A 72,089-nucleotide genomic window follows, 5' to 3' on the forward strand; every position below is an offset into this window, starting at 1 on the left:
CAGAGAAGATCAACGAACAAGAGCAATGTTGCGGAACACGCTTTCATTATACAAAACGCACAGTTTGGTCTTGCAAGTTTTTGTTTTGAAATTTTAATATTTTTTTAAAGCGAACACTACTCCATACTATTTCAAAGACAGTCGGAACATTCAAGGCTTTGCCTCAAAGCGAACTGCTTTGTTTCTGTTAGAGTCAATTAGTATAAATTAAATTTAGGCTGCGAATTGACGTGGCGTAATGTGAAAAAAAAATCAATTTCTCGTAACGCTCTTTTTTAAAGTTATGTGCTCAGACGGTGACATCATTTCATCAAGTGTTTACAACTAGCCTTCATTCTGTGTTTTGAAAGTCACGGGATTCAAATGCTCGGGGTTATTTTGTTCTTCATTCTTCTATAATTTCATTTTTTAATATTCGTTTCTGCAGGTTTTTTGTCTCAAGCAAACTTTTTTCATTGAAAAATTTTAGAAAACGAAAAACAGATCTCGAAAGGGTTTTGAGATCCTTGTTGCGGCGGAATTTTTGCTTTTCCATCAACGCGTAGAGTATGCGTCGAGTTAACCTCCCGGCTTTACAAGATTCCAAATTTGTTTGATTAATGCAAAAAATGCCTTTACCAGACACGAAAATTGTCCTTTGGTATACTTAAACAAGTGTGTGCAGGAAAACAATTTCTTAAAATGTTGAAAATTTTGTTCATTTTGGAAGTTGAGAAGTTTTGTTAGATTTTTAAAAGAGGAACAAGTATTGAGGCTTACAATATTTTGATACAAGCAGTATTGTTCCGACTTTTGTGACGAAAATAACGGAATATTTGTAATCGGGGTGGTTTTCTTCTTCAGATAAATTTCGTTTTTTTTTAACTATCCAGTTTGACGCAACTTTTTGTATTTTTGTACAAAAGTATTACTGTCCTAAGCTTAAATTGGAAAAAAATATTTCACCTGTGATCATTTTTCGTAAGGTTTTAGGAGTTTAAAGATTGCCATTTGGGACAATTTGGGACAATAAACGCATGATATATTTCGCGCTAGTAACCCGGGTTGACCTCCATAAACCGAAAATCGTTATCATACAATTCCATACATCGAATGTATGCAAAAATGCTAGTCAAACAACCTGCATACAATTTCTAAAAATCATTGGAAAAAACTTTGCAATAAGTTTTGAGGCTATGTGCACCAATTAAACAGTCTGACGATTGAACTAGATTTTTTCGGAAAAAAATGTTTGTCAAACAATTTCCATGCATTAAAATTGTATGATGAGCGTTTTTCCACAACAATAAAAACTAAAAAAAAACTAATAAAACCGCTTGTAATCAAGTTTTAATTCGTTTAGTGCAATTTTTGCTATACTGAGAGCACTTCCGTTTCGAAAAAAAATTAGATTGGAGCTAAAAATTGCTTATCATACAATTTCCATATATGATAATTGTATGACAAGCATTATTTTCCGAGATTCTTTCAATATATCAGAAATGCTTACGAAACGTTTTCATTTAATTTAAATGAGTTTAAAATGTGTTTCATTTGTTGCGAGTGTTAAATCCTAATAAACGTACTTTTCAGTTTACTTCAAGAGTAAGCAATTAATTGGTTCAAACTGATTCGGACAGCGTTTCCCGAAAGCGATGTTCCCAGTTTCAAGGCATTAAAGCGCTAGTACCATGTGGTGAACGCCACCGAAGGGTCATTTGTTAGAAGTTCGGGGCTAGGAAAACGATGGCAGCTCGATTTTGTATCTGAGTTGAGGGACATTGTGATTTCAAACATCAGAGAAATTTTTCAATTCTCAACAACTCGTGAGGGAAATGCCGGTCTAAAATTGGAAACCCCTTTAATCACTTTTTGCAGATATTGACAGTCCACTTGCTTCTAAACTCAGACGGCATGGATACCTTCAACTGTAATGCGAAGTCACTTTGGCCAGTTTGGCTGGCCATTGCCGATCTCCTCCCCCCCCCCATGAAACGGTGCATGAATAAAAACATCACACTCGCGACACTGTCGTATGGAGAGAACAAACCAGACTGGAATGAGCCTTCTCAGGTGAGATATTCTACAAAATAAAAGTCAACAATTAAAAGCAAAAAAATGTACTGCAATTTTCATTTTGAAATCGTCAGTCTTGCTGAAAAAATTTCGACTTTCGAACAATCTCAGCATTTTTTCAGGTTTCAACGTTTTTTTATGTTTAAGGAACTGCAAACAAAGCTTCAGACAACTGAGTGCTCAATCAGTTTTCAAGGACGCACCTACCGCTTGATTTTTTGCGTCAAAATCTTAATTTAGGATATGCCAGCAACATCAGCTATGCTCAACATTACCACCTTAGAGCAAAATTTGGATGCACGCTGTGTTATGCTGAATCAAACTTCAAAGAAAGCGTTCAATTTTATTCAAACAGAACCTTTAAAATGAGGGATAGTGGCACGCATCATAGATTTCTACAAGAAGTGAATCTTACAAATAAGCCCAATAAAGGAGTTAAAGGGTCAACTAAACTTTCAGCAATTTTAAACGGTTTATCATTGACAGCTGCAGTTGACAGTACGCACCAAGTCAATCTCGCTCTTTCAAAAGTCTTACTTGGTTTCGTAGTAAGGAAAACTGCAACCATAGAGAAGAAAGACCTAGACCCAGACGACTTGGCTGCATCAATCGAGGTAACTATTTTAGTTTTTCAAAGAAACTTAGACTGAGTTGAGCCTTTAACTGAAATTGTTTCAGCTAACAAAAGATTTCAAAAGAAGCGTACGACCATGGTCTGACTTAGAACATTTCAAAGCAAACGAATTCAAGGTCTGGCTCCTGTACATTGGCCCGCTCTTGTTAAAAGAAAAAGCACCTAAGAGTTTTTCGAACGATTTTTCATTTTTTAGTTACACAATCCGTTTACTGATGATGTCCAGTAAGTATGTTGATTCGGCAGATACTTTAGCACAACTGTTTTTGAAACAGATGGAAGATGCATATGGTGAAAATGTTTTTTCGCCCAACGTTCACAGTATAAATCACCTTGCATGGCAAGTTAGAAACTTTAGGCCTCTCTGGATCGCTGATGATTAGCTGATTACCTTCTGAAGTCAAAATTCACTGGAACTTTGAATATCCTTCCTTTTGTTATAGAGAGGTACCATAGGAACAAAGAAACTTTGAAAAAAAAATCGTAACAGAAGACTCGCTTGCAGATCTCTGCCATCAATTTCTAAACACTTCAAAACTTTTTTACAGAATTGTTTAGGATAAGTCAAGGTTGCTTCTGCAATTCAGAAATGAAATTACGCCGTTCTACAGCAATGCGACGCCATTCTACAGCAAGGCGAAGTTTGCTAATTTTGAGCTGGTCTCGGTTTTCCATTCTAGTGCCGTCAACAGTTACGTTACGTTTCTAAAGAATGATGCACCGCAATGTGGTCAAACACAATTCTTTATTGGCGGCTGTCCCGAAAAAATGTTGATCAACATTTAACGATAGTGGAATCACATCAGTGCGCGAAAACCGTCGATCTGCCAATTTTTTCCTTCCACCAAGTGGAGCAATCTAATCGTGTTGCTCTGATCAACTTGCATTCTGTGACCGCAAAACTCCTGCGCATTGATCTACCCGAAAGAATATACCTTAATCCACTCATAAATATGTTTGAACATGGTTAATTTTTGCCTTGCTTGCATTAAAAGAAAATTGTCGAAACTTAAATTTATCTACCGGTCTTGAGATCGGCTTTTTGCCTTGATGTGCTTTTGCCTATTGTCATGATGTGCTTTTTTCTATGAAAAACCCAAAAACACGCATGAACATACAATCATGACCATATTCTTAATCAGTTGCTTCTGTTCTCGCCAGGTACGTGCCAACTCACCTCGTTTCACGCCAAGACATGAGGGTGTCTTGGAACTCGTCTCAAGGAACCCAGCATGAATTTGGGAACACAGGCGATCGCATCAAGAGGCACATCAAGAGGCGCGCATTTCGATGCGCGCACTGTCAATATATGTTTTTGAGAGATAACTAAATCGTAAATTTGGTAAGCGAAGCAAATGCGTTGCCAAGTATGTTGTATTAGAACTTACATCTCTTCTTTATGGGTGAATGCCACCTTTTATCAATTTTTCATGCAAATTTTACCTCACAGTATTACAGTTCGATTCCTTTGAACGATTAGTTTCATGTCTGGGTTTCTCCTTCAAAAGACCTGAATAAACTGAGTCAAATGTTTTCAAAACCACAAATTTGAAATTTTTGAAACTCTAAATATTGTATAAAAGGCTGGGGCGGATTTAGGATTTTCTCGAGGGAGGGGTGCGGGTTTTCAAAAATGAATTTTGTCGACTGTTTTTTAGGTCGACCAAAATGATTTTCCGAGGTCTCCCTAAGCACTAAAAAGATGAATGATACCTTGAAAAACTATGAATTTTAGGTTGATTTCAAACTTTAAGAATCAAAAAGACTGCTCGAAACAAAACAAAGCTCTAAATTTTCCGACTGCTTTTGATGAAAGAAATATTGGCAAACAATGAATTTAGACTGATACCGAACTTAATTTTCCGGCTGTACCTCAATTTATATCGATTGGTTTTTGAGGAATGGAAATTTTTATATATCCTATGAAATTTGGACAAAATCAAAATGTGGAATATTGAGTCGTACAAAATTAAAACGACCGATCCAATTAGCTAGCCTCAATTCAATTGGGAACAATTTTGTGATTTTTTTGTGCGGGATAACTTGTCACGTATATATGACTTGCGTTAAGTTTTTAGCAACATGAAAATTTTCTTCAAAGCGCGCATAAAATACTCTAGAAAATGGCCAATTTGGGAACTTTCAAACCCCCAATTTTTGATCTAAAAGGATCGGAGGTGAAAAATCTTTTCATATTTCAATTCAGGGGGTCGATAACTTCAAAATGCGACAAAGTTAATTGAAAACTGTTATTTTGATTGGCGAAAAGTGACTGAATAAAAAAATCACACCGAGCATAAATATTCCGTTTTCTTCGAAAGTCGGAACAATTATGTTCATGGACAAAGACTTTCCCTTTTATCTATTTTTTTGAAAGCTCGTTTGAAAAGTTTTGTAATGTATGGCAATCAAAAACGTGGGTCTGAAAATTTTGATGAGAAAAAAAACAAGGAAAATGTTTTAACTCTGTATCTGTTTTTCATATATCTGGTTCAACGGTCTGTACTTACTTCTCTGTTCTATCTGCGGCTGTGATAGTTTCTTTTTGTTTGAGATAATAGAAAACAAAAATGTAATCGTTTCTAGTTTACACGATGTACTTGAGTCTTTCTTGCTTTGAACTTTGATTTGATAATAAATTAGTTGGTTGCATGTGTTTGGTAATTCAGTTTTGCATTTTTTCAATTTTGTATTTGCTGAGTTTTGGTTTTCAATTTCTTTCCCGGAGTTTTCCTGATTGTATGTGAAAAGTTGAAGTCATCTAAGATGGTTGTCAATTGTCAAGTTGGCATATAACACTCGGCCTCATTTTGTAGTTGTAAAATAAATTTAAAAAAAGGAGTGGGGTAGTTCCTACTTATAAAACTTAAAACGCTGGCTTAACGGTCGTTTAAGTGTCATTTGATGTTATCGGCTATGGTTGTCGGCGCAAGGCTGCTTTGGGGTGAGGCTGTCATTGTCGTGAATCTTCGTTTGCTGGTTGATTGCAATGATCCGGACTAACAGATGCTAGTCTAATGGCTGGTATTGACGCAATTTTGTCTCTTATTTTGACGAAGTAAACGCGGATCTGGTCATCATCGGTTGGTTTGTTTCCTGTGATCCGTCCAATTGGCCAGAGTCCTCGTGGCGTCATATCCTGGAGAATCCAGACAATTTTTCCTATTTTGATAAGCGGGGTCTTCTTTGTCCATCGTTGTCTTGGCAGTAGTGTTGGGCTAAACTCCTTCATCAAGCGTTTCCAAATATGGGTTGCGAGTTGTTGGGCAAATTTCCATTGTCGACTGAGTGTTGAGGGCTGTTGGGTGTGTAGAGGTGGCATGCTGGCATGCGCTTTCCCGAGAAAAAAATGATTTGGGGTGAGGGCTTCAACATCATCGGGCGATGCTGAAACTGTAGTGATGGGTCTTGCGTTCATGAAGTGTTCAACTTCGCAAAGAACGGTGTTGAATATGTCGTCTGTTAGAATCTGGCTTCCTTTGATGGCATGGAAGGAGTCTTTGACTGATCTTATGAGTCGTTCCCATAACCTCCGAAATGAGGAGCATAGGCAGGGTTGAAGGTCCATTCAATCTGATGGTTGGCGTAGAATTGTCGTGTAACATCGGCGTCAAAGTGTCTGTTGAGTTCTTTGTCGGCTGCGGTGAAATTTGTACCATTATCAGAAACAATTTTGACTGGTTGTCCTCTGCGAGCGAAGAATCGTCGTAAGGTATTGATGAAGGCGTCGGCTGATTGGTCCTGGCACATCTCAAGATGTACGGCTCGTGTTGTTAGGCAAGTCATTATAACGCCGTAGCGTTTGTTGTAGTTTCCTGCGGTTTTCGAAGCAAACGGTCCAAAGAGATCTAATCCTGTTTGTTGAAACGGGAAGGGTTTATCTTCTGGAAATCTGAAGGAGCGTAGGGGCGCTAGTTCCGGCTGTAGTCCAGTTGCCTGTTGTCGTCACAGTTTTTTTATGATCTTGTCAATGTGTGCGCGAACACAGAGAATCTAATACTCGTTTTGAAGAATTTTTTTCAAGTGCTGGCGTGGCGAATGCTGGTTGTCTTTGTGGGTTTGTCCTATAAAGAGGTGAAGTGCTGGGTGGTTTCCATCAAGGATAATCGGGTGTTTTATGCAATAGTCCAATTGAGATTTCTTGAGGCGTCCACGTGCTCGCAAGAGTCCGTCTTCGTCTAGAAATGGTGATAGGTGTCGAAGTCTGCTATTTGTGTTGATTCGTTTATTTTGTGTCAATGCGTTGACCTCTGATTTGAAGCTGTCTCGTTGCGTCTGCTTGAAGATAAAATTCTTTGCGGCAATCATGTTGTTGCTTGTCAGTTCGGTGGTCGGGCTTTTGTTGCGGGACTGTAATCCTATATCTTTAAAAATCCTGGCGGCACGAATCACGTATGCAGTTGTTCTGAGATTTCTTGAACATTTGGAGAATCTTCTGTAATCGATGAAGCATTGTTCTGTCTTTTCGGTGGAAGCTTGAAAAGCTAGCATTGGGGTTGTTGCTAATTCATCCATTTGTCCAGTTTGATCGTTGAGTTGCAAGGTATCCGTATTGGCGTCGATTAACTGTAGCTTTGGCCAGTTGCATTCTAGTTCACATATGAATTTTGGTCCGGTGAACCATCTTGACTTGTTACTGAATTCTGATAAGGGTATTCCACGGGTTCCGTCGTCTGCTGGGTTTAGGGGTCCTGGGCAAAGATTCCATTGACTCGCTTGGGTGCTTTCTGAAATTTCTGCAACTCTGTGAACAAAAATTTGTTGTGGTTTATCAGATCCCTGTATCCATTGAAGCGCTGTTGTGCTGTCTGTCCACATATGCGTAGAGTTGACGACAAGCCTTTGTTCTCTGCGAATGAACTTTGCGAGGCGAGCACCAAAAACTGCGGCTTGTAGTTCCAATTTAGCTATTGTGTGTTGTTTTAGAGGAGCAACTCGAGCTTTTCCTAGAACAAAGGCGCTGCAGATTTGCCGAGTGGCACTCTTGCTGTTTACAAAATAAGCGACTGCTGCTAGGGCGCTGTAGGAGGCATCTGAAAAAACGTGAAGAGCGATGTTGTCGTAGCTGTATCCAAAATAGTGTCGGGGTGTTTCCACTGTCTGTAGATCTTTTCTCTCGTCGAGAAGCTCAAACAGTTCAGGTATCATTTCTCGTGTAATTTGGTTATCCCACTTCATTCCTTTTCTCCAAATTGCTTGCTGGATTATTCGTAGTCGTATCGTAATAGGTGCCGTTATTCCAATTGGGCAAAAATTGAGGAAGCTGTGCGAAGTAGGTTCCATTGTGTAGGTTGCGAGTTCGTGTAGTTTGTCAGTAGTGAAGCTGAGTGTATCGTTACTTACTCTCCATCGTATTCCGAGGATTCGCTTGAAGATTTTGTGGTCCTTGATTTCGTCTATGGTGATGGATCTATGTTCTTCTGGTATTGTTTGCAGAATTCTATGATCCGTAGTGATCCACTTTGTCAGGTTGAAGCTTCTTTGTTGTAGTACGTGTCCAAGGTCTTCTATGATTTTCACTGCGGTGTCGATGTCGTCGGTGGCTTCGAAGAAGTCGTCCATGTAGAAGTTCTCGTAGACAAGTTTTTTGATGTGGGGATGGCTTTCAGCATTGTTGTCTGCGCAAGTTCTTAATGCGTAAATTGCACAAGTAGGAGAACATTTGGCTCCAAAGACGAATCGAGTGTACTCAAAAAATTCGGGCTCTTCCGCTCCCCAGAGGAAACGAAGAAATTTTCTGTCTTCGGGGTTAACAGAAACCTGCATATACATCCCTTCAATGTCGGCAGTGATGGGATGCTTTCCTTCGCGAAATCGGGTAACTACTCCTAGTAGATTGCAGAGCAAGTCAGGTCCAGTGAGAAGCATATCATTCAGACAAACTACTTTAAATTTGGATTTGGCATTGGAAACGGCGAAGTTTTCCTGGCTTGTTTGGATTGATTACACCATGTTCAGGTAAAATCCATCCTGTCGAAGGCATTTTGGCTCTAATTTCCGTATGTAGTGCTTGCTGAGATCCTGGTCAATTGTATTTTGGTAGAGAGCCAACTTTTCTGAATTCTTGTTAAGTTGTATTTTCATCCGGTTGTATTGGGCAATTGCTGCTTTATAGTTGTTGGGAAGATTTGCATTTGGTTTCCACAGAAGTCCAAGTTGATAGCGGTTATCGTATGGTTTTCCGAAGTGTTTGCATAGCGTGTCTTTCCTCTGATGACATCGTTGTTTCAGGTGATGTGGCATAGGTTTCCATTCGCCAGAATGAAGCGAGAAGATCCGAGATTTGTGTCTCGTCAGTTGATATCTGTATTGGAGTGGCTGTGGCTTGGTGGCTTGAGAAGTATCCAGTGTCGTTGTTTGGTACTGCTTTTGTCCATCCTAGGGCTCTAAGGACTGCTCGAGGAACCTTTTGATTTCCTTTGATGATGGTCTTTGGGCTGATGATGTCAATATTGTCCGTTCCAATCACTAGGGCTACGTCGTTGATGCTGAAGTCCGGCAAACATATATCCTTAAGGTGGTCGTTTTGGCTGCAGATTTCGTTCAACTTTTCGGGCTCCGCTGCATTCAAGTTGATGTTCTCTTTGAACAAAACATTAGTTAGTTCAAACGCTTAAGTGTTATATCCAAATGAATGAACTGTAATATCCACTGTCTTTAGCCTCTATCGTTTGCGAGTTGAAGAAACCTCCAATTAGCAGTTGTTCCTGATGGTTAGTTTCCTCCTGTTGAAGACATGCTGCTTTCGGTTGCGATATGTAGCTATTTATATTTCCTGTATCAAGAAAAGCGTATACATTAAGGTATATGTTGCGGTGACGTAATGTTACTGGTAAAAGTAGCAGCAATGGGCTGTTGATTTTTGATATCTTCTTTTGGCTGGCAAGATGGTTGACTTGATTCGGTCGCTGGTTTGGATTAAACTTTGCTGTTCTTTGTGTTCGTTGTTCGTCGTGTAGAGTTGTGCGATGATGCTGATTGCATTTGCTGCATGTGTGGTTTGATGGGCTGTCTTTTACTTGATGTTGGCCAAGGCAGTTGAAACAAAGTTTCTTTTCAGAAAGGAGTCTCTTCTTCTCTTCCAAAGGTGAATTCTGATACATGCTGCAGTATGCTGGGTGGTGAGTTTGTACGTCGAAGCGACATGGGGTCGGGTATTCGCACTCTAGTTTTAAGAAGTCTTATGTGAAGGCTGGTTGGTTGATGGTCGAGATCCGTTGGCGTGTCGAAGTCTTGGGGCTATTTGTTGTCGATCGTTCGAGTCCAGGGTCATTTGCTGCTGCGGTTGCATAGGTGGTAAGTGATCGCATGCTAATGCAAACTGTCTGATCCAGTCGTTGAAGGCGATCAGATTAGGCTGGTCGATGTTCTGGGCGGTGATGTACTGTGTCCACTGAAGCTGCTGATGGTGTTGCAATTTGTTGACGGCGAAACGAACGTATATTGTACAGTTTAAATCGTCTTTGAACCCAAGAGTCCGAAATGTTTCCACCATGTTACTGATGAATGTGGAAAATTCCATGTACGAATCCCTGTTGTGAGTTGATGGTATCTTGAAGCTATGTAGTCTGTTGACGAAGTCATTGATGATGATGCCGGGTCGTCCATATCGTCGTCGTAGTTGGTGGAGATCAGCGTTGTACATAGTGCTATTGCAGGTGTAGCCAGAAATGGCTTGATTTGCTTTTCCAGTCGTTAAAGTTTGCAGATGAATCATCTTTTCGGCGTCCGAGATGGCTTGATTAAGGATTGTTGCTCCGAAGAGTCCGAACCACATGCTCCACTTCATAGGGTTTCCGCCGAAAGGCTCGATTTTCACTTTTGGGGGCCTAGTCATAAGACTGTAGTTTGCTCGTGACTGTCCATTACTTGACGTCTGAGATACTGCTGCTGGAATGATTTGCTGTTCTGTAACTATGTTGAAGCTGAGGTTTGCGTTGGTGGTGTCGTGATCTGTTTGTTGAAGTGGTAGTCTGTCTATTTCGAAACCTGTCTGGCGACTTGCTGCTGAGTATCTCGGCTATCTGAAAAGTTTTGGTCCTCTACTGTTTGCTCAACTGATGATCCGGGCTGATGGCTGCTGTTGGATAATGTTGACGTCTGGCTAGAGTCCCGATCTAGTATTGTCTGTTGTTGCACTGAATCAGCTGTGGGGGGGGGGGGCTTGAACTGTGGTGGCATTAGTGTTCTGCTGTTGTGGAGTTGTCTCTGCTGTATTTTCTTGTAGCATCTGTCTAAATTCATCCATGATGTCGTCGTGTTCGTCTTGTATATCAGTGAAGCGGTCGATGAGATCCTCCGCAGTGGCGTGCTCAGTCGGGTGGTCTACAAGGTACGTAGTGGCGTCTTCCAAATTGCTGAGAATTTTTTCCATCTCGGTTTCTGAGTCAGCTATGTTGTAGTTTGTATTGATGTCACTGATGGCTTTTCGTACTCGTCTGAAGAGGCGCTCTAGTTGGGCGATGAGAAGATTTCTCTGGGGGAGATTGGTTTTGTTGAGCATGGCTAGTTTGTCGTTGTTGATCGTTCCAGTTGTTGTAGATGTCGTATCCAGTCGTAGTTTTGACCTACTTTGTTAGTTCCTGTCCTAGGTAGCTGGACCTAAACTTAAAAAAGAACAAAGCAAAAGAACAATGGTGCGGTAAACATATTTTCAAAAAAATTATAACGAAATAAAATAAGCAATCGAAAGTTACAAATGCTTGATAGTAAATCGTTCTGATACTTAAACAGGCGGAAAATAATGTAAGCCAAACGTAAAGTTAACGTCCCTATACCAAAGTTAAGCTATGGGGGTCCAAATTGTTAAACCAATTTTTTTAATCTTAAGCAACTGCAAAACGAGTTTTCCTTGGTTGGCACTAAAGACAAATTGTGCTTCCAGCCTGGTCAGGGGGTAGAGGAAGGGTGTGGTTTCTGGCAATTAGCTGAGTGCCATATAGAAAACGAAATTGTAATCGTTTCTAATTTACACGATGTACTTGAGTGTTTCTTGCTTTGAAATTTGATTTGATTATAAATTAGTTGGTTGCACGTGTTTGGTAATTCAGTTTTGATTTTTTTTTTCAATTTTGTATTTGATGAGTTTTGGTTTTCAATTTCTTTCCCGGAGCTTTCCTGATTGCATGTGAAAGGTTAAGTCATCTAAGATGGTTGTCAATTGTCAAATTGGCATATAACATAGATCTTAGCCAAGCCAAGTTGCGATTGTCAATATTTGAGCAATAAAATCAGTTCAGCAAGTTTCTGCTTCTTCTCGATCTTGTCTCGAAACAAATTGAAAGTATTACTAAACCAAAATGTGTTCTTTCAGGTTGAATGTTTTAAAAAAAGTTTTGATTGAAAACAATTCCAGCCGATATAATATTGAAGCAGTTTTATTTGACAACTTGAAGCCTTTCACGCAAGTACTAGTCATTTCATATCCTCAGTTCAACTAAAAATTTTGTGATGTCTGAATCCTAACTAATTGATTTAACAAATCTGATGCCCTCAAAATTGTCCCCAAAATGTGCTGATTCAAACACTATTATTGAGCCGTTTGATGCCAATTTTAAGATTCCCAAAATGCTAGAAATAAAAAAACGCCGAAATTCTAATCTTCAAAAGTGAGTAGCTCAAAGTGTTTTCTTCGAAATCATTTGTATGTTGATTACCCAAAATCACGCTATGGTGTGAGCAATGAGCAAGTGTGTTGCAACCGAGGAATAGACTTTTTCCCCATTAACAAATTTGTTCACAAGATGACTGAAGTTTTACTCATCTTGAATACTGTTTTTTGGCCAAGTAACAAACAAACTTTTTCGAAATTCCATTTTTTCTGCATTGTGAATTTACATTTTAATCAAAAGCTTTTTTGTGTTGATAGTAAAATTACCCGATTTCAGTACGTTTTGTCTTTGTCTGGCTGAAAAAATTTTCGACTCTATTTTATCAGCTTAGTTATTTCATATCGTGATTTTGGAGAAGCGAAAAGTTTTAGTTTGTGAATGGGTGATTTGAGGTTGAGGGGGACTTAATAGTTTTTCATTAGTCCTATTTTTTGATGGTTTCCGTCTTTTTTCTTCTGTTTGTTTTGTTTCTGTCTTTTCTTCAAGCTTAGAAAAACTAAGACTAGTCTCTGCTATGGCTAGTCTCTGCTAAGATTTTTTCGGCTTTTTTAACGCGTGGTAATTTAAGTTTTTCAAAGCAAGCTTTTCAAGCGATGAAACTTGGAAATGTTTCAAAATTTTTCATAGCACGAATCGCTTTGCGCAAAATTGTTCACGACTAAAATAAATTAAATAATTCAAAACTTAATAGAAAGACATTCAAACATCTTCTCGCAAGTTCTTTTTTCCTTATTTTCATGGCGATTGTTGGGTTTCTTTTTCTCCGTAAAAAGTCTTTAAAACGTCTCGAAAACTACAGATGTGCATCCATCCACTTTAATGCAATATATGCACATTTTGAGTTCATCTGCTAAAAAGCATAAGTAGCCCTCCCCAAATACAAACTTTGAAATGCCGCTAAAAGCGTGACCGACATCTAGTTTTGAAAGTGGAATGGACATCAATGTCTTCTTAGCAAAAAAAAAGAAATTTTAACCTTTTGATCCAGTTTTCCTAAAATGGATTAGTTTCATCACAAAAACAACAATGATAAAATGTTCTTGAAATTCAAAGAGTTTAAAGGGCTTCAAATTTGTTCAAAATTTGAGATGTTTTTTTTTTCAGCGAAAGGCAGTGTTTTTTATTAGTCAAAAAGTCTTGCGTTCATTACCCTTTTTAAATCTTCGATTGGCTCTTTTTGCGATTTTTATCGCTTTATATTTTTTATCGGAATCTATTTAAATTGTGAATTAAGAAAAAAAAGTGGGTTTAGTAAAAGCATTTTTGCTATAATCCAAATCAGGATTTGTAGCATTGGAATTTTCATAGCATCTGATATCTTTTTTTTGTGGCTAGCTTTCATTCATAGATGAGCGTCCGTGACTGAGAGCTTAAAGCGTGTGACTTAAATCTCTAGGTCGAGTGGCTGAATGTTATAGAAAAGTTTTAAATTTAGGAAATTTTTTTGCCCAAATGGTTCATGTTTTAGGAAAAAATTGCTGTCAAAAAAGGCCTCAAGTACTTTCGATGTGAAGATAAATGCTACTCTTGCCATAAAGACTGCTTCAACCTCAAAGACTGCTATTGCCTTAAATTATGGACCGCTCAAAGCAAATGTTCGAGAACTCTCCGATTCAGAAACATGGAACATTTTGGCCCTTTGGCCGAAAGGAAGATGAAATTACGACAATTGTTTCCTAAAATAAAGCTAGTTAATTTCTTGCACTCCAGGAAAAATCAAATAATTTTGAACGGATGGTTCGTGTTCCACGACGCAAAAGGGTTAATCGACGTGAGACCAATTCTGGAAACAGATCGTCCATTTGGCCTCGAGGTAAATCGAGAAGGCGATGCGGCACCACTTCAACTTACCACACCCAAAGGCGATGCGGCACCACTTCAACTTACCACTTATTTGCTGCTTTCGTCCGATAGCAGCAAATGTAGTTATGATTAAAGATATTTTGTATTTTCCCAGAGAAATTGCAACTTGGTTTGAGTAACTTCAAGCTTTAGCGTTTTTTTGTTTAGGATTTCTGATTTTTTATCGGTTGTTGCTGTGTAATAATGAGTAATCAGTAATCAGTTTTCTCATTTAAATTCTTTTTACGCTTATGTTTTTCGAGCGTTGGAGAATTAATTCAAAAATTTAGGGAAAATGTTGTATATTCGGGTTCAAATACCAAAATAACAATCCTCTAGTGTTTTTAAGAGTCGATGAATGTGGTTCAGGCACTTATGTAGGTCACCATGATTGTTTTAATAAGAAAAGTTGGAAAATTTGTTCAGGCTCACATTTTTTTCACGGTTTGACTTTGATTTATTTCAATTCAATTCCTTTGTTAAAAAGAAGGCAGTGTTCACTATTGAACAGCAAAAGCGTAGAACTCAGGAAAAACGTGATCGTTTTCTAGTTTCAAAAATGGAAATTAAATATCAGATTTCCCAGCGAAATGAAAATGAAACCGATTGATCCTGTTTTCTCAATATGGGTTAAATTTATCAAAAATTGTCATTCAGAAATTGTTCCAGAAATTCCTTGAACTTTAATGACATCTGTTTTGTTTTCTAAAAGTCGGAGTTCTAGACTTTTTCAGAATACAAATAAGTGTTTTTTTTATTTGCGTACATTACTCTTTTCCAATTTTTGTTTATTGTTCTGCCCGACAAATAGGTTTACACCTGACGAAGATAAATGGAACGAAGTTTTGGAACAAATATTTTCTTTTTGGTTAAGGTAATATTATCAGTTAATCAAATTGCAGTCGTTACGGCTTGAATTTGACATTTAATTTTTTGAGGGGTTGGGAAGAGGTTTATTTAATAAGGAGTTTATTCACATGGGTCGATAAAAGCATTATCTTAAATAGCAATTGCGCGGCACAGTAGGACATTTTTCCGGTCTTTTACTGCATTCGAAGGCTAAATTGGCAGATATGTTTGAAAATCTTTGAGCTTAAGCAAAAGCGGCATTTTTGATTTCAAAAAACGCCAAAAAGTGTTAATCAACAAGGAAATAATATCAAAATATTATTTCAGCGAACAGCATTATAGATTAAAACGTCATAATTTAAGTTCGCGATTTCTTAAAACCTGTGTTATGAAAGATTCGAGTTTTTTAAGGTCGTGAACCTAGTTCAGACTTTTATCTAAGTCGAGATGATTTTTTTCAGGAAAAGTCTTTAAAAAATTGCTCAAGCTCAATTTAAGTTTTTCGCGGTTTGACTAATGATTTGTTTTTAATTTCAGTGCATTCCTTTACCTATACGTTTCAGTTTTTTTAATTTTGCTAGTTGGTTTACATGCTGTAATGACTACCAGGTGATGTTGGGATTTAAAGTTTAAATAACAAATCTGTTCACAATAGTTACTTTGTTCACCATGCTAAATTTCATTACCTAATGACAAGGTAACAATAGTTCTTTTTGAACAAACTTGATATTCAAATTTAGCCGCCAATTAAATAAAACCTTCCCCCACGAAGTATATAAACCCATCCCGGCTCCTCCCCTGCTCTTAGTTATTAGGTCAGCTAAAACAAACAAACTTGCACAGTAAAACATCATGTGAACTTTTATTCAATCGTATATAATTCGTAACCCTATGGCCGTCAAAAAAGCCGTTGTTTTGCATAAGAGAAGATTTACGTAATTCGGACTCGCATATAATTCGCCATGATTTGTTTTTGTTTTTTTTTAGGTTAAGCCTTGAAATTTGTTCAAGCTCAACTGTACTTTTTCACTGTTTGACTTTTGATTTTTTAAATTTTTAAATCTTTTGTTTTGTTAAAAGGAGAGAAAAACTCCTTCATCGAACAGCAAAAGTGTTAGGTTCACAAAAAACTTGATTCACTTCTAATTTCAAGAATGGATTTTCAGTATCAAATCTCCCGGCGAAACAAAATATGATCTATTTTAAATCGCTAGTTAACTGAGTGAAAGGCAGAAACGATAAATTACAAAGACAGCAAAAAGCAAAGAGACTAAAAAACAGGAAAGGAAAGCCATATAACTAAAACAAAAATTTAAGCGCAAGCCTCAAAGCTGCGCGTTTGGAGTACTTGTTTTTTAATTCGACGGTAATTATTGAAACTTTATCCGGAGAAGATTCAACATAGGACTCAAATCAACTTAACTAAGTTCAAGAACATTACTATCTCTAGCTACCTGTTTAGCAGGCAAATATAAAAATGTAGAATTTTTTGATGCCAAGTTTTATCAGCAAAAACTTAATGATTGAAACGGTTGTGTTTCCCAAGCAATCAATTAAAGTTTGCGCAAAAGTTTTGCTCAATCTGAAGCAATTTTATGGGACACATTGTGTTTTTGAGACCCCAAGTATAACTTAAACAGCGTTAAGAGTTATAAACGGTTATTCAGCCAAAACGAGTCATATGAAAAATCAATGCAACACAGGTTGGCTTTCAAAACGAAGCCCCACAACGCCACAAAGTTCTTTTTGTATGTTTAGATATTTGCAATCTGCATTTCCTCCTTTATGGAACTTTCCAATCCCTATAAAAGACTAATTTAACAGTTAGGCATATACAAAATTGCATGTTGTACCGTATCTCCGCTCCCTTTTTTGTAATTTGGAGGGGAGATAGTTTACAAAATCCTAGTCTTCATGCAGTTAAACATTTGTCAGTGACTATGAATTGGTGGGACAACGTCTGGCTGAATGAGAGATTTGTTTTGTTCATGAGTCAAGTGATGCTGGAACACAACTGTGTTAAAAGTTATTAACGGTTATTCAGCCAAAAAGATTCATAGAAAAAATTACTGCAACACAGGTTGGTTTTCAATATGAGCTTCACAAATTTGCAACTAAATTGAAATAACATCTTCTGTTAGTTGAATTTCTTTTTTGACTGGTTCTTTTTTGGGCACAATTAGCTAGGGTGTGGCATGCGAAAAAAGACAAGACTATTGAGAGTAGATTTTTTTAATTTTAGAAAAATAAAGGTAAAAAAACAAAACTGCAAGGCGACAATTCGTAACAGGTGACAGTTCCTACTAAGCGACAATTCGTTACAAGGCATTAGCAAGTACAATACGCTGGCTCCGCTGCGCTTACACCCGGCACGAGAGGAATACTGTGTGTGAATCAATATTCCATGCCTAACCTTCTGTTACGAATTGTCGCCTGTTACAAATTGTTGCCTATTACAAAAATTTGACAATTTCAAGTCTGAATCGGGTGCCACAAATAATCTTTAGAATGGGTTGAGTGATACATCATATTGAAGTCCAATTTGCTTATATTACTATGACTGTCTAATTTGGCTGATTTTTATTCTTAAGTCAGATCTTTCATTTACCACCAAACAGAAAAAACTACAAATTGGAAAAAATACATTCTAAACCGTAGTTTTTTAATATCAGAAACTTTATTTGAAACTGAACAAAAAGTTTAATGAATTGATTACTTTTTTAAGCTGGATTCGGATAGCTTGAAAAGGCGGATTTTTCTTTACAAAACTTATAGCTAACTGTCGTTGTCCAATGGAAGTTTTCCAAAATGCCCCGCGTTTTTCAAAAAACGGTGGTGATATCTTGACTGAGTTTTCAAAACTTTTTCTATGAGCTTGCTTTATTATTTTTATTCTTTTGAGCATTAATAGTTTTAGGAATGCTGAAATAGTTACTGAGTTAGTTAAAGCTCAATTTTTTCACCCCAAATTACTTTTTTGCTCTCTTCTATAATTGCCATTACTTATGCGGATGGAGCTTCCCAAGCAGTTCCATTGAGTTTTAACTCAAAAGAAGGATAGTTAATAATGAATCATGCTACTTTTAATACATATAATGGCATTTTTTTTTTCGCGGAGTCTCGATAAGGCATTTTTATTTAATAGACTCAGGTTTTATTTTATATGCTGAAATATCGGTCAAAAAAACTCTTGTAAGAAATCAAAAGCAATTTATTGCATTTTTTCTACGTTTGTGCCGAGCATAAAATATGTTCCGCTTTAAAAAAATTAATTTTTGTATCTTTTTTTACCACTAAACAGAAAAAGCTACACATTGGAAAAAAAACATTCTAAGCCGTAGTTTTGTAAAGACTATGGTCGGACCATTTTGAGCTACTCATTCAGTATATATTCTTTTGATGATGTATGATGTCTGTTCTTATTTGATTTTCCGAAATCTTCCAAAGCATATTAAAAAAATTTACAGCGCAGCAGGCAAAATTATGAGGCCAAAAAATAGGCAAAAAAATATTATAGACACTTTTTATTGAAAATTTTTGACTGAAAAATCGCGCTTTTTCAGCGCGCGTTCTCCCCTCAAAAATAGTATATATTGGCGCCAAAGGCTCATTTAGAAATTTTTTAGGGTCCATTACCAAAAATTGATTTTTCAAATCAGTACAAAGGGGGGACTCTTGAGGGGGATTTCTAACTGAAAAGGACTCTCAGGGCTAGCTAGAATTAAATATCCCTGCTTTCCCATACCACAAACTACTTGGTTCAAGTTACTTTTTTTAGGAAATCTAGCTGACATAATAACTTTCTTACGCAGCTACAGAACGGTTTCAATATTTCAGATGAAACGTTTTCGTTCAACTAGTTAGTCATCCGAAGTTTGATGTCATGATATTTTTAGGAAAAGGAGACGCTTTTAGTGGCGAGAGGGTCAAAAACCTGAAAAGGTGTCCCTAACCCACTAAATTCTACTATGATTATGACCAATATAGATTTTGTGAAGATTCAGTAATATGTTTTTCAATCATACTTTTTAAAAATTATTCAGTCTTACTGTTTCTCCTGTACCACATCCCTCTTTTTACTATTTAAGTAAAAAAGAATGTAGTTGTTAGATGTCATTAAAGGTTCATGTGTCAGTGAGTGAATTGGAGATTTTTTTGTTTCTTTTCCGGGAAAAATGTCCTAAGAATAGTTCAAGCTCAAATATCATTTGCATTAAAGCTCATGTTTAAATGGAACTCAAGCAACGCTTTCTGTATCCGATTGTGCAATTGTTCAAAAAACGTGAATTATTTCTTTCTGTTTTAATGAATGACTTTGATTTTTAGATGTCGACTGTTAATTTTTTGATTTTTAGACAGTAAAGACTATGGTCTATTCTGTGCTACTCATTCAGTATATATTCATTTGATGATGTCTGTTCTTAATACGAGTTATATTGTTCTTTATAGGAAATGCATTTGAAAATGTCAGAACTAGTGGAGTCACGAAGTTTGCCGGATATTGTCCCCCAGACATACAGGTTTTTTGAAAGTTTTTTTGAGGTAACGCCTTTCTCAGCATTGTCTCCTTAGGATCAGATTGGGACTTTGCTGCTATCTAAGGAGTTGAGACGGTTTCCTGCAGAAAGTTAAGAAACTGAGGTTGCAACTACTAAAACACTTTTTTTTTCTCAGGTTTTCTTTGTTTGTAGATTGCACGGCTTATTAGATCTGCTTATTAGATCTTCTTTTTTTCCGAAAATGTTTGTTATACAATTTTTATAAATGACAAATTTTTATTCATACAATTTCCATTTGAGACAAACTTTTAGTCATACATTTTCCATATATAGAAACATGTTTATCATAGAGTTTTCATAGAATTTTCTGTACGTATGGCATTATATGGATTTGTATGACAAGAAGTTTTTCATATATGGAAATTGTATGATTAGAAGTATTGGTCAACCGGGAACGAGTGAGCGGAGATTCAATCTGTCTGAGAAATCGTTACAAATTGGTTGAAGGAATAGTTTATTTACCATACTTGATTTGTTACTTGGAGCAAAATCTATCACATTGTGTTTTAAATGGCTTGTGTGGAGATGATTTTCACAAAAAATCTGAACTAAAAAAACCTTTTTTTATTTTCTTACAGTTAATTTTTTCATGTTAATACTGCTCCATATACCTTACGAGCAGTCTTGTTTCAATTTCATTCTTGTCACAAATCCTGACTTAAAACCCGATTTTATCTTCTCTTTCGCTTTTTGTGTAAAACAAAATAATTATAAGAATTTTTTTTTTTCATTAAAAGCAGTTATAGCACAATGGTAATCAATAGTTATGATTTCTAATTGTTTTTTCAATCCAACCAGCAAAAACAGGTATATTCATGAAAACATCCCTGCCATTGCACCTTTCCCTAGGAAAATCGACAAGTGGTTCAGAGTGACTCATGATCCCATAAAGACAAAGCGGAACTATCGTTCCACAATGAAAAATATAAAGAGGTCCTCCTTCGTCTAGATGACACATGTTATTGTCAATCGGAAATTTCTGGACCCGAATTAAATCTATATCTCCCCATAAAGTGACCTCAAATGGGTTCAGCTCCACTACTGTGTTCATAAAGTAGGCCTCCATAAGTTGGTCGGCATATTTGACGTTGTATCTGGACCTGTTAGTTGCCCCCATGCCACACGCCCCCAAAATACGCCCGTCCTCCACTTGTTTGGTGCAAACAGGAATAATTTTTTGCGGGTCTCGAATTGGTGCTTTGAGTTTGATTAACGCAATGTTGCTCGATAGCTGGTCGCCGAGCTTGAAGCTGCAACAAATATATGCTTATTTTCTGATCAATAGTGTGTGCATGAGTTTTAGGATTGGGGTGTTGCACTTTATCTTTCACATAGCGTTTGATTGGACAAATAAATGTAGTACCTTGAGAAAATTTCCAACAGGGAGAATACCCCTCTGGTAGTAATTTACGACATCGTTTTCTGCCCGGATAGACTTTTTTGATGTATTTTTGGCGCCAACACAAATTGTTACAATATTGTTCCTTTCGAAAAAAGTGCTATTCTTTGGTCTACACCTTCCATAAAATCCCCAAAACGCGAAGCAAAAAATTGAGGTTTGGATGAAAGTCCCCCTCTCCCAAAGGCCCTGCAGTAGGTGGACAGGGGCTAAAATCCAGGGTGTCGTCAGAGCTCGCCCATTTTGAATTAGCTGACCTCTGGTCGCGAGCTTTATTATAAATTCATTAGCCCATAAAGCTTTTGCTCATCAATAGTCGAAGCAAACTTATGCAAACCCACACTTGTTTAGCTCCAAAGTCACTTGCATTTGAAATCGTTGAATCAGAAATTAGTAGTTTCTGTACAATATGCACAAAAAGAAGTTAAATTATCTGTACAAAATTCCATCTATTTTAGAAGCTTTCAAGCAAAAAACAGAGATTGAATTGCAGTATTAACAAAAAAACTTCAAACTAGAAGAAGTATCAAAATTTTTCATCAGGTTTAGCATTTTAAAGGTTTCCAGAAAATTACGGTTTGCGGTAAACAATTCATCTCGAGTGCCCGAGTTGAAAAAAAAAATGCTTCCATACAGTTCTATTCCATGAAAATCACATTATAAGCTTCTCTTCATACATTGGAATTATTAGACAGGCATTTTTTCATACTATGGAGTTGTGTGACAAACATTTTCCCATGTAAATTTTTGTGCTTCGATTTATGCTTGTTTTTCGCCGTGAACATACCAACCAAAATTTTCTCAAATGAGAAAAATCAACAGGGTAAACGGCATTGAAATCGCGGACAAAACTACGTTTTGCTATACACAAAGTCAGATAAAAATTAAATTTCACGCAAGATTTTTACCAAAAAATGTTACAATGGCTACAAAACCTTTTTGATATGGCTACGAAGCCTCTGTTTCAAAAAATTCAGAGTTTGAAAATCATGGCCTAATTTTTGAGCAGATTTAGGTTTTATGTTAACATCTAAAATAAAAGATCACAATTTTTGTCATTCCAGAGAACCCTCGCATCCAGTTTCAAGCGTTAATAATCGATTATGATATGTTTTTAGTACCAGTTTTACAAAAACTGAGAAAAAATTGAGTTTAATCAATTAATAATCGATTATAATCTCTCTCTTTGAAATCGAACAAAATCAATTATAATAAATTATAATCGATTAAAATCGATCAATTTTATCCAAGTTTCAAATTAATTTGTTTTGCAGAGAAAATCCATTATAATCTATTATAATTGTTTATACTCCCTTTTGTTTGTCCATTTTGTTTTAGACCTTGCACATAAAGTGACCTCTATGAAATTTTTGTTTCGTGGTAAAACTTTGTGTTCAGCTGGACCAAAACGTGACAAGATATCTCATTTTCAGAGATTTTTGACAAAAAAAAGTATTAAATTTGATAATCATAGATTGTAAGAGATTATACGATTTTATAGGAGATTATAAGAGATTATAAAAGATTATAAGAAATTATAAGAGATTTTCGGAAAAATTATAATCAATTATAATTGATTTTAATTTATAATAATTCATTCACCTTAATTGGATACATTCAACAAAAATAATATTTTATAATGGATTATAAATCGCTCAAGCATCTAAATTTGGCGCTTATAATTATGATAAAAGTACAATTATAATTGTTATCTAATAGATTTTTTTTCTCTTTTTACTGAGTGCGGGTCTTCACTTGATTCTCTTTGGTAGACAAAACTGTGCGTGGACTATGTTAGATGCCGAACTTCAAAACTTCAAAGTGTCTGAGAATTTTTTTTTGTTCTTTCAACTAGTTTAGCTAAAGTGAGAAATAATTTTTTTTCTCAGTATTGGATTTTTTTTGAGTGCTTGTCATACAACTTTTTAAAATGGAAATTGTAAGATCAGCGTTTTTTTGTTAAAAAAACTAAAATTTTGCTGCCAACAAAATGTTCTCATTCAGCTGAAACCCCATATACGCTTATTTAAACCAGCCTTAGAACCCTTTTCGAAGAATTTCTGAAAAAAAATAGCTTATCTTACATTTTTCTACTTGTCATAAAACCCATGCATGGAGTAGTATGAAAACCATTTTTGTATAGAATTGTATGACAAACCAGGTGATTGCCACTGAATGCAAAATTCAGGTGGAGGTTTCTCTCTGAACCAAAAATTAAAATTTTGCAAATTAAAACATCAAAAAACGTACTTTGAAATGTTGCCCGATTTTTCTTTGCGACCTATGCCTATGAACTTTGCGTGTCCCTGTTAAAGCTATCGCATCTTCTAAGCGACTTATGTCGCAATTTTGCGCGGTTCATTTGGTGTTTTAAACGGCGGCGTGACTGAAGTTTTTGCTCGCGAGATGATTAGATGCACCTTTGGAGCTGGGTAGTTTTCCCGGGTATTTTTGGAGAGCTGTATGTCATGGCATAAGTATCCAATCACAACCAAGTATTCAAACAACAAGTAATAAAACTCAATCTCACGCTTTCTTTCGAGCTTTTGGGCACTTCAATTTGAGTGGCTAACATTTTATTAGAAGCAAAAAGTTTGGACAGACAAAAATTATTAAAATAATTGACCTTTTTCAGACAATTTTTGCATGCAAACGCTAATATTTCCGACACAAACTAACCGCACTCAGTAAAAAGAGAAAATAATTGATTAAATTACAATTATGATTGTGCTTTTATCAAAATTATAATTAGCTATTATAAGCAATTTATAATCCATTATGATGATAACATTTTTCGTCTGATTATAATAAATTATAATCTATTATAATTGATCATATTTTTTTCCAAATTCTCTTATAATCTTATATAATCTCTTATAGTCTCTTATAAACTCCTTTAATCAATTATAATCTAATATAAAAAAGTTCAAAAAAATTTCTGTCGAAAATCTCTAAAAGTGAGATGTCTTCTCAGAACACAAAGATTTACCACAAAGCGAAAGTTTCATGGAAATCCCTTTATATTAGTTGAAAGAATCCCGAGGTAAGTGAAATATAACTTCTATATAAAACATGAAAGTAGAGCAGTGTGCTGATATTTTGATGTTCAAAAAACTTAAATTAAAATTTACATCATGAAACAACTATAATCAAAAAGAGTGAAAAAAACATTAAAAATTTGAATTGATTTGAAAACTGTTAAAACTTTTTCCCATTTTTTTTTACAAAAACCAACGTCTACAAAAAGCTTAAAATATAAGCAATTCATGTGCAAGGTCGAAGACAAAATGGGCAAACAAAAGGGATTATAAACAATTATAATCGATTATAATGGATTTTTTCTGCAAAACAAAATAGTTAAAATTTCGGTTAAAATTAATCGATTTTAATCAATTATAAAGTTGTATAAGTGATTATATTTGATTTCAAAAAAGAGATTATAAAAGATTTTTAATTGATTAAAATCAATTTTGTCTCACTTTTTGTTAGACTGGTACTAAAATTATATTATAATCAATTATTAACGCTTGAAACTGGATGCGGGTACAGTACTGATTTAATTTATCAGCACAAATTGAACAAAACTTGAATTTTCAAACGAGTTTTACTCAACTTGGGTTAAGATTAGACAAAAAATGAAGAGAAAAAAAAGTTGTTTCATCAGAATTAATAAGGTGCATTTTTTTCTCCGAAAGTCTCAACCAAAATTTTATCCCAAAAATGGGTCATTTTGACTTTTTTCAAATAATCAAGAATTATGCTGATACGACTTTGTTTTTTGACGAGGAAGATATATCACAAAAAGCTTCTCACACAGCCCAACAAAGTTCTAGAAGGGTTTAATCTCCAAAGTAAATTGTTTCAAATTTGTTTTTAAGCTAAGACTTTTGGTTTTATATAAGAAAAATCGCATCTCTTGCATATCAAGCAAAAATATTTGCTCATACAGGTTTTTGGAGATTTAACCTTGCTAGAACTTTGTTGGGCTGTGTAAGAGGCTTCTTGTGATATATCTTCTTCATCAAATAACAAAATAGTTTCAGAGTAATTCTTGATTAATTGAAAAAAGCCTAAATTACCCATTTTTGGGGTGAAGTTTTGGTTGAGATTTTTGGAGAAAAATTGCAATGCTTTATTTCTGATTCAATACTAAACAACTTTTGTTCTCTTCACTTTTTGTCTAATCTGAACCCAATTTGAGAAAAGCTTGTTTGAAATTTCAAGTTTTGTTCATTTTGTCCGGATAACTAATATCAGCACTGTATGTCTCAATGTCACCTAAAAATTCAAATTTGCATATAAAAAATGCTCAAAATTGGCAGATGCTTTTTAAAATCATTTTTGTCAGTCCAAACTTTTTGCAATTCTCTTTAACTTACGAACCAATGCGTGCGTTTAAATGTTCACTCACTATTCTTCGTGACTGAACCACATTTCTATGGGAAACATTGTGAATAGATCCATGCTCACGAAGTCTCCCACCTCCACAAACGACTGACTAGCTGAAACATTTACCAAATACCAGGAAAGTCCGGAACATCAGTTGTAATCATCAAACGATGTGTGACCTTTACTGTTAGTATTCAAACTTTTCTGTTTTCTGTTTTTAACTGATTCTTTTACAAGAACCTAGAAAGTTTTGGACTCACTAAATCTCTTTTTGACCCCATAACTAACTGAATTTCTTTTTGAAAACTCTCTTTTATGATAAATTTAACAAAAGGTTTACTGTCCCAATCAAGAATTAGTTCGTTTGAAAAAGTATGATTTTGAAAGTGAAAAACTATCGCGACCGAAACTTGGCATTTTCAAGTTTAGCGGACCGATGAGATTTTCCGCGACCAGCGCGACCCAAGAAAAGTTAATTGCATCCGGTGCGACCAAAGCATTAACCGCGGCTGGCACGACTTTGTTTTTTATTTGCTACAATTTTTAGTTTTAATCTGTAATTTATGAAACAAGTTACGAGTTCAGTGCCCGTTTTTTCCGCAAAATTTTCATTTAAAAAAGTCGATTATTGTGTTTTTTGATATCAGTGGAAAACGTTAGAGCCGTGCATTCATTTTTCAAAAAAAAACACATAGGCAATATTTTTTCAAAAAGTTATGGGGCTTTGCAAGTGTGGCAGTTTTGGACAATGAGTATATAACAATTTATTCGCGCAGTATATAGACAATATATAGCATTTATTTACATGCAACAGGCGAGTCAATCGGATCAACCATTTACTCTTACCAACAGATTATGTATCTTTTTATACTTCACATAGCTTGTCGTTGGATAACTTTCCCAAAAAATTCTGTAAACGAACAGAAATTTTTTATAAAAACTTGTTCATCGATCTTTAAACCAAAAACTATTTGACAGACAAAAAAACTGGCCCTCAGAACATTCAAGTCATAAGAATTTTCAGGTATAGCAGTTCTAGTGTCCCATTTTGTGTGGGAAAAATAAAAAGAAGCTGATCCCTCATGAACGCAACACTAAGCTATATAGTAGCTTAGCAATCCATTGCCCTTTTCGTTTTTATTTTGGCTAAAAACTTATAAACAACTCACCTTCTTGATTTTCCAAACAGTGAGCTGCTGTGACTATCCAAAAGGGATGTATGATAGATCCCCCGCAGTACGTTGTGCTAGTTCCATTGTGGAGCTCAATTCTAACGTAGAAAGAACGAGGGCGGCTTTTTACCCCATTCACTATTGAAGATGTTATGGATCTGGAAATATATTTTTTCGAATCTTGATTAGAATATATGACAGCAGTTCTTACCTCTTTTATTAAAATTAAAACGAGAAAAATCTTCTCGAGATACATTTTTCAATCTTTGTTTTGTTAAACCGAGTCAATATCTAACCTTTCAAAACAACTTCAGTTTTAATTTTGACCTTTAATGTAGTTCGTTATGAAATTTACTCCAGCATGATCAAAACTGTTTTGCAATTTGAACCACAGCCCATAACTCACTGATATTGGAAAGCATAACGTAAATTCAAATAAAGAATAATCCAAACTTAAGAGTAAAATGAAGATTTGCAAAAGCTTACAATATTTCAACCTCTGAGTTTTTTCCATTTTTTTTTCATTCGCATAGAGGTGGGCTTAAACATCTAATGAAAATCCGCATCCAGTTTCAACCGTTGATCTATCCTCAAGCTTTTTTCTTCCTAAAATTGAAAAAAAAAATATTATAATCAGTTAACAATCTCCCGGGTTGACCAAAAATGCTAATCCTAGGGTTGATGCCAAAAATGCTACTCCTAAATGCTAGGGTTGACCATAGATTCCATAAGCACAAAAATAGCATGAAAGATTTGTGGTTATTGATTTTTCAAATATGATAATTGTATGACTAGCATTTTCTCACAAAAAAAAAGATTTTTTTTTAATTTAATTTCTCAAAATTTTTGGGATGGGACCAAAACCATAGTTTACTAAAAACTAGAGTCATCAAAGGTTTGATCGTCTTGATTTACAATGCATTAGAAACGACCTGAAAGTTAAAAAAGTTTTCTTACACAAATCATATACTGAAAGCATCAGACTTTCAAATTTTAGCAAAACTTTTGAAATTGAACATTTTTAAAATTTGATTTTTTAAACTATCAGACAATGATCAAGGCATACAACAGAAATAGGAGTGTTTAGCGTTTTTGTTCAAGTTATCCAGAGAAACGGAAAAAACATCCAATTTTTCTGTATCCAGGACTACGTTAAACAGACAAAAAAAAAATTTTTTTTTTGGAAATGTTTGTTTAAGTGCAAAATTTAATTTGCGATTGAAAAAAAAAAAAATCGGCAGCAATATCAAATTTTTGTTGTTGCCATCAAAAAAATTCTAGTCATACTATTCCCATATATGTTTTTTGACAAATAAGTTTTTATTTTTAATCAATACAAGAAAAAAAAGTTTTTTGATAATCCGATGAAACCATTTTAGCAGTGTATGAAGTTTGTATGATTAGTACTTTTTCATAGAATCAGTTTATGGAATTTATGATTAGCATTTTGGGTCTATGGAAGTCAACCCAGTCTGTTATAATCCCTCATTTTCACTGCAACTTGTGATCATTCACGAAACATTTTATTCGATTGAAGACTACAATTGTAATTAATATTTTTCGATGCAAATATAATCGATTTTTTTTGAAAATCTATGTGTTTTTTTGTAATGAACACGATTCTTTTTTAATCCATTAGAATCGATTTTAATTACTTGCACGTTTTCTTTTGACTTTGCACATGAGTTGCTGAAAATTGATGTTTTTGTTTTAAAGCTGATGGAAAACAGTTGTAGAAAAGTACATTGATAAGATTTGATGATTAGTTACCCGAGTTATCTCTCAACAACCGCTTTCAACTTACCAGAAATTTTTCAACTAAAATGAAGGAATTCTTGTGCATAATTTGTTTTGTGGTAATATTTTGGGTTCAGAGGAACCAAAATATGACAAGACATCTCATCTTTAGAAATTCTGTTTTTGACAGCAACAATATAATCCATTATAAGATATGTTTGTGATGTAACAACTTCCTGGAAAAATTCACGATTATAAGCGACTTTTCATCTTTTAAATATTCATTTTTCATAAATGTAATCGATTTTAAATGCCACAAAAACTACATTTCAATGGGTTATAATCAATTAATGAAACCCAGGGGCGGATTAATGGGTGCGGATGCCCCCTTCCTCAGGGATTTGACCGCCTGCCGACTCAAAGGGTCTCCCTTTGTACTATTTTGAGATATCAATTTTTGGTGAGGAATCCCAAAAATTTTCTAGAGCCGCCTTTGGCGCCATAATAATTTATTGATGGGGGAGCGCGAGCCAAAAAATAATGCAATTTTTGGTCAACATTTTTCTAAAAATTCCTAAAAACACCTTTTTCTAAAAACTCCTAAAACTAAAATTCCTAAAAACACCTTATTGCTTCGGGAGAGCTCGGAAAATCAATTTGGTCGACTAAAAAAAAGGATCAAAAAATTTTTGAACTTTTTTTGAAGATCCACCCCCTTCAAGAAAATCCTAGATCCGCCCCTGCTAAAACCTATGTTTGGATGCGGGCAGTTTAATTACACTAATTCTTAATATGTTTACTACTGACTCCATTTCAGCGAAGAGTGATTCAATTGATCAGACTCGAACGGTTCAGACTTTTTTTTTATCATTTTACCTAATTTTTGGTTGGATCTATTTAACAGTCCCCTATAGAATCAACCAAAGTATCCAACAGTGAATGAAAATATTGAATTAGCACAATATTTTTTTGATAAAACTCTAATTTAGCTGCAATCCGATTTGACCTGTGAAAAATTTGCTGATTTAATCATCAAAACGATTTCCCCTTTTTTCAAGAAATTAATTAAGATTGTTATATAGAACTAAATTTTTTCTTCATTTTCGAATAAAGTTTTAAAAGGCTTCGAATTATATATCCCTCGACCCAATTTGAGCAGTGGTTGAAATCCGAGAGGCAGTTTTTCTTGGCGAATTATTATGGGCTTTGGAATTTCATGATTTGGTCCAAAAGTTGATTAAGTTACAGAGAACGAAAAACAGAAAAACATATTGGTCGTTGGGGGTCTCCTCATTGGCCGTAAAACTGAGAAATAGTAAAGTTTGGTGGCAAAAATCTGAACTTAGCAATTTTTTTTCGTGAAATACTCGTCGTGCAATATCTGCCTCGGTAGCGAATATCGCGGCGTGTCCTTTTGGTCGCGAAAGTCTGGAACTGCCAAGGTTCGGTCGCGAAACTCTGGACCTGTCTAAACTTTGTCGCGAGAGTGAAAGTCGCGGTTTGAAAGTAGCGGACCTCGACCCGACTCAAAAAGTTCGACTTCAGTTGGTGTTTACAAGTCTCAAAACCAAGTCTCAGTTTTCCCCTTTCCTTCTAAATAAATTTCCTGCCATTTTCGATCCCTTTTTAGCTGTTTTCCTCAATTAATTGCCAAAAACTCAGTATTCAAAATTGACAAGCCGTTGTTCGCAGTTTGATTTGACACATGTTGCCGATAACGGGGTGTTTTTCAATACGTAATCATTAGTGTTGTTTTACTTTTAAACTTAACGACCATAAATTGTTATTTAGCTGCCGAGCGAAACTGAAAACTCCTTTGATAATGATAAACAGATAGCGTACTCCTATTTATTTTTTTTAGCTGAAGCTCAACTACTTTTTATCAGCACAGCGCGTGTTTTGTTTGAAATCAATAGCGGAAACATCATCAAAAAAACTGTTCAATTATTTGCGGCGCCTGTAACGAAAAAACTATTACCAAACAACGAAAAATTACCAGCAAAGGATCAATACATTTGAAAAACCTTGCAATTAGTGAAGAAAAGTGTGTTGTAAAACTACTTCTGTCGTTTACTTTACTTACTTTGAGTTTTCTTCGACTTTTGTACTGTTTTTCAGCTCGTAACTAGAATGCATTTGGTGTGCTGTTTTAGCCGAAGTAGGTTTTTGAATTTTTAAAATAATTTTTATTTTAAAAATCTTTTTGCGGAAAAAAATCCGGTTCCGTTGAACAACATACAAAGTTTACATGCTCTGAATTTTTCTACTACTTTTTTGCAGATTGTGGAAAAATCATCTGGCATAATCTGGACGTTCAGAAAAACGTGCTCCGAAAATTTTTTTTGAGGACCATCAAAGCTATTCATGTGATTCTGTAGGTTTGAATGCTTTTCAACAATAACTCAAATGGACTCAAAAAAATTAAGTGAATTCTATTAGTTTTTGTGAACTATGTGATTTCGTGATAAGAACTAGTACAACCTTCAAAAAATACAACTCGGCTCTTAAGCGGGAAATCTGTGATAGCATAGAGAGTCATTAATAATCCAACTTAACTTAAAAACGTTTGAAATATTTTTCGGTTAAAATTTTTATAGCACAAAAATTAATTAATTTGATTATGTTTATTAATACTTAAAACAAAGTTCTACAAAAAAATTTACGGAGTTTCAATGTTTGGTGTTATTTTCTTTCTTCAGTTTTTTTTATCATGTTACAACCATTAATAGCTTGAGCTCAAAAAAGAAAAAACAATTCATCTGTAAGCCTTTTAAAAAAAATTATTAGGGTTTGATAATTGCAATTTGTGATAACCAACGCGCAATGTATTTTGGTCAATTAAGATGCAAGCATCGATTTACTCTGGATAAGAAATCGCTGTAAATTGAAAAAAAGAAAAAATTGTTTGGCCTAAATAACACGCGCTGTATGCAAATATATTAGATTGTTCTTTACATAACGTGTGTAGGTTGACTTTGAAAAAAAACTGTAGCTATTTTTCGAAATATTAAAAAAAATTTAGACTCTTTTAAAAAATTTTGTGAAAATTTAGTTTAGTGTTAATATATTGTGTTCAGATGAACCAAAAGATGACAAGACATCTCAAATTTAGAGAAGTTGTTATTGACAGCAACATTAAACATATTATAAGATAAGTGTCTGATAAAAAAATCACTGAAGAAAAAAATTTTCGCCTAAATAGCTTTCGCTGTAAGCAAAACATATTACCTTATTCTTTACATAATGTATGGAGGATGACTTGAAAAAACTGTAACCACTTTTCGAACTATTGATAAAATTTTAGCAAAAAAAATTTAAGGTTTTCATCAAAAACTACGGCATATAATATAAGAAACTGTTCAAACAGTCAAAGTTTTGCTTTGCTACCAGATTGTTTTTGGTATTGCGACTTTTAAAAAAAAAAATGAATAGTAAATTTGTCGGTGCTTGGTGTGGCTTTTTTTTTATTTTGACAATTTTTTAAACTAGCGACTTGAAAAAATTTCTTCGTACCATCTGACAATTTGTGACGCCCTAAACACAGCATTGAAACAAAATATCAACTTTGATCCTTGTTGTAAAATTTGATTTTTTGAAAATTGCAGTTTTGGCTAACTCGGGACAATTTTCGCGTGCTATTTCTTGGTTTTATTGACCGCGTGAACGTCAATTTTAGCCAGCTCAAATTTCGTTCACTTTTGGTTCGAGGTATGCTATTTATTAATATGTTGATAGACGCTAATGACATCGCTCTGTACCTTGCATGGTGTTTAGGAAGAACTTTGCAAAAAATATTCGGACAACAAAACGTTTCTTAAAAAGATGATATTATCGAATTAATTCGATTGATCATCATAGTTTTACAGTTAACTGCTTTTTGATATAACTTCATTCATCGTTTCATCGCTAATTGTCTTTTTTTCACACTACTTGTGCTCGACGTGTAAAAGCTCAAAACTTCATTTTTACTCTGTTAAATGTTAGACTAAAATACTGAGGTTTATGATGCAATTTCGCGCGATGTTTCTTAGTTGGAAAACTTTAAGCCCACATATCATAACAACAAAAAAATTACTGGAGAAATTTTAATTCAATTTTCATTTTACAGCATCATAGGCCGTAGAATTTTAAAAACAGGAAAGCCATATGGGCTCAAGGAGTTCGATCCGGCCTAAAATTTTTTTTTAGAAAAAGTAGCGTTAAAAATTAGTCTTATCTATTTTTTATCTAACATTTCATCATTTCAGGTTGATTATTAAAAATGTTAGTTTGAAATTTAGAAACGTAACATATGAATAAGCAAGTATTTTTAAATTCGTAGTGCTATACAATCGTACCATAAATTGTTCCGAATGAGCAATCAACCGATACCAAAGAGTTCTTCGTCTCACATATTGTTCTTTAAGCACATTCTTTTTTATGTTTTATAGAAAAATATATGTTTTACAGAAAAATATTGAAGGAAAATTTGTCATGGTCATGTCGATTTGACCTAATTGATTGGTTACACATTTGGAAATTTCTTGGCTAAAAATATTTGGCAATGCTTTATGCTGTGGCCTTGAGACTTGAATGAATCATAGAAATTTAGTTCTTCATTTCTTTATCAGTCAGTGACCTTTGAAAAATTGCTTCTAATTAACAAAAAACTTAAGTTTGTTTTGACTTGCTCGCCAAATTATATATTGAGTGTTCTGTAGGCAAGAAATGATCAGCTTCCGGCAATCATTCTAATAAAGATATTAAAATATAATGGCGATGTTTGAGCAGATAATGCTAATTTGAAGATCTTACCTAACGAAGCAGTTTAAAAACGTTTCCATAACTTTTTACCACATCAAACTTTCTTTTCAATATGAAAACTTGCTAATTAATTAATCATAACTAAATGCTAAAGTACTTACTTTTCATGATAAATGTTTTTATAAAAGTCTGGTTGCATCACAAAATTGATAATTCTGTTTGATGGTGGGGGAAGGTAGGAAAGCTTCAATTTGTACCATTGGTCAGAAAAAAAGTGCCATCGATCCAGTAATTTACTCTTAGGTCATTGTTAAACATATTCAAGCTACTTCCTTGAAACTAAAATAATTCCGTCATTGTTTTGCTAAAATTCAATCAATATATTTGATTATCTTCTTACGATTCTCGTTTTCTGTTATTACTCCTGATTTATTGATAAGAGAAGTTCTCCCGTTCTAAAACACAATCAAACTTGAAAACACCTGGCGCATCTGAAATCTGCGATCATTTTGTTTAAATTTATGAGTACGTTTTCTGTCAAATTCAATTGGAGAAAACCAAAATTTCAGGACAGATACTTTGCTTAGAATGATGTTTATTTTAGAGTCGATGAACGCACTTAAAAACTTATGATCTTGAATAAAAGCTTGATAAAATGTCTAATGTATACACCTAAAAGGGCAAATCCATTATTTCAAGGAGCATGAACTATCAATTGGCTGTCTCCTACCATGTTATTAAAATTCTGCATTTGACATAAAATTCAATTTCTTTTTCATTGGTAACTGATTGCGCTTGCTTACTTTTTGTTACCTTTTGTTTGGACCCAATATATGTATCATAGTTTCTCATGGCTAACTTGGGCAGTAGTTCAACCGGATTGATGAACCAAGTCTCTGCCAAATTAGGTTCCGGTCTTGGGTTGTTAGCAATGTTTCTCTTCATTTATCTCATCTATTCGTTCACACTTCACTCCTCTGTTACAATTGAACAGGTAAAATTACACACCCGGGATGACCAAAAATACTAGTCATACAATTTTCATATATGGAAAAATGCTAGTCATACACTTTCCATGCAACTCCATTCGTACAGAAAATTGTATGAAAGGTCTATGATTAGTATTTTTTCATATATGGAAATTGTATAACTAGCATTTTTCCATAAACCAAAAATATTGATTTTTTACATTTTGATTTCTCAATATGTTTTGGTTGTGTTCGTAACCGAACAAAAATGACATAAACCTTGATTACTCAAACGTAGTAACCAACGGTTTGGCCCTCTCGCAATAACAATGCATTGGAAACAGCCTGATATGTGTTACTTCTGTCGCAGACAAATAACATAACGAAAGTAGTGAACTTTTAAATTTTGGCAGTAATTTTCAAAGATGATTATTTCTAAAATTTTAATTTTTAAATTACCAGACATTGATAAAGGCATACAAAAACATGTCATACGAAAGAAAGAGGAGTTTTAAGCGTTTTTGAAAAAAGTTATGAAGAGAAAAGGAAAAAAATCCAATATTAGTATATCCAGGACTACGTCATACACACAAAAAATTAAACTTTGCATGCAAAATTGTTTTTTTTTTTCAAAAAATGTTTGTTTGAATACGAAAATCAATTTGCGGTTGAAACAAAAACAAAAAATTTTTGGGGGCAATTTCAAAAATACTTCGCCATCAAAAAAATGCTAGTCATGCCAGCAAAAACGCTAGTCAAAAAATGCCGCCAAAAACGCCATCAAAAAATGCTAGTCATGCAATTTCCATATATGAAAATTGTATGACTAGTGTTTTTTTTCAGAAAACAAAAATAAAAAAGTCAAAGTTTTCAGTCGTAGCAGCCCAAAAAAACGCTTAAATGTTTTTCCAGCAGTTGAATTAATTGTTCAAAGCTTTTTTTTCACAATAAAAATTAAAAAAAAATCTAATCATACAATTTCCATATATGGAAATTGTATGGGTAGCATTTTTTTCATACCATTTTTTTTCCTTTTTTTTTATGAAGAGATACCAATTTCGATACCTAAACAACCATAAAACACCTTTGAAATTCGATTAAACTCATTTTGCAAAAATGTATGAAATTTGTATGACTCGCATTTTTCCATAGACTAAGTGTATGAAATTGTATGATTAGCATTTTCGGTCTATGGAGGTCAACCCGGGCAATTATATGGTTCTTTCAATGTTACTGAGCGCCACAATACTTTGTTTTGTCGAATAACTCTAAACAAATTGTTTATTTTAAAAGTGCTCTTGGTGCCAACAAATACGCTTTTCAAGGGCGGCGGATGAGTAGAAAAAATTGTCAAAAACTATAGACAGGTGCTTTTGTGAACAATTGGTTTGCGACGTCAACTTATTTTTTTTTCCAGGCCGCTCGTATCACACCAAGGGTCAGTGGCTTAGACTTATCAAGCGATAGCATGTCTACAGCAGCCAAACTCGAACAGAAAAGCACTGACAAAAGTTACATGCCGAAAGTCCATATCAAACAAAATTTTTCCCAATTGCCAAGTCACCTTGATCATATCAAAAACATGTCGACATCTGACCTTGCCAAAATGGTTCTCTCTAACTGCAGATTGACCCAAAATTTCGAAGGGGAGTTCAAACGACCGAACGGTGAATTGGACGAACCGAAGTTGATGAAGGAGACGGAGAAGATAGTTGCTAAAGTTAGGATAGATAAACGATACAGGTGGCCACCTGCTTATGATTCGAGGGACAAAAAGTGAGTGGATACAATTTAGGTTTTTCCGTATTCGGGTCAAACAAATGCTAAAGTTGTAGCTTGAGGGGTAAATTGCAAGGCGCTTACTAACTTTTTTGGAGTTCTTCTTATCACTATCAAAATTTTTCAAACATTTCTTTTTCTTGCTTTTTTGCATGTTTGATTTTTTGAAATTATTGGCAAATGAAGTAATTATGGGCCTCAAAAGTTTTCTAAGTTTTGAAACCATTATTCTCAGAGTTTATAATAAAATTAAAATTTATTTTTCTATTGGTACGTTTTGTCTTGGAGATTTTCAGCGCTCATTTAGGAATCAAAAAAAATTTAAAAATCAAAAACTCTTTGCAAAAAAATTGAAAAAAATTTCGAAATTTTCTAGAATATTTGAACGAGATTTTTTTTCATTGTTCTATAGAGAGTTGCAAAAAGTTCGGACAGACAGAATTAATTAAAAAGCGCAACTGTTTAGACATCAACGGAAATTAAAACTGAAATAAACACAACGTCGAAAGTTCATAATAAAGCAGAGTTTCGAGATCTACTTAACAATCCCCCTTTCAAGAAAGGGGAGGAGATCGTTAATACGATTACTTGCAGCGAACTTTCGACCAATCAGAATGCTGCAAAATTCGAATTTACATACTATGCTCTACTGCGAATTTACTGTTTTTATTTACAGGGGTGGATACAGCGAAACTCGGATCTACTTAACAATCCACCCCTATTGTACTTACTAAGTAGATCCGAATTTCGCTCAAAACCTATAACCACGGCGGGCAATTGCATCCGAAGCGTCGAAATGTTTTACAGTAAAATCTGGATGTTCATCGCAGTATTTAAAAATTAGGCTAGCATAATCATCGGATAATCGACGATCTCGCATTTTGAATTTGGTCTGACAAAAAATTCAAGGTTTTTGGGCTTCAGGTTTTGCAAGCAAAAAAGTGTCGAAAAGCACTGATTGCTCATTTTAATTAATTCTGTCTGTCCGAACTTTTTGCTACTAGTTATAATTATTTGTCAGAAAAATTTTAAAACTTTGCAAATTTTTTTTTAAATTGCGCAATAACCGTTTATCAATGTTTTTATGGCGAGATTTTTTTTCGTAAAAAAGTTGCGCCATCATTTTGAAACAGTGATGCTTCTTGAATTACATTTTTTGAAGCAATTTACTAAAAATATGGAGTTGTTGCTTATGATTCCGAGGGAATTTTTTTTAAAATTGAGATTAATTTTACCCAAATACATGTTATCTAACTGATTTTCTTCATCAACCTGCAGTTTTTTTTATTTGAAAAAGAAAGCTGGGTAAAATGGAGTGTTTTTGTCGAATTTTGAAATACTAAAAATTTCCATCCAAACAAAAATACTTTTATGAAGATTTTATGAAAAATTTTTGTCATATGGAACTAACTGGAACTGTAGGACGCAAAACTTTTTCAGTAATGCGGTTTAAATGATTAGAAGCTTCAGCCCTTTCGGCTGTAATTCGGGTATAACTATTCGGATTCAAAGAACTGCGGCAATCTCATGCGACAATCTCCTTCAACCACGTGAAAACTCTTCTGTCAATAACATTCAATTCGTAGTTTCGGTAATACAAACACTTTGAACATTCAATTCGTAGTTTCGGTAATACAAACACTTCGTGTCATGGTCGCTAAAAAAACCAAAATCTGCTTTAAATTGCATTTATATCAATAATTTTTTCTGTAAAAACTTTGTATGATAAGTTGGAGCAAGCTATCCAAAACAACCGAGACAAACTGCTCAGACATCCTCAGCCCTTAAAAACGGAAGAAAGTGAGCGAGCTTTATGGTCGGCGTGTAAATTTGCTCGTAATGGTTTTAAGGTCGGCTCAAACTTCGTTTCACTTTGATACGAGGAATGCTAGTTATTAGTATGTTGCTAGACGACAATTACATTACTCTGTACTTTGCATGTTGGTTGAGATGTTTTGTGAAAAAAAAATCTCTGAAAATCATTTATTTTTCATTCAAAGAAGTATCATTTTTCACGTTTCTTAAAAAGATGGTTTTTATCAAATGAATTTGTTTGATTATCATAGTTTTCCAGTTAATTGCTTTTTGATTCAATTTCATTCCTCGTTTCATCTCTAATAGTCTTTGTTTCACATCACTTGTGCTCGACATGTAAAAGCTACAAAGTTCATTTTCACTTGGTCAAGGGCTCGACCCCCCTTTCAACAAAAAACAAAATGTAGAAGAAACTCTATTTCAATTTTGATTTTACAGCATCATATGCCAAAGAATCTCATAAACAGGAAATCAAAGTGGGCTCCAAGAATTCAATGGGGCCTACAAACTCTCGCTTTTCTACAATTCTCGTTTTTTTTCTCTTCATTTATTCATTAGAGAAGTTCTTCCGTTCTAAAACACAATCAAACTTGAAATTAACTGGCGCAATTGAAATCTACCAGCCTTCTTATTAAATTTATATGCACGTTCTGTCACATTCAATTTCAAGAAAAAAGTTTTGTTTGCTTAAGTTGATGTGGATTTTAGAGACGATGTCCACTTAAAAGCTTATGATTTTTGTGCCGCACTCTCGTATCCTGTAAGATCTAAAAAACCTGGTTCAACATCTGTAAATTATCGGCAATTTAAACAGATAATATGACAATATAAAGATAATATAAAATAAGGCAAACATCAGTTTAACATTTTCGGTTAACATGTTATCAAACGGTTTTTCAACAATCTCAAAAATCTATAAACATTTTGATGGCAAACTGACCTTAATCGGACAAACCAGTAGTTTTCAAGGCCTTTTGTCTAAGCAAATCTAATTTTAGCTTTTTCACTTTCGCGCTATAATGGCGTCATTAATTTAAGCGCGAACATCTTCCGCGCCCAAAAGAGCAAAAACGGGTGCGAGTTTTACGGCCGGTCGAGTTAGCTCCCCGGAGCGGGTGGTAACTACGGCGGATCGGGCTATGTTGTCTTTTCCGTAATTAAGGGTTTTTATACGAGCCAGAGGGTAGTGTCCCCTTGGGTTGCTGCGTTCGTCAACAATCCACACTAAATCCCCTGTTTTTAAAATAACGTCACTATCGGAGTGCCACTTACTGCGTTTATTCAGCGCTGGCACATAATCTCGCAGCCAACGACTCCAAATTGCGTTGGCGTAGCTTTGCGCTCGGATATATTGCTTTCGATGGTCGAAGTGCTCCTGGAAAGAGAGAGAAGGAAAGCTAGTACCCTTTCGGCCTAACAAAAAATGATTAGGAGTTAACACCTCGAAACCATCCGGACTTGCACTTACTGATGTTATAGGTCGAGCGTTCAGTGATTGTTCTACAAGACAGAAAGTTGTTTCAAGGACTTCGGGAGTGAGCTTTCTACTTCCTATTATTGCGTAGAATACCCTTTTACAACACCGAACGAGACGTTCCCAAGAACCACCGTGATGCGGGGCTGCCGGGGGGTTAAATTTCCACTTAATACCCTTTTTCGCCAGCTCTGGGGGTGCTTGATCGTTCCACGACTGAATACAATTTAAGAGTTCTTTCTCGGCTCCCACAAAATTGGTGCCGTTATCAGACCAAATGACTGATGGAGTGCCGCGACGGGCAATGAATCTTTCGATTCCCATTACTCACGAACTCGTGTCCATGGATGAGACAATCTCAATATGTACAATTCTGGTGGTCATATATGTAAAAAGGAAGCACCATCGTTTTTCAGAACTCCTCTTGATTGAGACGTAAAAGGGTCCAAAGTAATCAACACCACAGTTTGTGAAAGGAGGCTGGCGGTAACCAAGCCTTTCAACTGGAAGCTCTGCCATCATAGGTGTGACAGTTTTGGCTTTGCGCTTCCTACATATAAGGCAGTGGACTTCAATGGACTTCAATAAAGAGCGAAGGTTCAAGATTGCGAACTCTAAGTGAATTACAGCTCGCAGGTAGTCTAAGAACTGGGGCTGATAGCGATAATGAATATCACTTACGAACAATTTCACCAAAGAATGCCTTCCATCAAGGATTATGGGGTGTTTGTGTTATATTCAGTTTCAACTAGGCGGCGAATTCGCCCAATTGAACGAATGAGGAATGCAGGACCCATAAACGGTGCATACTGTGCAATACGATTAGACTTTTTGACGGTTTTGTTGCAGGACAGGAGTAAATATTCAGCTTCAAATGATTCCTTTTGGGAAATCAACAAAAGTCGTTGTTTGGCGGTTTCTAATTCAACCGGATCGGTTATTTCCTTGACTTTAGTGCGGTAGTGCCGGTGTTTCGGACTAAGTCTGAGCATGAAGGTAACCACTCGCTGGAGTTTACGAAACGAGCTGAACTTTTCCCATGCAAATAAAATGGGTTGTTTTTGTTTTTGTGCAACGTTTGAAAAATTAGAGGCCTGCTGTAAACCTTCATTAAGGTCACAAGCGGGACCAGCCAGGCGGATTTTCTTAAGTATTTCTATGCTCGGCTTGAAAGGCCACTCGCCACTTTTCAGCAGACTTGGCCCGTTCACCCAGCTGCTTGTTTTTAAGGACTCCGCTGAGATTCCTCTGGTTCCCGTATCAGCAGGGTTGTCTCCACTTAAGACATGAAACCACTGATCTACGGTCGTACTTTCTAGAATCTCTCCAATCCGGTTTGCCACGAACGTGGGTTGCTTACTACCTGAGTTTAACCACTGGAGCACAGTGGTGCTGTCAGTCCACATGAACGTGTTTGACACAGGAATGGTTAGAGCTTTGAGGACATCTTCCTTCAAGCGGGTAGCGAGTAACGCGGCCTGCAGTTCAAGCTTCGGGATGGAAAGCGCTTTCATGGGCGCTACTCTTGCTTTTCCAAAGACGAAGGTCACTTGTGTTTCGAGTGAAGTTTTCACACGGGCGCGAAGAAAAGCTACAGCACAAAAAACTTCTTCTGAGCTGTCACCGAACATGTGTAACTCAACCCAATCGACTGGTGCGGAGAAGTAGCTGCGCTTTATACTCATTTTCCCTAGAGATGGCAAACCAGAGTGCCAGGCAAAAAATTTTGTCTTGATATCAACGGGTAGCTGATCATCCCATTGTTGACCATGAATGCGCCAGATTTCTTTCAACAATAATCGGGCTCTTACGGTATAGGGCGTTACGAGACCTATGGGGTCGAAAACGGAAGAAACAAAACTTAACACTGTTCGCTGTGTTATCGAATTTTTAAGTTCACAGTTGACACCACGGCTTACGACCAAAGTGTCGTCAATATGGTCCCACTTCAGACCAAGAACATGAGAAGAATTATCCCCACAAGTTACAATATATTTTTTTTCCTGTTGCGGCGCGCTTTGGGGCGGGTTTAACTCTTTATTAATTTTAGTTACGTTACTTATGAATTTAGTTAATTTAAAACCACCTAGAGCTAACAGAGTAATCAACTCTTGACTCATTTTAAATGCAACATCAGGGTCCTCAAAGGAGTCAAGGTAGTCGTCCATATAAAATTTCTCTAGAACTGCGGATGCTGCGTCAGGGAACATCGCCTGATTATCCATTGCAGTCCGTTGCAATGCATAATTTGCACACGTTGGCGAATCTCTTGCTCCAAAGATATGTCTGGTGTAATGGTGTACAACCACATCGGCTGTGGGGTCCTCCCGCCACAGAAAACGAAGAGATGGTTGGTCCTCTGGAAGGACGCCGACTTGTAGGAACATCCCTTCAATGTCAGCCGATACGGCAAAATGATGTTGACGAAAACGGAGGAGAACGAACACAAGGTTTTGCAGTAGGTCGGGTCCTACTAGCAACGATTTGTTCAATGACGTACCGTGGAATTTAGACGCTCCGTTAAGGACACGCCTCACTTTACCAGGTTTGTTTGGGTTCACCACGGGATGGTTAGGAAGATACCACTCGCGTATGCTGCGGTTCGAAAAATTATGGGGGGGGGACTTGAATCACGTATCCTTTACTCAAATCATCTTCGATAGTTTTTGAGTATTGATCCCTTAAGTGAGGATCTTTCGCTAAACGTTTTTCCAACGATTTTAACTGAACCAAAGAGGAATAGTAATTATCTGGTAACATGATAGATTCTTCTGCCCAAAGCATACCTACAGCGTATCTTGATCCATGGTGGACGGTGGAGGAATCAAGTATTTTAGCCGCCCTTTTGTCTTCGGCTGAACGAGAATCGAACTGTTTGTAGGCTCCGTATGACTCTATTTCATACCAGCGTTTGATTTGACAAGCTAGTTCGGTATCATCCGTATTGCACTTGAAACAAGTAGAAAGGAAACCAATAGATGTCGGCATTGGGCCGCTCAAGACCCAGCCTATTGGAAGGCGAACCGCGACGGGCGATGTGTTTGGATCGGCCTCACTCTTGAAATACTCCTCAGGCCGAATAGCATGGAAGGAGTCTTGACCAATTATTAAGTCTACATCGGCGTAGCTATACACAATTGGTTTGATTGGAGCAAGGTACGGATACTTGCTCTGTAATGCAGGGATGTTGACGGTATCGGTACCGACTTTAAGTTCATCCTTGACAAATGCGGTTAATTCGAACATGTATTCGAATCCATCGAAGTTAGAAGATACCTTCATCTGAACTTGTTTCGTTTTAACAACAGTCGTTGTGTTAATACCATTTACTGTGAGATCCAAATCTCTTCCTGAGAGATTCAGACATTTGACTAATTTAGCCGATATCCAGGAATGACTAGATGCTGAGTCACACAAAGTTAAACAATCAGCACTCTGGAAATCGGTGGAAACTTGGAGCTTGATTATGGGCAGTAACCCTTTCGATGTTATGATTGATGATTGGTCGTTCGAGATTGCGCAACTTACATTCAACGGAACGGGATTAATGTCTGCATGATTCGAACTTGCGTTTGGTATATTCTTGCTGAATGATTTTCGATCAGCGTTTGTGCTCGCTTTATCCGGCTCTGCATTAGATCTTGGTTGACCAGCGTTGGGTCTTGTATGGCTATCTTTTTTGTCCGGATTTCGACTAGGAAAAACACGTTCAGCCCCATGGAGAAGTACACTATGGGTGCTAGTGCAACCTGGTTTGGTGCATTTCTTTGCTCTGGGACATTGCCGGAATGCGTGGTTCCCTTGTAAGCAGGAGAAGCACAATTTGTTTTCCGCAGAGAATTTCGCACGTTGTGTTGGAGTTTTCTCCTTAAACATAGAACACTTCCACAAGGCATGTTTCCCCTTGCAGAGGATACAAGAAGGATATTCAAACTTTTTCTCAACTGTACTTGTCGAGGCAAAAACTCTCGTTACAGCTTTAGTTTTGGATGGCTCTTCGACTTTGGGCTTTCCAGGCATATTTTTCATTTGCTCATGAGCTTCTGCTTTATCTTTTAACCAATTGTTAAAGTCAATTAGGTTGGGGCGTGACCAATTACGTTTCACGACAAAAAGTGACCACGATTCTCTCATGTTTGGTGGAATTTTCGAAAGAGCTTGATTTAACAAAGAGACGCTTTTCAAATCTTCTTCATAATCAAGAGACCTAAAGACAGCCACTAGACTTGAAATGGTCATCGAGAAGCTAATGATGTTCTCAGAGTTGTGCATTCGAAGCTGCGAGAAACTGGACAACTTATCAAGGTGGGCCGTAATTACGTTTTGTGGCTGGCCAAACTTTCTTTCTAGAGTTTTCAGAGCATCTTTATACATTCTTCCACTGTATGCGAACTATGCTATGGCTGACTTAGCTTTTCCCGTGACTAATGTTTTTAAATAAGTCAACTTCACATCATCGCTTAGGGACGCTGCGTCTACAGTACTGCAAAATTGGCCAAACCATTCGTGCCAATGGAGCGGGTTGCCATCGTACTGGGCCAGCTTCCATTCTGGAAGGGGATCCTTCTTTGAGACTGAAAGAGCTTGGACTAAGTCATTCAGTGTCACGGCTTGCGGTTGGGGAACTGGTTGCAACGACGGCAATGTGTTGCTAGGATCAGCTGCAAAAAGTTGCTGCTGATATATGTAAGTGTTTTCAGCCGATGCGTCGTGATTGGGAAACCCATAGTAAACGGTACCACCACTTGATACGTGGGGGAATTGTTGCAGAGATATTAGCATTACGGATGAAAAAACACCAACTGATGGGTTTGTGTTACCATCACTTGTTACCCCAGTGATACATTGGGTGACTGCGGGTGTCCACTGTGACATTAGTGGCAAGTTGGGCTGACTAATAACGGCAGACTGTCCGCTAAACGGATTGTTCACTGACGCAGGGTTGCTATACACGTTATGTGATAGCAAGTTTTGATTTCTGCAGATTAAATTTGCAGGTGGTTGTGACACAATGGCATGGGGGATGTATCCAGAGTATTGATTGGAGATGGCGGGCATGTTTCCAACAACTCGGGAATCGTTATTGAAGTTGTTGACGGGGATATGTTGCATGGAAGACGAAGGATGAGGTACAGAGAAGTAACAGCATACCGGAGTATTGGTAGCTGCTGTTCCAGCTGGATTAAAAAATGATGATGTATTGTTTTCGCAAAGTGTAGCGTTATTGGAAATAAGCAACGACTGCGTTTCGTGCTCAGGATTAGTGGATACAGCGTGCTTGATTCCATCGCCATCGCTGAAGGAGACGGTTGGTTGATAGGGATAACAAAGTTGATCACAATCAAAAGTCCGATTCGGCAACGGACTGTGTTGATGCGAACCACTTTCTATATTTATACAGTTTTCAAACTTTGAAGAAGACGGAACTACCTTGGGTCCTTTTTGGTTTTCTAATGCACGATCAACCCAATCGTTTACCCTGTCAGAACGACGATCAACCGAAGACGCCATCTCGAGATGCTGATCTATTTCAGACTCTTCGAGGTATTCAGTTTCAACCATTTTTGCTTCAGCTACTTTAATACGATTTTCTTCGCTTAATCATTCCATTTCAAGCCGACTTTCCCCCGCTTCGCAAAAGCGTGTATCTCAATCGTGCTTAGCCATTACCGGGTTAAGTTTCAACCATAACGCAGTGAACGTCCGTAAAACTTGTCAGTATCAACTTGATCACTATCTCTTAAACCGAACCGACATTGTTATTTGGCACGACGCTGTTAATAACTCTATTAGTCGACACCGTAGTAATAAAATTAACGCACTAACTCCTAACCAGCTTAAGAAGATTCTTTTAAACTATAAACCTAATATTTATGCAATCGTTTACTGTAAACGTGTAAGCACGGAAGATATATATAGTAAGTTGAAAGAGTCAGGTATATTAGTTATTAATATAGTAACAGACCTGATATCTAGAAGGAAGCAGAACCTCACTGAGTTAGGGCAAAAGTAATTAGAACTACACCAGGATCCCTCTCTAGAACTGAAAACGTTTACGATCCTTAGGCGTTATAGCAAGAATTTGAAGTGTATTATTTCAAAGAAAAATACTCCTAAGCCAGGAAAACGCAAGCGGCAAGCTAATCGAAACAGAAGAAATGCTGAGTAGCACTAGGAGTTAAATAAATTGCTTCTCTAAGGTGTGATATTGTTTAATGAGTCAGAATATAATTTATTAATACTAAATATAAGGTCTTAAATTAATTATTCCCTTTTTTTTTCTCTCAAACTGAGCAGTTGAGCGTTATTCATATCTTTGGGGGGAAAGTTTTTTCAAAGCGTGGTGCAGCGAGCTAGCAGCTAGTATGAACATTTAGTGATTTAAATCAACTTAAGAGAGAGGGAATCAAGCAAACCGCGACCTGACCTCCCGCAACACCCTGAGCTAACAAGGTTGTAGCAAAAGGTAAGACGATTTGCTTAATAATACGCTACGGGTCTCGACTACGGCTACTTTTATCCAATTGAACTAGTTTAGTTAGCTGCACCACGTTTCAAGAATAAACACGGCGTTTTTTCAGAATTTTATTTTTTTCGAAAATTTCGGATTTTTTCCGAAAATTTTACGAAATTTTTTTTTTTTTTTCGAATTTTTTTTCGAAAATTTTTTCCACGTTTTCACCCAACGGTTCAAGTTCCAACAATAACCTGATGCGTTTGCGAAATTTTGAATTTTTTTTTTAAAGTCCAATACTTAGGGCAAAAAACTCGACTCGGTCGTTTAAATTAAATTATTATGAAACTAGGCGCTTTGCTGAATAATTTGCAAAACTATAAAATTTTAGAAAAAAAAATCAAAAATTTTCAATTTTTTTTTCAAAATTTTTGGTCTTTTTTTTTCGATACGGTGTTGAGCTTACAAACAAGGTGTTAGGATAACGTAATTAAGATTTATGAGGCCGGTTTTTTCCTAAACCCACAGAAAATTTTCTGATCGGGTTTTGGTATCGAGAAAAATTGGGGGTTACGATTTTGCCATCAAAAAACTCCGTATTAGAATTTAAAGCATCAAATCAGCAAGTTAGCACAAATGGATAAAGTTTTGGTTTTTTAGTCTTACAAGTTTTGTAGAGGCGTTCACCGGTAGAATCCAAATTCCACAGAAAACTTCGGGTGTCGAGAAAAAATGGGTGTCCACAATCCACAATCAGGATACCTGAAAAGGCCTCCCCTTCTCCTAACTGGGACGTTTCGGACAATCGGGTCTTTTCGGACAATCGGGTCGTTTCGTCCAATTGGGTCGTTTCGGCCAATTGGTCACCTTCTGACAATTTTTGGCTAATTGGACACTTCTGGCCAATTCGGCATCTTCGGGCCACTTTCGGCTATTGCACAATTTCAGCCAATTGGGTCAAATTTGGACAAATGTCGACTAATTGGACAATTTTGGCCAATTCGGATACTTCAGGGCAACTTTCGGCTAATTGCACAATTTCGGCCAATTGGGTCGTGTTTGGACAAATATCGGATAATTGGACACTTTCGGCCAATTGGGATACTTTAGGGCAACTTTCATCTAATTGCACAATTTCGGCCAATTGCGTCGTGTTTGGACAAATTTCGACTAATTGCACAATTTCGGCCAATTGGGTCGTGTTTGGACAATTTTCGGCTAATTGCACAATTTCGGCCAATTGGGTCGTGTTTGGACAATTTTCGGCTAATTGCACAATTTCGGGCAATTGTGTCGTGTTTCGACAAATATCGGCTAATTGGACACTTTCGGCCAATTGGGTCGTCTCTGGAAAAATTTCGGCTAATTGGTCACTTTCGGCCAATTGGGTTGTGTTTGGGCAAATTTCGGCTAATTGGTCACTTTCGGCCAATTGGCTTGTGTTTGGGCAAATTTCGGCTAATTAGTCACTTTCGGCCAATTGGGTTGTTTGGGCAATTTTCGGTTTATTGCACACTTTCGGCCAATTGGGTCGTACTGTCCGGAATATCGTCCTGAAAATCCTCTGGAATATCGTCCGGACTATGGAGTCCGGGTCGGCGGACCAAAATGTGCCGCACTCTCGTATCCTGTAAGATCTAAAAAACCTGGTTCAACATCTGTAAATTATCGGCAATTTAAACAGATAATATGACAATTTGAAGATAATATAAAATAAGGCAAACATCAGTTTAACATTTTCGGTTAACATGTTATCAAACGGTTTTTCAACAATCTCAAAAATCTATAAACATTTTGATGGCAAACTGACCTTAATCGGACAAACCAGTAGTTTTCAAGGCCTTTTGTCTAAGCAAATCTAATTTTAGTTTTTTCACTTTCGCGCTATAATGGCGTCATTAGTTTAAGCGCGAACAATTTTGAATGAAATCGTGATAAAATGTCTGATATAAATACCAAAAAAATTGCTAATCCATTATTTCATGTAGCATGAATTATGCAGTGTCTGTCGCCTAATATAACACTATAACTATAACAGGCCTCTCGTATCACACTGAGAGTCACTGGCTCTGATTTCTCGAGCGATAGCACTTCTACAGCAGCAAAACTTGATCAACAAAATTTTAGCAGAAGTTAAATGCCAAAACTCTATATCAAACAAAACATTTCACAAGTGCCAAGTCTTCTTGATCATATCAAAAACATTTCGACATCCGATCATGCCAAAATTGTTCTCTGAAACTGCAGATTGACCCAATCTCTCTATAGCGGTTTCTTACGATCGAACTACGAAATTGATGAAGCGAAGTTGATGAAAAAGACGGAAAATATAGTTGCCGAAATTAGAATAGATAAAAGATACAAGTGGCCACCAGTTTATGACATAGGAACAAAAATCAGTGAATTCAATTTAAAATTTCTATTATGGTCAAAATTTAAGCACTAAATGTCTGAATTGTTTTGATCTCAACCAAGCATCTTCAATCATTTCAGTTTCATTATTTTGCATGTTCGGTAAATTGAAAATATTGGCAAACTAAATGAATATGGACCGCAGAAGTTCTCAAACTTTCAAAACCAGTGATCTTTTGGTTTTATACTAAGTTTAAAAAAAGTTTTTCAATTGCCACCAGAGTCCCTTTTTTTGAAATGGTTCTAAATTGATTCAGAGACTGATAATTTTTGATTTGCAGCAACTAAATAAAATCACTAATCTTCGTAGCTTAAACAAAGATAACCGGGTAGTGTGCAAGTAGCACAGAGTGTTCCAACCAGAAACCTCAAAAAAAGTGTGGTGTGAGCTTAGGATTATTTGACAGCATAGTAAATTAAGCAATTTGAAAAATAATTTTTGTAAAAAACATGACTAGAAAAACAAACAAAAAAACGTTTTTTTTTTTAGGTTTTTTAAGTTTTTGATTCCAAAAAGGCGCTGAAATATTCAAAGAAACTACCGTCCTTCGATTAAAACTATGTTTTTATATTTGAAATAGAGCTAATGTAAGCTTTCATTACGTCTAAAAAAAGTTTTTTTTTTTTAATGTTTCTGATACCAACAAGGCACAAATTAACTCCAAAAACAAATTCAGCTGAACAAAACTTGTTTCTAAGGTTTGAATTAATCATAATTGAGCTTTTTTAAGCCTGATCGGCTGCTTTATTTGCTCGTTTTTCGACAAAACGCCTAAAGTTTCAAACCAGTTCTTCTCGATACTGGGAAAATATTTTTTTTTAGAGTCATTCGAATTACCGTTAAAAAAGGAAACAATGAATTTCCCGTTAGTGTGTTACATTTATACAAATGACACAAAAATAGGCAGTGTTCAGTTTTAGTGTAGTTTATAATAACTATTAGCAAAATTGTACGTATGTTAGATCACCCTAGACTCTTTCCAACACAACATACTTTATCATAAGTCACTTGGCCTGGGTCCTTAAATTGGTCAAGAAAAAAGTTTTTGTATATTATCTTTGTTCTTACATTACCCGTGGAATCAATATCGCTCACGTATTTGAATGGGATATTGTTGTGTAGCAGAATGCCTTTCGTAATACCACTTTTACCCAATATCTTACTGTAGGAGCGTTTGATGCAGAGGAGCAATTTAGTTCGAGGATGGTAACAAAGTTCCGAGCTTGGTAGGCTTAGACCTTTTTCCGAATTGATAGCGGCTGCTTTTCCCGAATTGAAAGAGGAATTGAATGGGAGGACAGAAATGTTTAATTTTTATCAATTATAATGTAGTCATTTAGACCCATATTGTCGCAGTAGCCACTAGGAAGCGACTTATTGAGCACTTCAACTCCGTAAGGGCAAAAGATGGTATCTTAAATCTGTTTCTCTAATTTGGTTAGATAATTGATGTTAAGGTGTTCCATTATGATTATTTTTGATCTCGAAATTGATGCGAGATCAATCGATTTTGCAAAATTTTGAAAAAAAGTTCTTTACATCTGTTTATGCGGACAGTATGATAAATTAATTAAAAGGAGCTCTTTGATCAATTTGTGGTTTACTTCGATCCGTAGAAATTTAAAGTTTAAGTTCATTGGGATTAGGTCATCCTTGACTCTCACTTAGAAAGATTTCGGAACTAGAAATAGAAGGCCTTCATCTTTTGATGTTTTTCTATCCCTAGGTATTACCTAAAAACTGTTTTTATCAGTTTTAAGAAGCTTTGAAGTGTCCCTATCGGTAACTCAAGTTTCGGTTTAGCCGTATATAGTATTTTCCCAAAATCATTGACTAGGTTTTTGAACTGACGTTTGTTTGCCAAGCTTCGGCGATTTGAATGAAAGAGTAAAAATTTTTATCCAGAACATAACACCGTTCAAATACTTTCCAATATGCATCGGAACCGGGATAGCGTTCTATGTCACCTGATAGAAGTATTAAAGTAATCAGTCCTTCAAAAAGGAAATTCGTTTTGCCATTAAGACAATCTTATTCTAAAGTTCTTCTTGCTTTGAGACTTAATTGGTACTGTCATCACAGAAATCGAGACCAAATGCGTGGGAAGAGATAAGGCCATTAATGTGACAGTACAAAAAACAAACGTGGGTTAACCTCAATATTTAAATAAAATAACAAAAACAGCCGGTAAATTTATGTAACAGCCTCAGTAGTAGTTTTGGTAGTAGCGATTATATGGACGATGACTATAGTTTGAAGTATCGTTGTTTTTCAAATTGTGAGTATTTTGTTGGGCCTTGTATGGCTGCGTCTCAAATCGGCGCTAATAGCGCTAAATTTTTTGTTTAGATTTCAATGAAGTCTTTGATGCATCTAAGAACCCAGTCGAGGTTTTCAAAAAATTCGACAGAAGGGCATTTTGCAGACTATTTATAATTTAGATGTAAGTTCTCATGGTATAGTTGTTTGTAGTGATTGATTTAGAGAAATTTTGGAGCATTTTGGAGTGTTTATTTCGAACAAGACAAATTTCCCGCCTTCTTAGCCATATTTACAGTTGATGAGCTCTTGAACTTTGTTTCATTTTCGGCGCTTTTGCGAATTAGTATAACTTCACAAATAACGAAAACATCGTTTGAAAGATCGTCAACAGTTAAACTTAGCCACATATTTGTCAAAATTTTTGTTTACCGTTTGTTTGGATTTCATCAAAATATTGGTACCATCCTCCAGAACAAAAATTAGAATTTTTCTGCTTCGTATTTTTCGAATAAGTTTATTTTTCCTTTTGTGGTAGTTCCACGACAAGCATGAAATGCACAATCAAGGGGAATGGTGTCATCCAAGGTTGACTAATGTACAATACTGCTACCTAAAACTAAATTGTTTTGCCCATCTTCGAATTCAAGTGCATTAAAATCTCTCACCTTTTCAATCCACAAACCCTTAGATGAAGACCGTCTTGCTGACCACCTCTTGGATAAAGGCGTTTTTTCTGTGACCTTCTGATGCAAGTCGACGTAGAGTTTGTAGGCCATTTAAAACAAATTTAAAATTGTTCAAAACAACCGAAAACAAAATTCCTCTCCATTTTTTAAAAGGCCGGATCATTTAGATTTTTAGTACAAAGTGTTTCGTTGAAATTTATGTAAATGAGGAAAATTAATTCAGTTTATTATGACTAGAAATTAAAAGTTTAGATTCCAGTCATAATAAGTTGGGCTGATCTTTTTACAGAAAGTGAGTGTCATTCAATGCCCTAAAATAATCATAGTTATCTTGAAAGTTCAAAAGCGGAAATTTTTTTATTAAACTTTTTTCCTGTTTATTTTTTGTATAATAAGCAATTGTTACTTGACTACGAAAGATCCTTAATTCCAGAGTCCCAAAAACAAAAACCCAAATTCATTGTAAAAAATCTTCGTTACAGACGAAAACTCACTTCTTTGCTCAAACAAACATTTTATGAAAAAAATGCATGCAAAAACTTGAAACTTGGATTTTGTCTATAACGCAGCCCAGACTTATATCCAGAAGTTTTTTTTGACATATGGAACTTACTGGAATTGTATGACACGAAGTTAGAAAAGGCGATTAAATGATTAGAAGCTTTGGTCTACTTGGGTGTACTTGGGTAAAATTATTTTAAGAACACTGTTTTTTTTAACCCTTGGGACTCAAAGAACTGCGGTATCATGTGCCAAGTGCCCTAAGCGTTATCAGCGACTCCAAGTAACCCAAAGTTCAGTAGTGTTTTAGCGGCTCCCAGCCCAGAATGTAGGATGTGATTAGCAGCTTCTTAAACGAACTTTGATGCATTCTATGGAATTAGAGACCTCATTAAAAACATCAATTTTCAATTTTATTGAAGCTTCATTAAAAAAATCAATTTTCAATTTACTTTTTCTTGTTGCATTTGTCAAAATCAGAAAAGATATTACTTTTTTTGCAATAAGCCTCTCCCCCCTCCCCCCTCGCAAAAAAGTCTGGTTGAATATTTGTGGATCTGCAAAATTAGCAATTGAAAAACTATCAAACTGTTTTGAATACTGGAAATGGCATGCATAAAAACAAATCTAAAATACTAAAGAATACCAATTAAAATAGTGTTTTGAACGCTTTGAGTAAAATTTCAGAAAAAGATTTTCTAAAAAAACTTCAGGTCTGAATAATCTTGGCTAGTTACTAGCACCTTGGCTAGTTGTTCTCGTTTTTATGTGTGCCGCGGCTTGTCGGTCCACAAACTTTTCATTGATCCATAAATAAACAATTTCCCACAAATTTCATTGATCCATAAATAACATCACACAAATTTGGGCATTTAACATTCTGCGAATTGTTGCCTCTTTAGATCATACGCCTACTGTTTGAACACGAAATCTGGCAGTACTTTCTTGCAAAACTATATCCTCAGGAAAGGAAGGAGGGGGGCCACGAAAGTAGAACGAGTCAATGCATTCATGGTCATAAGGGAACCCATGCACAGGATGCTATCAGGTGGGAATATCAGTTGATCTGCTAAACTTTCCTGCAATACTTTCATCTTTTGGCTACTTTTTCATGCAACTTTCTTTTCACGAGGGTTAAAAATTTGAAAATTCGCTGCTCAAAGTGCTGTTGAAATACTAGCGGATGATCACTTCAATAGCAACTTGATTATTTGCAAGGAGCGATGTGAACTTTCATGCATTTTCAGCGCCAACCAGAATCGTGTATTTCGAACAGAAAAACCAGCCACTTTAATCCGAATTTCAAACAAATGAGAGGGTTTAAGGTGTAATTGGAAGGGCTTCGTGCCAAAATTCATCCATCATCTTTATGATATTTCGAATAACATTTTATTGTATAAAATGTTTTAGCCTACCTGAACAAACTAAAGGAATGCAAAAATCACAAAAATACTTGCGCACCATGGACCAGTTTTGCCAAAAACATAGCCATTTATGTGCAGAACATTCACAAAACGAAGTCCAACTTGTATAACAAGGCATTGACCACATTAAGGTCTTGGGACGTGGAATTTGATGACTTCGTGGATTACATCATACATATGTACCTAAGGAATGATGGTAAAATCAATAACCCCGAGCCAGACGTAAGCTATCCTCAATTTTCCTATTTCTCCAGAGATTATTTTGACAAAAAGTATTCCAATGATTCGTTTTCTATATAACGGACTGGAAAACTAGAGACTGCTCATGTAAGGTACATTTTCATTAATTTTGGATTTCTGAGGCTCTGTGAAAACCAGTATTATAAAAATTAGATAAAGGAATCAGAAATTGTTTCAGTGTTTGATTTTTTGTCTCTCTCTACGACCTCGTTTTCCTCAATTTTTCTCAAATTTTATACTTGGGAAATTTTTAAGATAATTAATCGTTTCGAGAGTCAAGCCATAAAAATTGCCATTCCTTTGCATACCACGAACGAGAATAGGATACTTTTTGGACGTTGAAAAGGCATCATATTAAGGGAAAGAATGCTCAATCTCAATTCCAACGGCCTTAAATATATTTATGCGCCATTGTTAACAGAATAGAGCAAAAATTCAAGAAAAAATGAAAATTAAGTCGACCAAAATTATTTTGCAAATTTTCCCAAAAGTAACTTAATCGAACGAAAAATCTGTAATAAATAAACGAGTTTTGAGAGTTTTAACTAATCAATCGGTCGATGTCTTTTGTAACTTCGAAACCCCGAGGGTATATCGATGTCCGTGTCTAACGCGTCCATATCGATAAATCTTGAGGCTAGGACTCGCGGATTAGTAGGCTATTTTATGGGATCTACTGTTTTGTTCAGATTAGCACACCGTCTTGGACGTGGTGGCATTGGCAGTCAGTTGTGTCTGAAAGATGCTACCCTTGTTCTGCCATCTGGAGAGATGTGGTCCTGTTTGAGAACCTCGAGGGCCACTTGAAACAGGTGCTCCCAAAGTATCCAATCTTATTCATTAACGAACACGCGCTTCCAGAGATTAAATCCAGCGATACTACTGCAAAATTGAAACTTTATTTCGATATGTTGGATGACTCCCAATTGTGGTTTCTGGGATGTGTTATGTACAAATTGGATTATGCTATTTTGCCTTACAATTTCAACGCTTTCTTAGTATCAATTGGAAGAGAGCATGTTTCTCAAATGGATAAGGAGTCAAACTTCTGATTTCACAATTGAAGCGCTGTATATTATAATGAAATATTATTTTTTGTTTGCCTTCAGTTTAACTCAATTGTGGATCCAGAAACTCTACTGGAAGTGCCGAAAACTTTCAATTGTAATCAGCTAAGCTAGCACTCTTCTTCAGGGCGGTTCAGTCTTCTGAACACTTTAAAAATAAGTCTTCTGAAATAAGAAGCATTCGAATTCAGGCACCTGTTGAATTCAAGCAAAAACTCAATTTCAGATTGTTTTTTGAACCAACACAGGAGCAGCGCCTAAATTTGTTACGGGAGCAGCGCTTACGAAAAAAGCACGACCAAAAGGGTTTTAATATGACATCACACCTGAACCATAAACAAAGAGGATAAAAAAACCGGCCCTTATCTATAGTTCTTTTCCACTCTCTTCGAGAGTGGTCGGAACAAAAAGCCAGCACTGTGCTGACTTTGCTTAATTTAGAGAATCCGGTTAGTTAAGGCCACCGAGAACAGTGGGCCCGGGTGAACCTCCATACTCGAAAAATGTATTTCATGCAACTTCATACAAGAAAATTTATTCCCTGCAATTTCCGTATATAAAAATTATGTGACAAACAATTTTTACATCGCTGCAAAAAATCCAGGGCAAGTCCATGCATAAGAGAACTTTTGTTTCTTTTTTGATCGCAATATCACTTTAATGCTCTAACCTTTTTCGAAAAAAATATGCTTGTTATATTTTGTCTATAACGCAGTCTAAAATAACGATTATCCATTAGATATTTTCCCTTAACTAATGCTAGATAATTCTTGGTTATTGTGTTTTCGTACAGATCACAAAAAATTTTTAATTAGTAATTTTTGATTTATGGAAAAATTTCTATGCATACAGTTTTCATGCATGAAAAATTGGGTTTCATAATGTTTCATTTCAAAACTACCTCAAAGTGCTTGAGCTGAGTAAAAACAAACCCATACTGCTTAACAATTAACTTCTTGTACGACAAAAGTTTTTCATGAATGAAAATTGTATGGTAAGACGTTGGAAGGTTTGTGATTCCACATTGCTACAAGCAACAGAAGTCTATTTTTGATCAGTATAGGTTTGTTTCAACTCATCTCGAACATTCGGAGATGATTTTGAACTAGTGTTTACTTATCCGAATATAAATTATTTTGGCTCAACGTTCATTTCAAAACGGTACAAAATTCCACTATGCAAAACAAGATTGTACAAAAAAAAACACTACCTGTTAAATTTTTGGAAATAAGAGCTGAGGGGGTTCTAGGGCAGCGTTTTATCCGTAATACGTGAACGCGTACTTTTCTCAGCAATCCTTTCCATCGATTAGAGTGACCATTTAGGACCCATCAACAAGGATAGCCAGCCTTGTTCAGAAAGTTCCGAAAATATTCATAAATTAATTAGAAAAAATAGTTTTTTTTTGTTTTTTTTTTTCAATTAGTGTTTTTTTTTGCGCGTGGTTTATATAAAAGCTAAGAAAATAAGCGATTTGAACTAAATCGAAAACATTTGTCTTTCTAAATTTTGAAAATGTTTCCACAACAACTACAAAATCTCTTTGTCAATACAACGCTGGACTAAGCTCTTAAAACTAGATTTGCCTTCAATAAAAACGAGTAATTTTGTTTTAAACAAGAATGCTCGTATCAGGGCGAAGCCCTGAAAGTTCCGACTGCTTTTTAAAGTAATAGAGCAGTAATAACTTTCATAAAAATTTAATAAGCTAAAATGAAACTTTTTGACATTTTAAGTTTTTTTTGTAAAAATCATCCCCCTCACGCAATATGAAGTACAAAGTGATAAATTTTTTTCCTAGTAATGAATAAGTTATGGCAATTAAGTTTCTTTTGGAACTAAGTTTCCATTTGGAACAAGTTGGATTAAATCTCCGCTCACGCGTTAAAAGCGCGAAATACATCGCGCGTTAATTGTCCCAAATTGGGCAAATTGGCAATCTGTAAAATATTTTTTCAATGTTAAGCTTAGAGCAACAATGCCTTTTAAATGATATAGAAAAACTTTGTTAAAAATGGCGAGTTATTAAGAAATTTGTCTGAAGAAAAAACCACACCGAGCACAAACATTCCGTTACTTTCGTTACGAAAGTCGGAACAACAATACATTTTGACTGCCAAAATACTTCAAATTTTGAGTGCCGAAATTTTACACCCTTACGATGTTATAATTACAATTTTACATGTGTCAATTCAATCGGCCACAATCCAACAATATAAGACCAAGAAAAGTCGAACTGAAATTATTTCAAACCAAATGAGCTGGCTACGACCAAACTTAGAGCACATTTGCTCGGAAACAAAAAAGACCACGATCAACCTCCAGGCTGTTTACTTTCTTTATGAAAGGAAGCTGATTAAAAAACCCAGCCTTGTATGTTCTCCATTTTTTTGGCCAAAGTCGGAAGAATAAACGAGAGACAATTACATTGATTTAAAAACTTACTTTTAGCAACAGCACTTTTTGACCCGACACAGTTGATGCATGAATAGGAATTCAAATTGGCCATAACTCTCACGTAACTATCGATTAAAGTGTGCTGCTCAAGTAAGCAAACATATTCTCTCGCAGTACATACTTCTCTGGCAGTTGGAGAGAAATGGAGCAAATTAGCGTCCTCGATGAAACGAGAAGAAATCATATAAAACTTTCTTAATGATAAAAACTGATCACCCTGCCCAGGTAGATCAAGTTAATAAATTCCAGTTATTTCCTCATGTATTACTCAACCTCTTCCAATAATGATTTGTGGTTTTTGATTTTACCTTGAAAACATAAACTAGAAACAACTCAAGCACATCTGAATACAAAGTTTCATGCCATTTTGAGCGATCGGAACAATCATTTTTCAATAAAGTTTTTTTTTGTAAATCGGCACTACCAAGACCATGGGTACGACAGTTTTCTTTTGTTTTGTTTATCTTAAAACTAATACATCGATTTTGCGAACGGTTTCGTTTTTTGCAATACAATGAAAAATGATGAGAAAAATTTAATCTATTATATTAAGAAGAAAAGACATAGATCTTCTCAAAAAGGTTTGTTAAAAAAGTTCTAGAACACTGCTAGATTAAACACAGTTTTGCACCCAACTCTGAATACTATAAGAAACTTATTAATTAAAAAATGGAAGTTTTTACCGCTAAATAACCATAATAAAAAAGATAAGAAGCAAAAATTTTTAAAATTAAAAAAGTTTAATTCCCATGTTAAAATGAATCCCTTAAACTTTATATAATCCGTATAATTTCCACTTGGGTCAGGGAAACCAGATCTTGTAAGAGTCGTGCAAGTTTTTTGCCAGTTTGCAGTTCAAGCTCTGAGTTTAGGTTCGGCTTGGCCTTTCCATAGAGTAATTTCGGATGAGGTGAATCGTCTGTTTGCCACGCTAGCTGTTTTCGGCCAGATAGGTTCGTGCAACTCCTTAGTCTAATACCGATCCTATTCTTACTCTTATATTTCCTATTCTCTATAGATCTAGCAAAATAGTTGTTTATTGCAGAGTTAGAGGATCGAACAAAAGCAATTGGTTTCATTCTTTAGTTATAAATTCTCTAAAGCACTGTGGTTGCAGTGTTGCAAATATAAAATAAGTTTTAGTCATCGATCATAATTGGCTAGTAATAACTTTTTACAGTGAATTTTTTTTAAAAAGTTTATGATTAAATTTTCTGTTTTCTGTTCTGTTTTATGTTTCTAAGAAATGAAATTAAAAAATTAGTTTGAAACTGGTTCGACCCATACGGGGTTTGGGGTAATTTTGACATTTTAAGTCTTCCATATGGTAGTGGTATCTGAGTTTCTTGAGTTCTTGACGAAGCTGCTTGGAGAGTTGTTTGTGTGTGTCAGCGAGTTATATTTGACGATGCGGGATTTTCGTGAATCCAGAGAGATCGTAGGGATGTGCAGAAAATTTATTGTAGGGAGATGATTTCATAATTCAGAGCGAGACTACGTAGGAGAATTTTCTAAGAGAACTGTCAATTGAAGAGGACGTGTATGTTATGTTTGACATCCAGTTGGCCATTGTTCTGTTTCAACGGATTTTTTTTCTCCGTTGTCAATTCAATACTTTATATCCAGAGAAGGTTGAGACTGCGGCAAGCAAAACCACTAGATTTGCCAAACCAAAAGAAAAGGATTTATCGAGCTGGTCCTTACGTCCTTACTTGAGGGATATCTGAAAGTGATTTATCTCATGAAGTATTCTGTTTATTAGAACATTTTCTTTCCTTTGTCCTGGTGTTTTGTCAGTTTTGTTTTGTGGTTGTGTCCCCTGTTTTAATTTGCCTATTTTTGATTAATGTTAATCAGGGGCTTATCAAAAATAAATGACGTCGTAATTTGAGGTTGGTTTTGGTGTCCAAAGAACAAGTTATACAGTTTGAGCTGGTTTCAAAATAGGGGAACTTCCATGTTCATCTTTGTAGTGCGGTGGTGTTAGATGAGCTGCATTGGTTATTTCAGCGCTATTCTAACCGGGCTAAAGGAAAGTTTGAAAGCCGTGAACGGTGTTTAGATTCGTTATCGGTGGTTGGTGAGTTTCGATTTCATTTTTTCTACTACGAATTGTCATGCGTTGTTATAAAGAGTTTTAAACAGTCGAAAATGGGCGAGTGGAAGGGCGAATTGGAGAGAAATACAATATTCAAATGAAGGTTACTTTTATTGGAAATTTTAACCTCAGCCGTAAAATTAATTGCATTATATTATAATTTTACTGCATTAAAACTACTGAACTACGGCTAAATTATAAGTTTTTTTTTGAATTTTTTTGAATATACTTCAAAAGGTTAGCGTCATTCTAATGAATGGTAGAGAAGTTTTTTTTTGTTTGATTTTTGTGTTTTAGAAATTAAGAGCAGAAGTCTAAAAGAAATCTGATGAAACGTTTGATTATAAAATTGCGAGTCTTTTTTTTTTAAATTAAGCAGTTTCTAAAGTAGCTAACTTAAAATTAATGTGTATCTGTGAAAAGACCATGGAGAAAATACAAGGTAGAGAGGGTGATACTGAAAGCACTTTGCTAGTAATGAAGTTAAGTTTTTTTAGTTTTTAGTAGTGTCCAAAAAAGCACAAGTGCCTTAACTTTAAGTTCTTGGCTAGATTATTGGATGAGATTCTATATTTTATGATTAGTTTTCTTGCCATGAATAAGGTCTAGCAGTGAGATTTCAAAAAGTTTTTTAAATTTGTAAGAGATAAACATTGGGCGAGATTCATCGGTGGGCTGAAAGTTGTAGAAGGGGCAAAAATATACATTTGGCGGACGGGGTCGTAGTTGCAGAGAGTGCGATGCAGGCTAGTGCCTTTGATACAATAAGCAAAATTTAAAACATAAGAGGAAGTGTACTTGAATTTTATAAACATGTAGCGGTTGTGTGGTTTCTGTGATTGTGAATAATGCTTGAAGTGTCTTTGGATAATGGGGCAGTGAGTGTGAGTGTGGGTAAGTCAATTTTGGTTTTAACGTTATTTCATGTGTGCAAATTACATTGCTTTCTTAAGAGGTTAAAAAAATTCAGCTGAAAACTGTCATGTCAAAACGGCTTAATTAAGATTCATTAGTTTTGTGTTTTTTGATGCGTGGTCGACGACGTGATATATATTTTTTTGTGAGGTCGATGTCAAAAATGTAACCGTCTTGATAAAAATTGTTTCGGTGAGTTGTGGGTTTACTTCGGGGTCATTTTAAACTGGTTCCAGTACACTAAGGCTGATTAGAAAACGCGATTTCTAGAGTTAATGCTTGTAGAAAGATTCAAAGTTTTTCTTCCCTGCTGTCCACAAATTAATTTTTCCCGAAAAGTTTTTTTTCTTTTATTTTTTTGGGTCAGTTTATAAACAAAACCTGAAGGTATTACCAAACAAAGCTATCAAATAAAGTTAACCGCTATCAGAGACTGAACGTAGTGATAAGTACCATTCTTAGAAATGATGGCAGCATTAAGTTGAAACTACACATCTCAGGCAAACGGCCGATAAGTGTCAGGCAAAACCTTACAGGGAAAATTGAACTTATAGTTGTGGAACGCATTAGGCGGGTAAAGTCTGATAGCCCAGAGCCCCACGGGTTTTGTTTACTAGCCTTGTGCTGGATATTTTAATTTTTGGTTCTCACAATCTGAACACAAAATTATAAACAAGTCTTTGGTGTAGACGCCATTGATTTTTTTTGACAGTGGAAGCTGGTATGAAGTTTTTTTGGCTCACAAAAAAATTGGAGCTCTATCAAAGCAGGAATTCAACGTAAGACTTGACTAGTATGTCTTTTTCAGCACTACCGATAGAATAACAATGATGTCATAAAGTTTTACCTGGCAACCACAAAGAAAAGCTGGCAATAAATTTAAAAAAAAAATGAGATTATATGTGATACCATTTAATCATCCCACCAGGCTGCTGCAAATGACTATTCCTTTTTAAGTTTTGTGCATCGAAAGTTGCCTAATTTGGCTACAAACCGGGTACAACCCCGTTTCTTTCTTCATGGCAAATTCATGGAACCTGGAAATAAAGCATTTATGTGAACTTGATTGTCGAAGAACAAGCGAACCGAGAGTTTTTGGTTGCCGAAAAGTTTGTTTTGACCAAGACTAACACATAACTTGACAAATTCGAAAGGATTTCAAAAATAAGGACATTTGCAATGACATCATCAAATTTTTCTCATAAATTACAAATAAGTGGTGTAAATATGAATTTTAAATAAGTGGTGAAAGTCCTTAAGGGGAAGCAAGTGCTTGAGGGGAAGCAAATCTTGCCAGAATCGTGCAAACATCAGCAAACATCAGAATCGAGCATCATATTTTCAACCGTTGTTCAAGGATCGATTTTCAAAAATTGGCTCAATTTAACATTCTCATAGTCGAATTTATAAAATGTTTTGATTGTTTTGGGTTTTTTGCAAAAGAATATATCTGATCAACATTTGTGCGTGTGGGGTGACCTTCAGACCGAAATCAACACCCAGTGAAAGCAAACTTGAAAACGTATGATAATACAATGCATATTATGTCCTTTTCCCCGCTTTGAATGTAGTTTCGCATATTTTCATAAAAACTTAGATCAAAAGTTGCAGTTTTGTGACTGAAAATCCGCGGCCGTGTTTTCTGTCTAGCACAAAAGTTGAAGGATACGCATTTTTGTTCGAGAAGAAAGTTGACACATAAGTTGAGCACAGCTGAATTATACACAATTGTGGTCGAGAACTTCGAAACTTAAATTAAGCACATCCAAAAAACAAATCGAACACTTTTCTTTCTGATTAAGTTTTGAAAATTTGGAAAATTAAGATCAGAAAAATGTATTTTTCAGCAAAAACAGAGATGATTGAGATATTAGATCCTCTACAATTCACAATACAAAATACAGGTTACAAAAGATTTTACCAAAAAAGCAAAAATTATAACGTTTAAAATTGGATAATTCTTGTTGCTTGACAGTCGAAACATACACGAATTTGGTCGAGCAAGTCGGGCACATGTGTTTTGGTCGAGACGGTTGAAACACAACAAGAGCATCTCGAACCAGGCAATGAACGAATTTGAGTGAAAAGAAAACAAATCACTTTATCAGCAAATAAAAGGAACAATTGTTGCTTTAACTAAAATTAAATAAACTGTCTTTAAAATGTAAAAAAAAGTCTTTTTTAAAATTTCAAAAGTAAAAAAATTCTAACACAAAGAAAGACTACACGACTGAGTCATTTAAAGCTATACATTACCCAACTCTTTCTAACATTCGATATTAATTGCTGATTTTGCGTGTTATTAACACTAATAAGTAAATGAAAACCATGCTACAACCAAATGCAACAGTGTTTGTTAGCTCGGAACAATAAAACTGAAACGAACAGAAATCTTGGCTGTAATTGAAAAATATTGCTAAAATTGTTCTAGGTCTTTGCCCTGATTTTGCGGCTAAAATTGAAACTTAATCAAAACTTCAAAGTTTTTTTCCCCGCTTTCATTTTTAAAAACTAAATTTTTTGTTAAAATGAAAATTATTAAAAGTGTTCCCGGTGTCGAAAAAAACCGGTTTGAAGGTATTAAATAATTATCCTATTGCAAGCCAGCAGAATAATCAAGTATATATCGCTGTTTAGAATTGATCATATAGGCTAAAAAAACTGGATTTGGCGAAAAAAATCTACAATACATATGCGTCTAAACATACAAAAGTCTAAATATACACAAGATTTTTTCATTTTTTCATTTTTTGCTTGCTAGCTTTTGGAGGCGATTGTTGTCAATTATGCCTAGCTTACAAAATTTATACGCATTGTTCTCACTTCACACAACGCACAAAAAAAAGACGACTATTATTCGAAGAAAATAGTTTTTTTTTGTAGTTTTTTTATGAAAGTAGCTGAATCATTCTAAGCAACTTGCACAAGAACCGGCTATCCTTTTATGCCTATGGAAATCTGTTAATTTTGCTGATGTTATATTTTTCTGGTTATTGAAATTGGGGATAAACGAGGACATTTTTAATTTTGCTCAGTGTAGAAACAAACCAATACGAAATTTTTTTTTTTATTTCGAGCGAGTAAAGCAAAAAAGTAGGTTTTATAGCAAAATTTTTTCCCATTGTTCAAGAAAAAATTAGTTTTACTTCAAAAAATTATATATTGTCATAGGCTTTTTAGCGCTTCTTTGGCAAAAAAGAAATTTTTTAAGAGTTTTTCTAAACATTTTTCTCTTTTAGTTTCACTTTTTTTTGGTTAAATGTTTTCTGAAGACAAGTTTTGTCGATTATGCCTAATTTTTCGACTCTCTACAAGTTGAAATAGTTCTCTCATTACAATATGCACAAAATCAATTTTTAATTGAAAACATAACTTTCTATGAACTGAGCAACTCGCATAACCGGCTATCCGTGATTTAGCTGTTTATACGGCGACTTTCTTGTTCATTGCTGATGACAATTTTGATAATGTTATCTTGGTTGTTGACGTTGACCTTTGTCTTATTGCTAGTGGTTTCCTTTTTGTTCATAAATCCTTAAACGAAGAATTAACTTTTATCCCAACTTTATTCTACAATGGATTTTAAAAACACATTTCTTATGAGCCCTCTCTGTTTCACTATTATTTAGGCTAATAAAACTGTTGTTTTTGCAACAATTTGCCAAAAATTGATAATTTTTACCATAAAATTGGATTGTTTTTTGCTTACGCTTGTTATCGCGATTTACCGAAGTTTCAGTGCATTTTGTGTTGGACAAGTTTTTATTAAATTGACCTAAATTAACCGGACAAATACTGAAAAATCAACTTTCTTCTGTCAAATTAAAGTAAAATTGGACAAAAATGATTATGACAAAAATAGCTTGAATTTTTGCAAGCATTTTTATAGCTGCAAATTAACTTCTAAAACTTTAGATTAAAATAACACCTTAAAAACGGGGTCAAATCATTTGGTTTAAAATTAGGGAGGCAAACAGTGTTTGTAAATACTGTTCCCGGCTCGGCAACTTAATGCCGCTTGCTCAAGAACTTTGAGCGCTACAGCGTTTTGGCCATTTTTATCTCGATTCAAAATATTTCAAATCGAATAAGAAAAAATAGCTTTGTTGCGGACTCAGCGATAAAGCTGCGTCCATCCTTATTGTCGAGCCCACTTATTGTCTCAAAGTATGCAGTTTGACCTCCCTAATGAAGAAAGTACTTCTACTGAAAATTCATTCCGTTTGATGCAAAAGTCAAACAAGACTGTTCGTATCAGGGCAAAGCCCTGAATTGTCCGACCGCCTTTTGAGGTTTCACCAGCAGTAATAACAAAAAAAAATATAATCAAATAGAATGAAAAATATAATCAAACGGAAACTTTTTTATGAAAATTATCCCCCACACGCCATATAAAGTACAAAAAGATAGACTTAAAAGATAGAAAAAAACCCACCACGAGCACAAATATTCCGTTACTTTCGTATCGAAAGTCGGAACAATTAATCCCTCATGTTTTTGCTAGAGCATACTCTGTTTTCGGCCGTTTTATTCAAAGGACTTTTTGTGAAATCAAATGAAATTTGCAAAAAGACTACAAGTTATAATATTTTACAGTTGTGACTCAAATCCCAGTAGTGTCGGGGGTTGCTAAACACATTTTGCTACCTTCAAAGTAACAAATATATTCAGTAGATACAGTTTGTCATATCTGACCATTCAAAGTTGCTGGAAACTGAAATCCTCGCTAAAATTGAAGTATTATTTGAGCCGAGTTCATCCATGCCAAAAATGCGTTTGTAAATTCTATTGAAATTAAAAATTTTATTTAGTAGGATATCCTAACTGCGAACTATAATTCATTTTAGTAGTTTCTTTCTAACCATTCAACATAACTCTCGTGATCCAGTCATAAAAGTAAGGGACATTTGAGAACCTACTGCCTCCTGTACATGATTCCTGGCTCCCTGGTTTCTGTAGTGCATAACTGGCCACCCCATACAGACATTTCGGTATAGTAGTGCCACACCTAAATTGATAAAGTGGCCCCCCGTAGTCAAACGTACAAATATTGCCCCCCTCAGTAATAGGCTCAGTGCACACAGCGTAACCCGGGCACATATCGATTGAAAAAGGGTTCCATTCATCTTCGATTGTTGACTCGTGAAAAATAACTTCTTGCAGAGTTGTCGGCAGGCCAGCCATTACATTTGACCCGGTAGATGTCACGCCCATTCCGGTAGCGCCCAGTAGCACCGGGTGGCATGTTTCGCGATGCTGGCACATAGGTATTTCGAACCCTGATGGTAACGGTTGCCTTGTTTTCAACATAGAAACGTCGTTTTTGGGTCTGTAACCGGGTTTGAATCTAAAATTTTCAATAAATCATCAATTTTGATCTTTTTTGCTTCTAAATTTGTTTCTTTTTTTAAGGCATGCATTTATCGTAAATATAATTGCCGGATAGGAGATTTACCCGGGAACTTCGTATAGGTCGGATACTCGATAGAAAGATCGCTTCGAGTTTTCCCTCGAGAAGTCTCCAAACTCAATCGTGATCTCTGTCGCTAAAATGTAAGTCGAGTTTCCAAATACTGTGATATGCTTATTCCAAGAAACAGACAGAATATTTATTATTCAGGTGGCTGTTTTAAGCATTTTTATAATACATGTTAGCGGCGAATTAAATAAATCATACAAAACATGCAATAAATTGAACTGAGGCCAGCAAATTGGTCTTATCATAACAAGACTGTTCGTAACAGTGAAAAGCCCTGAATGCTCTGAGTGTCCTTTAAGGTCTATGAGCCGTACCACTCACGCTATGTCAAATAATAAATTGCATGTTTAGCGTCTAGTAACTTGTTAAAAAACCTAAATAGTTGCATCATCTCAGTTGAGAATAATATCTGATTAATAGGGTTAATAGCACAAAATTATGAGTATATTGGATGTTGATTATTCAGAATTGACCAAGTTGAAATTTCAAAGACATCGTAACGAACCAAAAATGATAGCATATTTTTTTTGAGCTTTGTAGCTCACTTGCTTTCAAATTTTGTAAGAAACCGTTAGAAACACTAGTTAAAAATCGAAATTTGGATGAGATTCCCGATAGAATAGCTAGGCAAAAAGTCGAAATTTGGATGAGACAAAATTCTTCAGCTACAAATATTTCGTGAATTTCTTCGATAGCTAAAACAAAACAGGACTGCTTGGATCAGGGCGAAGCCCTGAATGTTTCGACTGCCTTTTAAGGTATATGGAGCTGTAATAACTTTAAAATATTAATTGAAATAAAATAAAACGAAAACTTTTTTTAATTTGAAATTTTTTATGAGAATCATCCCCCCACCCGCCATATAAAGTACAAAAGGATAGATTTCGTTCCTTGAAACAAACCAATGATGGCAAATAAGCTTCTTTCAACCAATTTGGAACGATTTCTCGCGTTAATAGCTCGAATTATATCGCGCGTTAATTGTCCCAAATTGGTCAAAAAGGCCAAAATGGCAACCTATAAACCCTCATAACTTTACGAAAAATGATCACAGGTGATATATCTTTTCAAATTTAAGCTCAGGACAGCAATACCTTTTGTTTGAATGATATTTAAAAAATCCGTCAAAAGTGGCTAGTTAAAATGTCGAAAATTGTCTGAAGAACAAAAAAACGCACCCCGAGCACAAATACTCCGTTACTTTCGTATCGAAAGTCGGAACAACAAGATATCCATTGTAACGTCTTTTACGCAAAGCAAAAAAAGTTTTGAGATTGTAAAGCACAAAACTACAGAGTATTATGTTTTGAGGAAATTAGATCACAAGCAAATTAGACGATCTGAGAAAAAACGGATTTTAGACGACAAATTGCTTGAAATATTAGTAAAAACTGTTTACATACCTAAATTAATTTTGTTTGAGTAACAAGTTGTGGTCCAAAAAATCAGGTTTTTAATGTTGCAGTTGTATAGTTTACACAATTCAAAGATGTCAATTACTTCATTACGAGGCCAAACTGTGCCATTTGTCCATTGTATGCGGAATACACAACAGGACAAAAATCAGATTTGTCGCGGAAACCGCATCATTGTTACTTTTCTTTGATCTTCTTTGCTGTTATAGGTTCCACAAACAAACACTTAAAACACTGATCCGCTCAAAATTGTTCCAAAAATAAACAATTTGTGGAGTCCACAAAGAAACATTAAGACATGTGTACAATTAAATTGAGCTGTTGTTTAATCCGCAACTGAAAGCAGAAGCTGCAAACTGTATGTGGAATCCGCAAAAAGTAAGTGGAATCCGCATTTTGTTTGCGGATTCCGTTTACATATATGTATAAATGCAGTAGCGTTTAAAAATATGTCTTTTAATTACATGATTTGATTTCACTAAAATAGGAATTTAGTAGATCAGTGTTTGGCCTTAATGGAAACCCATTCACTGACCAGTATTTGGGATCGGTGAAGTCCCAAGTACTGAACTAATTCGACGAGTTTCTAGGCGTTGGGTTTCCCATCATTATCCACCTAATGACTCCAAATAATGAATTCATTCCATATTTATTCCCTATTATTCCAGTTTTTGGGGTTCCATCAATCCCAAATGCTGACCAGTTTTCGTGATCAATGGATTCCCAAATAATTACCTAATTTGGCGATATGCTGGGTGTTGTGTTTCCATACCTTCTCGACCCAATGACTACAATTATTGAGTTTTTTCGGCGTTATGCTTCCAAAATCAGTATTGGGGATTTACGCAATCCCAAGTCCTGGCCTAATTTGGCGATTTGCTCTCAACTCAATGAATCCGAATATTGGAATGATTCGTTGTTGTGTTTCCAAAATATTAAAAGATGTCATTCACCAATTTAGGTAACCAGTGTTTTATGAAAATTGGATTTCGCTGACATTCCTTGCTTTTAAATTTCACATTGTTAGAGATAAGAGTTCCAGCCCTAGCTTTTAATTGTTCATATGCAAGTTCAGTACTGAACAAAATTCGGTTTCCAGTTACAGTTTGCGGAATCCAATTACAGTTGCGGAATCCAAAACAACTAGCTATATTCGCTTGTTGCAGAATCCGCGACTCAACAAATGTGCCGACCAAATATTTACGTTACACCAATATGTACGCGGAGTTCACGGAAGTTTTTTGAGTGGAATCCACTACATTTTGGAACATGTTTAAAGATTAATTTTTGGAGTCCAGAAACATACAGACACAAAATTGCGCGCCTATTCAGTGCACAGTTTGGTCTCGTTATGTTGTTTGATTTGATGTTCAACGTTTAACTTACAATAGAAATTTCCATAAGTTCATTGATCATATACTCTTTTTTTCGCTATGTAGCTTCCTTCAAAAGTTGTTGGCCCAGTTCTTATCGTCTAAAATCAGAAAGAAACATCTTCTAAGTTCTGTTTTTTTTTCATTGTCGTCTAATTTGCTTGTTGTCTATTTTGTAGGCGTGATTTTGACTGCAACGACAGCGTGATAATTGAGCTACATAGCATGCCTCAATTGAATTTGTAAAATTTTGGAGAGCAATTTTTTCATTGATTACGCGTAGCAGAACAATGTAAGCCGAGCAACAATTATCTCAAATTGGCCGAGGTTGCTTTTGTGAAACAACCTCAGTTTCGCAAAAACAAATAACAGTTGAAATGTCTATTTTCAGTTAGTATGACAACTCTGCCAAAATGGCTTGTTAGACATCAAATATGACTGGAAAAAATATCCACACCGAGCAGTAAACTTGATTCATTTTTTGAAAGTCGAATCAAAATGAGGCTACCATGAGCCCCTCTGTAACTTACACAGCGTGTTGAGAGGTAAGCGGAAGGCAGAACTGAAAGAAAAAACATATTTTTTTTCAGTTTGCTTGAAAAAAAAAATAAACTAGTTTTTGCCACTTACACCAGCAGCCTTGCTTAGTTTCTACTAAAACTCAAAACAATCAAATAAAGCAAAATTTTCTGGGACTGCTGATGACCCCAAGGACGTGGTTTGTAGTGGTTCGTAAAGCAGGTAGTCTTTCGATCCCTCTTTCAGACTATAAATTGTCGCATTGGATTTCCAATGAACACTCGTATTCCTTGAGCGATCGCATACCAAAGATAAGCTCCGCCTTTCGCTCAGGAACTAATAATGCTCTAGACGCGACAGCGGCAGATACCTCAGAGGTAAATGCGACAACTGAAGGTACCTCAAAGCTAGATGCGACAACTTAAGACATCTTAGAGTTAGATGGACATCGAATTACAGAAGGAGCAACTGTTGTGAAGGATCTCGAATGACATCTAGTCTCAAAATTAGATTTATATTTTTCTTACTCCACAGAAAAAAATATTCATACGATTCGGCTTTCTTAAGTTGGGTGGTTAGTTTATGAAAAAGATTCTTTAAAAAAGGCCTAAATGTGATTTATTTTTCTTCGATCATCCTCTTTCGATCCCACCTACAGGATAGTTGTAACCCAGCCGTCGAGTTTACCGGTGTGTTTGGAAAATAGGCTATGACTCCTGCCTCTTGACTGTTGCTTGTTAAAATCGGCCGGGACAAATTATTCTTGGTTCGCGCTAACTAACCCGAAAATCGTTACTACGTATGTTTTTGTTTGGAAAATTTTGGTCTTTTTTCATGTATTGATAGAATGATTCATTTGGTTCTTTGTATTTTTGTGGTTTGTTCTGGTTGTCTAGATGTTTTTGTCTTCATTCGGCAATACTGTGTCCGTATCTTCGGCAAAAAATACACCCTTTTTTGAAAGATGATTTACCTTTGAAATTTGGGTTTTTCTCATATATGTTTAAAATTTCAGTGATTTTTTCAGTTAGATCTACATCTGAATCTTGTATATTGTTTATATGTGTAGTATTTGTTTCGATTCTATTGACGTATTGTAGTTTAAGATTTTCTGTTTAATCGCGTTCGTTACTATGTATTTTTTTGTGAGGAAAATTTTGGTCTTTTTTCATGTATTGATAGAATGATTCATTTGGTTCTTTGTATTTTTGTGGTTTGTTCTGGTTGTCTAGATGTTTTTGTCTTCATTCGGCAATACTGTGTCCGTATCTTCGGCAAAAAATACACCCTTTTTTGAAAGATGATTTACCTTTGAAATTTGGGTTTTTCTCATATATGTTTAAAATTTCAGTGATTTTTTCAGTTAGATCTACATCTGAATCTTGTATATTGTTTATATGTGTAGTATTTGTTTCGATTCTATTGACGTATTGTAGTTTAAGATTTTCTGTTTAATCGCGTTCGTTACTATGTATTTTTTTGTGAGGAAAATTTTGGTCTTTTTTCATGTATTGATAGAAAGATTCATTTGGTTCTTTGTATTTTTGTGGTTTGTTCTGGTTGTCTAGATGTTTTTGTCTTCATTCGGCAATACTGTGTCCGTATCTTCGGCAAAAAATACACCCTTTTTTGAAAGATGGTTTACCTTTGAAATTTGGGTTTTTCTCATATATGTTTAAAATTTCAGTGATTTTTTCAGTTAGATCTACATCTGAATCTTGTATATTGTTTATATGTGTAGTATTTGTTTCGATTCTATTGACGTATTGTAGTTTAAGATTTTCTGTTTAATCGCGTTCGTTACTATGTATATTTTTGTTTGGAAAATTTTGGTCTTTTTTCATGTATTGATAGAAAGATTCATTTGGTTCTTTGTATTTTTGTGGTTTGTTCTGGTTGTCTAGATGTTTTTGTCTTCATTCGGCAATACTGTGTCCGTATCTTCGGCAAAAAATACACCCTTTTTTGAAAGATGGTTTACCTTTGAAATTCGGGTTTTTCTCATATATGTTTAAAATTTCAGTGATGTTTTCAGTTAGATCTACATCTGAATCTTGTATATTGTTTATATGTGTAGTATTTGTTTCGATTCTATTGACGTATTGTAGTTTAAGATTTTCTGTTTCTTGGAGTTTCATTGTGATTTCTGCTTGTACTAGTTTATCAACTAGTTTTCTGAAATCTAAATCTAGTTCTCGAATTAGGCCGTCGGTAGTTTAAAGGTTCTGCGGTCTCTAGAAACGTTCTTTCGCCAAGTTTCCTGGCTGGCCGCATGTATAGCAATTGCCACCGGATACCTATTCCATAGCGTCTGACTAACTTAGTTACGATCGACACCACGCCATTCCCAGTCAAACCTGTCATTCGCTTAATTCACTTCTTCGCATATGTTTAATGACTACATCCCTCTCCCTGCCAACATTTCCAGGAGACAAGTTTGGTTGATTTTATCCAAATTTTCTCTCTGACTAGATACCTGGTAAGCGTCACAAAACAAACAACCTAAAAAATTATACCATCCTTATCAACTAATTCCTGACCTCCGTGAACTCGAGTCCTTGAGTTCAAATCAACCTTTGAACTGTTTTGATTTCTTTGCTTCAATACTTAACATTGTGAAAAATTGTGCTAAACACACACTTTTGCTTTTGGCCTAAGTTAACCGTATGCAACTCCCATAGCAATACAGCCTACGTTCTGTTCTAATTTTGCTGAAACTGTATCGGTTTGATAAAAGATGGTCCCAATCTAGAGAGTCCTTCTTTTAGTACTAGCTTAAGACATCCAATTTTCCTTAAAGGCGCCTTTTTTAAGGTACAATGAAATTTTTTATCAGTTCTGTCTTCAATTGCCTTCTTTGTGTAACTTCCTGGTAAACAAAAACGTTGTTGGGCCATTTCTTATCGTCTAAATCGACAAGGAGTTATTGTCCAAAAACATGTTTTTTCACTGTCGTCTGTTTTGCTCATTATCTAAATTTCCAGGCCTCATTTTAACTACAACAGTCTAATAATTAAACTAAATAGCATGCCTCATTTTAATTTTTAACTTTTTCCTTGGCGGAGTGTTTCATTAAAAACGTTATAGAACGATATAAACTAAGCAATTAATATATCAAACTGGCCTAGTTTGTTTTTGATAAACATCAATAATTTCGAATATTATTCAGATTGTATGAAATATCTGACAAAATTGGCTAGTTAAACGCCAAAGAAAAATAACCACACCGAGAAAACAGAAAAGTGAGTAATTTAAGTATCACTGTAACTCACTAAAAATGCTTGATATACCTAAAAAGTTTTATTAGAAATTGAATCCCTATTTACTGACAAGCAAGTTTTGTTCGGGACACCAAAAAAGCGAAAGAAGTGTATGGTATGTTTTACAGGTTTCCGCAAAGCATATTGTCATTGATTTTCATCTTTTTTTTACTTCGACAACCCTTTATTAAACCTTACAAATTATTTACTCTAATTCAAAAAGAAATTTTGAAACGGTTCGGTTTTGTGCGGATTAAACCGTACGGTAAAAAAATGGAGCTTCCGGTTTTTACAAATTGAATAAAAACTCCGCGCAATAAAAAGCCGGAGTATGACACATGATGCTTTTTAGCCGCATTTTGTTTCAGATTTGAGCTACAAAGTGTCGGAGTGGAATATCAAGTTTAACACGAATGTAGGATTCAATGAATTCATCAGAAACAGTTTGCTCTTCCAGAATGAGAATTATTGAGCGAAACTGCGTGGCAAAAACACAAAAA

At 35.5% G+C, this 72,089-nt stretch overlaps 2 protein-coding genes and 1 long non-coding RNA gene across 5 annotated transcripts; 1 reads left to right on the forward strand and 2 right to left on the reverse strand.

Moving 5' to 3' along the window:
- Positions 1 to 6,682: 6,682 nt before the first annotated feature.
- LOC134841747 (uncharacterized) lies at positions 6,683 to 7,837 on the reverse strand. Its single transcript, XM_063857785.1, has one exon. The coding sequence runs from the start codon at positions 7,835 to 7,837 to the stop codon at positions 6,683 to 6,685; it is 1,155 nt and encodes a 384-aa protein (XP_063713855.1).
- Positions 7,838 to 20,291: 12,454 nt separating this feature from the next.
- On the reverse strand, positions 20,292 to 26,835 carry LOC134842790 (uncharacterized). Of its 2 annotated transcripts, XR_010162551.1 has the most exons (4): positions 26,807 to 26,835; positions 26,508 to 26,668; positions 25,361 to 25,451; positions 20,292 to 20,800 (listed from the first exon to the last, which is right to left on the reverse strand). It is a non-coding gene; the product is annotated as an uncharacterized LOC134842790 (long non-coding RNA). The 2 variants fall into 2 exon arrangements; XR_010162550.1 differs by having other exon boundaries at positions 26,508 to 26,813.
- Positions 26,836 to 29,989: 3,154 nt separating this feature from the next.
- Positions 29,990 to 54,276, forward strand: LOC134842566 (uncharacterized). 2 transcript variants are annotated; one of them, XM_063858961.1, is made up of 6 exons: positions 29,990 to 30,085; positions 33,258 to 33,984; positions 35,376 to 35,734; positions 52,245 to 52,390; positions 52,753 to 52,988; positions 53,696 to 54,276. In XM_063858961.1, the coding sequence occupies exons 2-6, from the start codon at positions 33,841 to 33,843 to the stop codon at positions 54,056 to 54,058; spliced, it is 1,248 nt and encodes a 415-aa protein (XP_063715031.1). In that variant the 5' UTR covers positions 29,990 to 30,085; positions 33,258 to 33,840; the 3' UTR covers positions 54,059 to 54,276. The 2 variants fall into 2 exon arrangements, with proteins under 2 accessions (XP_063715031.1, XP_063715030.1); XM_063858960.1 differs by lacking the exon at positions 29,990 to 30,085 and having other exon boundaries at positions 32,612 to 33,984.
- Positions 54,277 to 72,089: the final 17,813 nt, after the last annotated feature.

This window comes from Symsagittifera roscoffensis, chromosome 3 (assembly GCF_963678635.1).
Source record: "Symsagittifera roscoffensis chromosome 3, txSymRosc1.1, whole genome shotgun sequence".
NCBI classification, from domain to species: domain Eukaryota; kingdom Metazoa; phylum Xenacoelomorpha; order Acoela; family Convolutidae; genus Symsagittifera; species Symsagittifera roscoffensis.

What these genes read in the sequence shown, in the direction of transcription:
- LOC134841747 (XM_063857785.1), bottom strand. Translation starts at nt 7,837, where the DNA reads ATGATACCTGAACTGTTTGAGCTTCTCGACGAGAGAAAAGATCTACAG.
- LOC134842566 (XM_063858961.1), top strand. Translation starts at nt 33,841, where the DNA reads ATGGCTAACTTGGGCAGTAGTTCAACCGGATTGATGAACCAAGTCTCT. An exon ending in CATGCACAGGATGCTATCAG is followed by an intron (nt 52,391 to 52,752) that starts GTGGGAATATCA and finishes AAAATGTTTTAG; the next exon opens with CCTACCTGAACAAACTAAAG. An exon ending in TCAATAACCCCGAGCCAGAC is followed by an intron (nt 52,989 to 53,695) that starts GTAAGCTATCCT and finishes TGTTTTGTTCAG; the next exon opens with ATTAGCACACCGTCTTGGAC.